This window comes from Acipenser ruthenus, chromosome 15 (genome assembly GCF_902713425.1).
Source record: "Acipenser ruthenus chromosome 15, fAciRut3.2 maternal haplotype, whole genome shotgun sequence".
Classification (NCBI taxonomy): domain Eukaryota; kingdom Metazoa; phylum Chordata; class Actinopteri; order Acipenseriformes; family Acipenseridae; genus Acipenser; species Acipenser ruthenus.
Window position 1 is genome coordinate 32,988,797 of NC_081203.1, and position 72,089 is coordinate 33,060,885.

Here is a 72,089-nt window from a genome sequence, read left to right on the forward strand (position 1 = left end):
GCCACTGCCATGTTGTTAGGATGCATAGTTTGCTAGTGGAGAGGCTGTGCTACGTGTTGTGTGGTGAAGCAGATCTACGAGACCAGCGCTTCAGTGATTTACTTAAAAGAACCACAGCTGGGCCTGGCCCTCCAGACTCATACATTGTTCTATTTTACAGTGTTAGTAACACTAGAATCGTCTTACCCTATTCTCTGAAGAAAATACATGGATACATGGCTGACCTTTTCCTTTTTCTTTCTTTCTTTTTTTTTAAAAAAGATTATTATCTGTTTAAAATGTCATTGTGGTTTTGGTTACGCTCAACCCAGATTCATTGATTTCCTTTTTTTTTTTTTTTTTTTGGCGGCACTACATTTTCCTTTGCGTCCCATGAGCAGGTGGAGCAGCTGCAGATCTGGACAGAGAAGGACATTTTGGATCTGATTCTCTCCCACTAGTGCATCAGCTTAGCAGCCACTCACAATTTTCAAAGCAACCGGAGGGGATGAAAATGCTTTTCTCCAGGAGGTAGCCAAGAGCAAGCGTGGGGTCCCAGCCAGAGGTTCCCAGGGTGACACCACGCACCGCAGATGGCCCACACCACCTGGAAGTCACGGAGACTGGCTCTGGCTATCTCTGCCAGATGGAATGGGTTGCCCGGTTTGGATTTGGAGGGGATTCCAGACTGCAGGGGGCTGTGCAGCTGGATGGAAAGAAAATACAACAGCAGCTCTGAGAAGCCTGTGATCTTGTCCGTGCTGCACAGTTAACCATTCCAACCACGCTTTGCAGTGCAAAAAGTAAAAGCCGAAATCATCTGGTTTGTTTTACCTTCTCTGATAAGTACTCCTGAGACAAGCTTGCCTGTTTTCAATATGAAACAGCTCCCACAGAGCAGGCTTAAAACTTCAAAGGTTTATTTTCCTTAATTTCTCATTCCATACTTAAGGTTATCTCATGTTTGCTTTTAACATCAATCTTAATTTAGGAGAAGTTTCTTTTTTTTTCCCCATGCATTCTGATAAGCCCTTTAGGAAGCTTCTATGGCTCTGCTACTCAAGGGGATGGTGGCCAGTGTCACTACTGGCTACTCCTAATTTGATTCACTATTGTTTTGAGGTAGGCATTATATGAACAGGCTTATTTTTCATATTGCATTTTTTTATATGGAAGAGAAAGGTTTCTCCTCTTGCAGAAGTAACTAACTGTTCTAACTGCATACATTCAGAACATCCTGATCCAAAAAATACTGTTATGATTTCAATAATAAATATGCTGATGCACAAAACAGATCAGGAAATATCATTGAAATCTGCCTGCAAGGCACACAGGGGTTGCCCCAAGAGCTCCTTTTATTTGTTTAACGAGCATGCTGGAAATGTTTTTCAATGTACAGAGGACTGGGCCAATACTGAGAAACCATTGTTTAGAATCCCACTGCTACCCAGAATAAAGTATTAACATTTAATTTAGACATTCCTGCAACAAGATAATGCATATCTATTGTGGCAAGGTGCCCGCCCCTTTTATTATGTATGTATGTATTATTATTATTATTATTATTATTATTATTATTATTATTATTATTATTATTATATATTTGTATATGGGCAAAGCTGTCTGACATTGTTGTTTATTGTTTGAAATCCGGTCTCGTACAGTGTAGCTGATGGGGATGGGGTTGAATCCCCATCCCAGTAAAGCCTGTGGGAATGTGGCTGGAGCCTTGGTAAGGTAATTGTTTAATGGGTAATTAAGGCTCCAGCCACAGTATAAAAGACACGCTCTGGGAGAATTAAGAGCAAGAACAAATGCTACCAGAAAGGTGCTCGTTTTAGCAACATCATTATTGTTTGTGTTTGTTTTGCTTTGGCCAATGTGCCCTTTTCTTTGGTGGGTTTTATTTAAATCTTTATTTTGTAATTAATAAAATACGAGCTTAGCAGGACCATTTGGCCCGTACCATCCTGTGTTATTGGTTTCATTTCCTGGTCTGACGTGAAACATTAAAAATAATATTACATATATTCAAAAACTGTTTCAAATACAACACTTGCCATCTTTGTTTAATGATATGATCAGCAAGCAGTCAGAGGCCTGGCTGAACCGGAAACACACTAGTGAGGCAATTAAACCCAGGAACTACAATCTTATTTACAGTATATCAATCAGAAATTCATATAAACAGGATTCCTGATAAATACAGACTATGTTTATTACTCTCAAAGTGCTTTGTCTTGGTTACGTCATCGACTGGCTTGATCGCCTGTATACATAATCTAAGGTCGTCCAAAGCAAAAGCATAAACTAAAGCCCTGGTTTAGCAGGACATTCAGTTGGAATGGACCCTAGGCTGTGGAAGGCTTACTTATTTGTCCCAGGTTTTACTTAAATGTATAGTTCATGGGCCACTGTGTGCTTATGTTTCATTTTGATTACAGTATCTGACAAGGAAGCTTCTGTCTTCTGTTTACTGTTACCCACCTTGGCAGTTGCATTCCATTTAGTCTCGTTTTATTGTAATTTTGAAGGGAGAACAGCCAAAAACCAATGAATATATGCTTTATACACTATAAAAAGAAAACACCACAGGGTTCTAAGTACCATTGATGGTCTTCGATAGATTCAGTTCAATAGTAAAATAGTGATTTTCCAAACTCTAAAGGAAAATTTACTGATGAACCTGGCATAGTTATAAAGTGACACGCGTCAGTCCACAGGCCATTGAAGAGAAAACCCTGTAATAGGAAAGAAGCAAGATAAACCTGCACGATACAAATGCTTCTCAATAGGGGGGAAAAGAACATGAAACAGGTTAGATGTTATATTTGAAGCAATGGGCATTTGTTACTGCAAGAGTTAAAGAGACAAGCACCCGGGCTGTTTAAAATGCAAGCTTTAACTGGTATTCTATTAAAATGACAGAAAGGGGATGAAATAGGATTGAACTGTTTATAGCTGAAATTCAGCATCATTGGCATCTAGCCCAGGCATTGCAGATGTAAGCCTGTTTTTGTCCAATTATCTTTTATGCAAAGAGGATGTTGAGCACAAGACAACTGCATGCTGAAAGTTGTGGAGGTATGTTTTAATCCTGCTATTCTGAAGTTGAAGGTTGTGCATGTATTACGCACTGAATTTGAATTGTGCATGTTTCTACAACCCTAGTTCCATAATAAAGTGTTTCTTTAACATTGCAAACCCCTGATATTAATAAAATGAAGTACATTTTTAAATATAAAAATAAATGTATAAAATTCATCATGTAATTTAAAATAAACTGTTTTTTTAAAAATATATTTTAAGGTATTTCTGTCTTTACGACTCCATCTACTAAACCTTTAAATATTGTTTTTGCGTTACCAGAGCTGTAACCAAATGGTTGTGTCTTGTGTATATTAGCTTAATTAGCCAGGCTGGCATTTTGTTTGTCTGTGTTTTTGTTTTCTTTTTACTTAAGGTTCATTGTTATTTATTTTTTTTTACAATGCCCACTACAAAGATTAAAGTGAGGAACCATTTATTTATTTATTTATATTTTACCTCCAGGTCGCAATTCCATGTGTAGTTTTTGGATTCATTACACAAACCTGCTGACTCTTTCTTTTGACGAACGTGCCACTGGCAAAAACAGGATTCTGTTAAGCATCTCCAGCCGCAAAGCTGTAGATTACTGTTGCTATAGAGAGGAGTGGATAATTATCTTTGGTTAGTTAATGCCTGTTTTCTTTTTCCCTGTTTTTGAATGAACCAAAGATATGTCTAATGATTACCACAAGGCGTAAGCAGCAGCATACAAATATCACCTTGGTGACTTGATGTATCTGATCAAACTCATCAGTCAAGGGACAAACTGAAAGATTTTTTTTCCCCCAAACCTTTATCTATGAGCTGTGAGGCAGATCTGACAAATTAGTGTTTTATTTGTGTACAGAAGACACTGTTCCCAGCTGCTGGGTGAGATTCGGGTTATGGTTTTGTCTTTTGTTTACGAAACTCAATCAGCTGAGGTCCAGTTACAGAACATGGCCTAACATGCACAACTAAAGTGAAGGATATGGGGATCAAATTCAGATAGCTGTAACTATTTCTTAAGAGTGCTTGCATTTCTGTTAAAGATTAAGTAGCTTCAAATGACATTTCCTTCATTTTTATTTCCACGGTTCCCTTGCTGTTTAAAGGTGTTTGCAATCATTCCGAGTGGTTGTTAATGCTACTACTCAACTGCTAATGCTACTGAATTTTTTGAGAAGCCTTGGGTAAGTTACTTGGACTTTTGAGTTAAGGAGCTCTAGTTGCCTGCAATATATCCCCTTCGGTCACAATGTTTTAATGACATTTTTAGACATTTGTAAATAGTTTGTGCGAACTCCATGGAGTTCGAGAAGTTGCCCTGCCAAAACTTTGAAAAAAAAACAACATATTAATTATAAAATAGATACATAGACAGTTAACTTTATATACAATTAGAACAGATATGAACAGATTTTGCAAGTCAGACCATGGATGAGATACATTATGTTGTTTTGGGTTGACTAAAGATCAGGTTCAACAATACCTATTAAGTTATTTTGCCTGAATATTATTTTGTCTATTTAACAAAGAATAGAAGACCTTTCACTTTGGCCATGGCAAGTCTATTTGTGAAAAGGATGAAACCACATTCTTTAAAACAGGTAAACAGACAACTGGATTAACCCTTTTGGGAATTGAACCCTTTTATTTACAGATTTACTACAGATGTAATTCACCTAAATGTAGAGCTCATGCAATCACAGTTTAATGATACCCTTTTCTACAAGGCAAAAGGTATGATATGACCAAATAATTACTAAGAGAATTAGAAAATACAATATAGAAAAAATAACACAACAAACAATTGCAAAAAAAAGTTGCTTTACATAATGTCTACTTAAAATAGTTTAAAACAAATTCAAGTGCAAATGTAAACCGTTTTAATGGGGTCCTCTTTTTTTCCAATACTGGCATACAACCTCAATATAAAAACAAGTTATGCAGGTACATTTAACGGAGGCTACAACCAACTGACTGGCCTTTCTGCCTAAATTACTAGATGTCTTTACTTTAAGTGTACAGGTTTTATCTTTACACTGCAAACATACCCTCTCAACAGCCAAGGAAAATCACGTGACTACCACAACTCCATTTTTTACAACTTTTTTTTTTTAGCATAAAAGGAGCTTTGCTGATGTGACCTTCGTACGTGAAAGAACCTGCAACTCCTTGGTTGACATTTGGTGTGAAACATCCATCTGTTTGGCTTGAAGGGTGGACTTTACCCTTTGTTTCTGCCCCCCTAAATCCAATACACTTATGTCTTTTTATGGCGATACAGGGCCCTATTTTCAAGTGAAGGCAAATGATATTGACTACCCTAGCTTACACCTTAGTTTGTACTTGCTAGTTTTATTCCCCTCTGTGCCTTTGACTTTTATGTTTCCTCTTAATTGGTGATACAGTATGTAGGAAAATATGAATGTGACCATGTACACCAACTGGACTGTATAAGAGAGTATCTTTGTACTTAACCCGTGAGTGGAAAATAACAATATTTTGCTGACCTACCTATGCTCTTAGTTTTAGTCCATAGAAACTCTTTTTATAAATATCATCGTGTACTGTAACGAAACCTCATTGACCCTCCTAAGAGTACAGCTGCTGCTGCTGCTGCTGCAATGGAAAAATCATATTTGTTTGTGGTGTTAGCTGGATTTTCTTAACCTTATTTATTTCCTTTTCAGCAGTTTGTAGTGTAGATTTAGCGAAGAAGACTTAGCGAATGATTTTCCTTAAGACACAATGTTGACGACAGGTCAATAAAGCCTGATCTTTAAAGGGTTAAACTCATGGAACTATGTCATATTAACACATCAATGTCAAGATCTAATGCAGGTGCTCTTAAAGTCGCTCTTGCTGCCCGTAGTGGTTACAGGTATCATGTGGTGTGCAGTAGTGTCAGCGTACCCTTATCCCTATTACAAATAAGCAAGATTCTTTAATAAACAAGGTCGTGTAAGCAAGTGATCCGTAGCCATGATATTCAGCCTTTTATGTTCCATCTAAACGGGATGGCAGGTATCCGAATGGCTCGGGCCACGCATTTCTATCTCTTTAGTCATCCCTTGTATTTTTTTGGTGTGTCTTGCTCATGTTGATTGTTTCCAGCAGTGCACCGTTTAGCTCTTTCAATCATTAAAAGCCATGGTCTCAATATATAAACTGTGAAGATCTAAAGCTAGCTCATTTGATAACGCTGCTACGTGCTGATTTTTGTTTTCATCTCTAAGCTTCAAGTAATTTCTGCTAGATGGCAGAACCTGAGTTGGCTGGGAGTGCTTGAAGGGATCTGTAAAAGGGACCCCTCCCACTAACAATGTCACACCTGATAGCAGCAGACGTGCTTCCAATAAAAAGAGCTTACCGTGCTTATTAAAGTACAAACAAAAAGACAACAAGTATTCCACTTACTGACTGATCTCACGTTGCAAAATGTCCAGAAAGCAAATACAATAATGCAAATTATACTTGCGGCAACCCTTGTTTTATTTATTTATTTGTATTATTATTATTTTTTTATTTAATTGATATCAGTCTTATGTGTATTTTTTCTCATTCAATGCATCGCCTTGTATATTAGTGTTGTGGGGGGGGGGGGGGGTGGGGGGGGGTGTCACACGTAACATATATAAAAACACTAAGAATATCTAGACTATTATTTCCAAAATACTAGTCACATCACTATTCACTCTTTCAGCAGCTTTTACACGTTTGTTGAAATTTTGTACTTAGGTGCCATGTTGCTATGGAACCACATAAAGCTGAAGAGGACCCCCATGGTTTTGGGGAGGCTTTCATCAAATGCAAAGTTCATGGATTCCTGTAAAGGGACTTTCACCACTTCGATGAGCTCTCCTTCCTGGGGTTCACCGCCACCTTCCCCAACACAGTTATCATCGGAAACCTCGGCATAGAACATGGTCTGCTTGGATCCAGTGACTCCGACCCCAGACCTAAAAACATTAACATGAACAGGATTAACTCCTTCTAAAAAATAAAGAAACCTTCAGTACCATACACAGGGCTAGAGATTCTCAAAGCTATTTAATACACCAAATTGTCATTAACAAAGGAAAAATGCACCCAAAGTTACTAAACCAGAAATAAATAAAACAAAAAGCTAAACAGGCTCAAGTTGTTTTTTATTCGTTTTAGAATCTAATAGGTGACAAATCACCCCCAAAAAAGTTTTAAACCCTACCGTCTCTGATTTACACCAAACTTGGTTCTTAGGGTTGTTTCAGGCAAACACGCTCAAATTTACATTTTTAGACTGGCAAATATAAAAAATACATTTGAAAGAAAACAAAAGGAAGTTACACCTTAACAATGTTTTTGAACCTCCCTCCCCCAAAAAAATACTCAAAAAATGACCAAGAAAAGGCCAAGGTCTCAGCTTCGTCTGTGCAAAATTTCAGGAAGGTAATATTTTTGCTTTGCTTTGAAAAAATCTAAACCTAACCTGTACGTATTGGATGGGTATGATTGAAAATGTCTCTGAGGAATTTGGGAACTTTTATATCCAATTTATGCACCCTGGTGGGAAATCACAGTAGTACTGCTGGCCAAAGAATGATGACACATGCTGGGTATCCCATGTCAACATTCTCTGCAGTGTTATTTGCCCTTGTGTCACTTCGTCTTCCCCCAGGGGCTACACCTTTCAGAATCAAGATCTCAAAAAGACTAAAAGGTGCTGACTTTTTTTCCCCCACTGATGATGTGTTATTCATTTACTCATGTCATCTGATTCAAATGAAATGTGTGTTACTTGAAGATTATTCAGGTTTCTTAGAAATGGGGGAAAGCAAACAAAAATATTACCTTCGTGAAATTGTGCACAGACGAAGCCGAGACATTGACCTTTTCATTGAAAATTTACCTGAAACAACCCCAAGAACCAAGTTTGGTGTGTATCGGAGATGGTAGGGGTTAACCGGCTGGATGATTTGTCACGGAATGACCCAGGTGTTTTTTTCTATTTTTTTACTATGTGCGAATAAAGATCTGGAGTACATAGCTATGAGTCTCTAGCCCATTGGGTGTTACACAAAACATGACCCTCATGAGAAGTCAGAGGAGATATGAGCAGGTCCAAGTGTTTTGTGGATTGATTTGGTCTGGAACTACTGTACTGTTAGGCTAAAGTTCATCTGCTGTGCCTTTTATTTTATTTGATTTTCTGTGAAATTTTCAATAGAACATGTGAAGGTTGCTCTCCCTATTACACTTAAACAACACTGAACAGAAATAATATTTGGTAAAATTACATTTTAAATAGAGAAAATGATTGAGAGCTTGGTTCAACATAAAAAAAAAACATTCCTTAAACAGTCCTTACATTTTTTTGTGAAAAACTATATGGTTATATGGTTAACAATTAATGGTTAACCATCACTGGTATTTTATTGAATATTATTGCAGTGCTATCTTACATTCATTGGTTCACTGGATACCATTGGAATATTTTCACAAAGGCTGGCACACGATGGTGAAACATTTCCAAGAGTATTACTAAATCCTGCCAAAAAACCAGCTGTCCATTTCAGTAGAAGAAAAAGAAAAATATTCTTTACCTGGGTCGACCACAATGCAAAGAAAAATGAACAAATAAAGTCAACCAGATTGTACAGCCAGTAAAGAATTCAGATTCCAAACTTAGACAAAAACATTCAATAGAGAATAGCTGAAAAGATATTAAAATAATTACTTGTTTTTAAAGTAGAAGACAATCTTTTTTTCATGTCTGAACACATAGAAAATATGTGAGGTGCCAATTAAACACACACCTTATTGCATTCATATCATTTTTTATTTTTTATTTCAACACTTGGGCAGTCTTAAAGGTGTTTGGCACGGGATGTTGAAAAGGAATCGTGTCAGTAACCCACTCCCTCGGTTATTATACATTTGGCCTGAAAAAATGCAAAAGTTTACTGCAAAGGCCTGTGCCTGCCTGCCTAAGAAGTGCTTAAGTGCAAACATTGAGCATAACTCGTGGACTGTGCCTCTGCTATGACTCGTATGGGCATAGGGGCCAGTTAATGATGCGCACTGTCAAGCAGCATGCCATTCCGAAATCCTGGCTGTGAAATGAGTTTCCAGCTCATGATGTTTACACACATGGCTCGTTTTTAGCTCATGTAAACCAATGGGTGTGACTCAACCTATTGTGTCAAAGACCTATTTTGCTGGAAAGCCCTTATAACATCAAATTATACTAACATTATTTGTCTGCCACATGGAAAAAATTGGCATTTTCTCCCAATGTAGGAGTTACACTTTTTTTTTTTTCTTTACCTGCATACAACACACTGCATGGCACCATTTGGTTTATGTATCATTAACCACAAATATAGGAAACTCCTCTCAAGAATTTGGGACCAGAGTAGGAAAAAATGCATATTTTAATGGAAAAAAAAACATGCAAACATACTTGAAAGGATAGAATCACCCTTATTTAATAGCGTAGATCAATCTTCTCATGTTTTAAAAACAATTAAAAAGAGATCTACGGTAATTAGTCAACATATGAAGAAAACCTTAGTTCATGAAATTATTACATCTCACTGTATGAAATAAGATAAACTTGCCATCACTGCTGCGCTGATTGAAAATGTACAGCATCGCGGTATGCAGTTGTTTATAGAAAAGTGAAGCGTGCTTGAAAGATCCATCTCACTGATACGATTGTGGGTGTCTTATTAAGGATGGCTTCTGATAACAGGGATGTGGTGTGTTTGGTTTCAGGATACAAACTGATGGCAATCATTACTATAAATGGAAGAAGACACATCAAGATCATTCGAATTGCCATGGTGAGATGTTTAACTGTTAAGTGACACTGTATTTAACAGACAGCAGACAGCCAATACCTCAATATGGCCGTGATGTTACATGTACATCGGGGGTCTAGGTCAAGGCCATCTGCGAATTGTTTGTATAATCCTGCAAATATGAAGTATGTATCTCAAACCGGTTCTGAAATAGTAGGTTTTCAATGACTGTGGCTAATTGTTATTGTACAAAACCATTTATCGACAACCACACAGCGATCGCCAAAAGTTTTGCATCATCTCGAATTTTAGTATTGAGACATAATTAAAAAGAAATAAATATATATGTCACATTTTTCAATTTTTTTTGTCAGTTTTTCATTAAGTATATGGAAAAAAGTGTTAATTCTAGGGTGATGCAAAACCTTTGGCCATAGTTGTAGAGTACAGTTGTAAACCAATATTTAAGTTTTCAGCTCCCTCTGACTACCAAAGCCACATGATATCTTAGTAAGGTGAGATTCATTAAAACGTTCCGAGCTGTTTGGAGTTGACTGTCAGGTTCAAATCCCTGTCTAACTTTACAGAATGTTTACACATACTAAAAAAGAAACTTTAAAAGGGTTAAGGTTTTGTGCATAGAGCCCAATATCTCAATTGTTTCAACTGTTTTCAGACGGTTCTCACCTGCATAGTGCAACCATGTGATACTCAGCACAGACAGCGAATATACCATAATTTGAATGACAAAAGGCCATTTATTTATTCTGTTACCAGCTCTGGAATAGCTAATATTTCATTGTTTGAAATGCTAGCAATTTTTTTTTTTTTAAACTGCTATCGAATATTAATATCAATAAAAATGGATTTCTGGATAACAGCTCTACACATTACAGCTAAGGACAGTGAATATATAAGATTATAAATGTTAAACTGAGGAGGACATTTATCTGTGAACTCCAAATTCGGGGACAGCTGAGCAGTCAGCTAGCTGACACTGTTTATACATCATGGCAGTTACACCTGAATTGCACAGTATTTGTATCACATTCTTTGAAATACCTTGTGGGTAAACCATAGCCAACAAAATGAGCATTTTATTCTGTCTTATTCCAGTGCAACACAAATGTGCTGTATTTATTAAACTACACTTCCACCCAGATTCATAATTACACCAACAGACTCCAGTCTGAATTTTTAAGTTGTGAGCAGGGCTATAATTGTGCAATTTCTCATAAATCAATCCATCGTAATATTTGATAATACATGACAGCACTTTCTTGGAATGGTGTTTTATTACTAATCCATGTTTTGCCTTTACTGATCATGTCCTGTGTATTTAAGACTTTACAACCTCAATTGCTGACTTTCTTCCATTTATGGAGTGGTACTGTTCTTAATTTACAAGCAGCAAGCTTTTTGTAGCAGATTGCAGGTCTGATATCAACCATCCAAGGACATCTTTTTTATTATCAAACAGGTATTAACTGTGACGTGGGGATTAGTGTAGCTGAGTTTCAGAGTATCGTTAAATAAAAAGCTGGCAAGGGGCTCCACGACTAAGCACAAATTGGAATAAAAACAGGAGTGCCTAGGAGTGCACCGATATGAGAAGCAATGATCGTGTTTGCACATACAGAGCACTTGAACTGCAACTGATAAGCAGAAAAGGAAATGCCATCATTTTTCATTCCATTGCACCATGTCTACATAAGGCAAAAGCAGGTGCAGGGAAAATAAAGTAATATCAATTGAAGGAGGTCAATGTATTATAGCACCTAGCAGCAGGTGCACCAGCAGGTGTTCATGACTAATTACATACTTTTATGATTTTAGAGCTTTTCACAACTGTGATATGCTGATAAGCATGTCGTTTAATGCTTTTGAAATTGAGACCAATACTTCTGGAGAGATTTACGGCATTCAGTTCTCGTATTTACTAACCAGTGAAGGAATGCTTCTGGGAGAGCGTATAACTTTTGGGGGTAACTGTCTCAAGTAAATTATGGATGTTTCCCCACCAAATAAGCAAAAGTGTAAACGCACGTGTGTTGGTTAGGGTTTGGAGTTGTTCTAATAGAGCATGGGTTACACTCAATTGATCCAAACATAACGAATAGAAATACCTCCATTGAGATAATTCAAGTTTAAGTACCAAGGTTATGAAAAATCAAGCTTCTAACAGTGCATGCGAGTGTCTTCAGTGCCCTTCTGTCTGTAAAATCACGTAACATTGCCAGAGAGGGTCCTATTTAGTGATATGCCGCAGTTTATATCTATGAATAGAGCCCTATGTCTTTAATCTTAAAATAAGCTGACATCGTTAACCCAAACCATTACTTTAAGTGCAGTACAGAAGCCAGGACCAGGAGACAGACTTAGGACAGAGGGAAGGAGAACATGCTGAGTGTATGGAGTGGGCTGCCCACTCATGTTGTTGAGGCAGAATCACTTGGATCCTTCAAGACCCAACTTGACAAAGTTCTGAGATCAATCAGCTACTAGGAACCGGGTGAACTTAGAAGGGCTGAATGGCCTCCTTTTCTTCGTAAATCTTCTTATGTGTGTTGCGTTTGGTGCCTGATATTGCAGAGCTTACATTGGTCTCAATGGCACCACTTACCACACAATGGGCTTTATATTTTCCGGGTCCTTTAAATCGGCAGTACATGAAAAGCTGCTTAAATACCTTTATTATGGAATTCCACTGAAGACAGCCATCATTAATATTTGCTTGCGGACATTGAAAGCCACCATATAAACAATATTTTATCATCTAAAAAAATAAACCGGGAGTCGTTTCACAAATACAGCATGCAATAGTTGATAATAAAACAAGATTAAAAAATGACTGATAATTCTGCCCATCCAAGATGGCTAGATAAGTTCTCCCCCTCATGTCAATATAACTCTTCAAAGTGTTATCAGCTATAAAACATGGGGCAGTTGGAGATGTACAAATCCAAACATGGTGTACATAGTATACAAGAATATTACGGTTAAAAGTCTAAATAAATACGGCATCCCTCACCTGTAGGATGTTATTTTTCTGAGCTTCGATACTGGCACGTCATAGCCGCATTCTTCTAGAATCTCCTGCCTGGCTATTTCTTCCAGTGAGAGATCTGGTTTGTCTACTAATCCAGCACAGAGTTCATAAGTGACTCCAGCAGCTGCAGTCGGTGGGTCCCCATGGCTCTCCTCACTCTTCTCCTTTTCCTCTCCTTCTTTTACCTTGTCTTCAGGACTCTGAGGGGTGTGTTTCTCCCACTCACACATGTACACAGCTTTAAAGAGAAGAGGTTTGAAATACAAAGGATTTAGAATATTTAAGAGATATATCTTGAAACACCCTCCAAAGGCAATGTTGCTTTTTACAGATCAATATACAACACCCCCTCCTCCCCCCCTCCAACTGTCACAAATCTAACTATAAATAAGCACAGTGATTGATCGACACTATCACCAGGGTGAGACCAAGCAACAACTGTGCTTGAACAGGTTATTGTTTAAGTATTACATCATTGCTTTAACTATTTAAGGCTTTTGCTGGCCACGTTTTGTTGCTATAGAACATTTCCAGTTTGAACGGAGGGACTTCCTTCCATTATGAACTCAGTAACACACACTCTCCTGGCTCCCGTGCAGGACAATGCCTCTAAAGGCTACCATTACTGAACTATATGAGAAACCAGTAGGGAGGCCCTAGCTACAGGACAGGCCAGCACAAAGAAAAAGGGACGTTTGTACCTGATTCTTGTAATTTAATATTTCAGCACTGGCTCCCACACCCTCACACACACAAGAGGGAACTGGGTGTGTTTTCCTCAGTTTTATCACTGGATTGTTTAATCTAACTAAGGGGAGGGCAGACATTTTTTGTTGTAATGTAGCTGTGTGCAATACTAAAGGATTTTTGAAAGTTTTAAACAACAAACTCCCTCACAATTGTAAAAATGGGCTTGACCCTTGACTACAATAAGGCTAAGCTTGAGATTAGTGAAAGCAGCAGCTTCGGCGAACAATGATGATATTGCTAAGTAAAAAATCTGTTTAAGATGCCACAATGAAGAGCAGATTAGGGACTTCTTGGGACTACTGCTATTTTTGTATATGTGCAAAAAGAGAGAGGTGGGTAGAAACAGCCTCTGTATCCTGTTTGTAGTCAGTCATTTTTAAACAAATAAAATCTGAGAAAAATCACAGATGAAATTTAAATTATACAAAACATGCACCCTATCTCTCATTGAATTTAGAGCCTTTATTTACTAGGAGGTTTTTCAAGCTGACAAAAGACAATTCATAGATTAACAGAGAATTTAAAATACATGGATGACTTCACACCTCTGATCTCAGCCAATAGTTTTATGAACGCTTTTGTTTAAAATGTCTAATTCAACCATGACTGAGACATGCCTGTTCATTAAATGTGTGCAATTTACATTCTGTTCTTAAAACCTCCAACCAAACTCCTACAGCAAATCATTCTCTTTTTTTAAAGGCTGCGGAATTAAGTAGAGGAACAGCATCATGTAACTGGTGTTTCCCACTATTGCCTGCCTGCCTGCCTTTCTGCTGCATTCTTCTAATGGGTAAAACCTCTAAACACAATGGGTATAAAAAGTCAGATAATGCTGATTACCTGGACGAAACTGCTTGACCAGGATAAAGCAATGCGAAGTGGTATTGAAGATCAGGACCGAGACACTGTAAAAGACCGGACAGGACAATGCATGAGTCAGAAGAAAAGCACACAAGCCATTTCTTCAACCTGTTTTCTAAAGACTCCCTTGCCTTACCTTTGCTGCTCGGTGGTAAAGTGTCTTTGCAGCATTTTAATTTGGGCGAGACTGCTTTCTGTTCAGAGACTGCTTTCTGTTCAGTGGACGAGACCTATTGGGATAATGGCTAGATCTGTTGATTGTTTAGTCATGTTAACATGTTCATGGTCCTTGGTCATTCCACTTTTTGAGGGTTAAGAAATGCAAAGGTTTTTTTTTTTTTTTGAGTTTCAATAACGCTCTAGATTCTAAGTTCAAATTCAAACGTAGGCGCGTCTGCATTTCCGTAGAGAGCTGGAATGGAGTGCTGCAGGAACTGAAACTGGCTGCAACTTGATTGGCTTCAGACTTTAATCAAGGCCTGTGTTTGGGCTCCAGCGATGCATAATGTATATTTTTATGATATGGCGAGCATCTAAGCAGTTGCTGCACCTCAGTGAACCATGTCTTGGTGTAGAAAGTGCATGCTGTATGAGCTGCTGTTCTGTATGTGTGAGATTTCATAAGTTAGAACTGGGCATTTTTGGCTCTATTGGTGAAACCTACACCGTAGTAATGTAGTGAAAATCCTCCACAGTAATGTACTGGAATAGCACTGGGGAGAAATTCAGTGTGCCTCATAAAAGCAAATTACATTTGAATAAATGAAGTTTAGAACTAAAGTTCAGGAGGAAGGTCAGACACCAATCTCTGCGTCACCAAATGGAATCATTCAATTTACACATTAGCTCATTAAGATTGTTAGCACCATAAATACCCTCTTCACTTACCTCTCAGTTGTGTTTCGATTTCATCGTAACCCACCACCTCCCCATTTCCACCTCTTTTAAAAATGTAGGTTTTATCTATGGGGGGCCTCAGCCTCGTCCAGTCAGCCAGGCAGCGAGCCCTCAAACCAAGCTAGGTTTGATTCCAAATGAATGTGCATATATAACATACTTCTGTGTAATGTTGCATACTCTGCATTATTCCCAATAAATATTTGTACTAAAACATGTTGTGATTGGTGTATGTCCCGAACTACTGAAATGATTAAAATAAACAAATAGCAGTTCTTACTTCTAAAACATCACATTACATTTATTTATTTATTGAAATGTGTTTAATAGGAAAACTAGAACCAGAATATCTTGTTTACAAGAAGGTGTTTCAGTTTGCTTTCAGAGTTGTGTACTGGTCTTTCTGCTGGGGGACATGAATTCAAATCCCTCCGATGATGACGCTAAGGAACAAACAAACACACATAAAACCCCTAACTAATTTCAAAACTCTGCAAAGAGACCCAGTAACCACCGCAGCCCCTAGCAAACCCAACACTAAGGACAATGTAACAGCCTGACGACTGGGCAAATGAGAAACCAAAATGTGGTTGCTATGCAACAACTTTTTTTGGAAGAAAAATGTATAAAAATACCTGACCTAATAACCAGGATCCATACCAATTAATGTATGGTGTGTGATTAAGAAATGCAGATACTTTACATTATACCTATTTAATTACAGTGATGAATCCTAGAATGGTTGTAAAGCATAATGTACTGCTCTTTCATTAACCACTTAAATGCATACATGTTGTTTGTTCTCACACCCTCTGACATGTAAATACCTTGTTCCAGGGATGTAAAGAGCTGACTTAAACCAGCTAAAAACCACAACCCATCCATTTTCAAACCAGACAGTGTTAATTAGGCAGCAACCTTTGATATTTCCCAAACAGGACTCTGTAACTTACAAAGAGTATGGCAATCCGCCTAAATTAATACCTGAGCAGTTTGGGATCTCCATTACCCTCTTTGAAGACATTTTAAAGAGCTTTTGAAGTGTTTTTAAGGCAACCTTAACGCAGCCCTCCTATTAATAATGGTTGGGCGAAGCGCTGTCCATTATTGAGAGACAGAGGAAGCACAAAACAAAACCACTCTGGGAGTCTGAGTGAACAGGAACAAGAGATAAGGCCGGTCAGGCTGCAGATGATTGGATATCTAAGGGGGGATTTAGATTGTTTTTGTTTTCCAGGCTCTGGAGGGAATTCCTTTAAAAATGTCCATTGAAGAGAGTCGTTATAATAGGATTTCATTACAATCGGACAGGTAGCATGCACAACGCTGCACATATTCAAAGCCTTTTTTTTTCTAGTCAGCAGTGCTTCATTTGTAATTGGTGCAAGCTTTTGCAAAGTTACTGTAGCTTGGGCGTTCGCTTCTATTAAACAGCATGTCTTCTAACTGGGGAACATTTTTAAATGTAATAATATCTTTTTATTAAAAGCCGGTGAAGCCCAATGGTTGAACTTTGCAAGGCAGGTTTTGTGAAGAGCTTTGAAGACATGTCTTTTCCTGACTGTCACAATTCACAGGAACAGTCGATTTCTTCCCTACAGCTCCATCAAACAGATCTGGCCCCTGCATGGATGAGTAACAATATCTGGACAGAGCAATACAGCATAAGCATATACAGTGTATAGCAGCTATAAATCCTTCAGTGTATGTACATTTTAATATGCGATCAAGGTGTGGGCATTTGATTTATGAGTTTCGGTTTATAGCATACCAATATCAAAACATAAACAAAAATCATACGGCAAAGAAAGTAAAAAGGTAAAAGCCGACAGAAATGGAAGGAAAAAATAAGGCACAATAAACACACAGACAGGTAGAGACAGATAAACAAACTGAGCTGAAGAGTGTAACAGGGGCAGTATATTCTTGTAGTTAGACTAAGGGACTTGAAGCCAAGATACCCAGGGTTTGCTCTCAGTGTGACATTGTACAAGTAATTAGCCACTGACCGAGTGTGACCATGCATGAGTAATATTATGTTTTTGTGCACCACTCAATCACTCAATTAAAGAAAACAAAAATAAGAAGTCACTGGAAAAGTAATATTGCTTCTCAGCTGGGCATCTCTGTGGAAAGTACTATATTCTTAAATAAAACCAAAAAAATCTAAATCAAAAATGGTCACTGACATGGGATGTAGGAAGTTCATTTCAAACGTCTCCTGTTTAACTTGTGGATGCAGTGAAAACACTGCCTTGTGTTTTTCCAGTTAACTGGCATGACATCGTGCCCCAATTTAGGGGCAGGTGACTGCAGCGTTGGCAGGGTTGAAACTGCTAAGGAAGCAGGAAGCCCAGCCTAGTACACAAGCCCATACTTTCCCATGGGGAAAGAAAGATCTTGGTGGAACAAGCTGTAGATTATTAACAAGTTAAGTTTCATGTTGTGCTATAATTAAAATGTCACCATGCTGGGTGGGAGCCTGTTATCTTTGGGCTGTGATTTTGAATCCAGCTTGTGGTTTGAATCCAGATGAACTGCTTCCTCACTCCTAGCAGAGCTCAGCGGGGCACACTGAAAAGACAATGTGGGTAGCTGTTATTGTGCCATGGACTGTTCTCTGTCTCAAGATAATGATGCTTTATAGTGTAGTTTGGGGAAGGGCCTACAACTATGTCCTCTTAATTTACTCTCCCAGTTCCTACCTCCCAATTCCTAACCAAACTGTTCTCCTGGCCTGATGAAACTGATCGTATATTTTTGTTTCGATGCATGCAAACTTCGTGATGAGGACAATGGTACTCACCAAGCCTCAATCCAGTCCTGAACACCCCCTGCCATGAAGTGGTGGTTTTGTTATATCTACGACATAGAGCTCTGAGCCACGTTTGACTCAGTAAAAGGCTAGAGAATTAGCTCAGATAGATAGATTTTTCAGTTCTCACCACCTACCATCCAACAACTTTGCAGGCAGTCTCCCACAGATTACCCAGATGTGATGGATCACCAGCCCTCTCCTTTCACCTTCCCTTCCCTAAGGTGCAGGGTTAACAGGCAGATCATGCTTTGTGAATAGAGTTAGAGTCCCAAAATGACTTTTAGCAAATTCACAGTGCAACTCACATCGGAGAGTTTTTTTTCCGTTAACTTCGCCATTAACTTTGCGATAAAGGCAGTCCTCGCGATACGGTAAAGTAGATTAAGAAAACAAATGGTTGTTGGCTTTATGGATGCTGGCTTGGAACAACCCATTCCCCCTGGACCCACCCACATGACTACACTCACACCCGCATGCACTGACAAAACTAGGGATGTTTGTTCTTCTCTGAAACAAAGCACTAACCCCCCACCCAAACCGAAACCCTTAGACTGTCTACAAGTTTTAACACCCACTCAGTTGACAGTCAAAAAAAGCAAAAACAATATTTAGGAATGAACTATAGTTTTTAGGATACTGGGGGTAAAAGCGACTTTCTTGACGCATTGTTTCAAAGCGTGGACCACAGGTACGGCAGAGGTGATATTGCTTGTCTGTGTTTTGTAATACTTGATAGGGTGTTCATCCCCCCTGGAATGCTCTTATACAAAAACACCCCGAAGTGCCTTCACTTTGTTATTTCCTTTTCATTGTATATAAAATCTGAACTGGAACGGACAGTACAAAACCACCCGTCACGGGTTAAAAAAAACAAAAAAACAAAAACAGACTTCCTTTTGAAAAAAAAAAAAAAAAAAAGCATTTCATTTGATTTGATTTAATAAAAAAACGTTTTGGTATTTTTGTCATTAAAAATGGCAGCGCTATCTGTAACGTGTTTTTTCATGCCTCATGTTTTTTAATGACGCATAATTTGTTTATTATGTGTAAATAACTTTTACCAGACCGTTTAAACAAATAAACATAGTACGTGTTACTGCAATAGAAAAAAAGTGAAAGGAAACTGTCTGTTTCGTTATTTACCTCTGTTTCTCACTGAAGGATTCCAAGCAAATGATCCACCAGTATGTGCAATGCTTGGATAGCTGGAACAGATTTCAAGTCATGTTCCATTTGACATTAATGCCAGGATCTTTAGGTTTTTTTTTTCATACTATAGTGTCTTTATCTAAAGTGATATGTCCTTAATGGCTCTTTACCATATATTGTGAACTTCTTCAGACATACCATTAAACTGTTAGAAATATATGTAATGAAATTCAAGTGATGTACAGTTCATAGACAATTAATCACAGATTTATAAAATGTAAGAAATGTGTTTGGTGCCCTATATAGGCAACAACATCCAGTTCGCAGAGCACACATAAAACTACCAATGAGAAAGAGAATCGATTGCAGCACAGATGAGGGAGCGTGCCCATGGGAAACACAGATGAGGAGTGATCTGTTTGCTTTATGGGGTGCACAGTGTGGAAAATACGGTCAGTAGAGCTGACGTCGGAAGTGATCTGACCCCAACTCCACTGGGAAAACAGCATTCGCACAACCAACTCAGAACATGCGTTAAACCAAAGTACATATAATTAACCCTACTGAGAATGATGTTGTTATTGCAATCTTGCCAAAGTTAAAGCCCCTACTTTATACACTTCCCTAACTGAATTAAATTATCCTTCCGATGAAAAAAGGACAAAGATTTAAACAAAACAAATAAAAAACAAACACATTTTCTGAAGTATAAAACTACTGTACTAAGAATAAGCTGAATTAAGCCATTGTTAATAGCAGTTGTGCACCATGGTTCAGCAGACAAACAGAAAAGGAGTCCAGTTTTATTTCCCTCACCCCTTGTCTATGTGAAGCAGCATGGGAGCTAAGAGAGAGAGAGGGGGGGGGGAGGGGGAGGGGGGGACAGGCAGAAAGAAAATGCAGGTAAAAGGGAAATGTGAGCCAGAACGGTCCAGATCGTTTTCATGTGAATAGCAGATACAGCACAGGCAAGGTTTTTTTCAATGGTTTCTTAGACCGGTTTCTCAGAAATGGCGCTTGAAATGCTGCGAGCCTGGAGAAGACAGCACTAAGAAGAAGGGCTTTCCCTTCAGAATCTACAGCTGCGTACAGTTGCTCAACAGCAAAGGCCGTTGCAGGCCAAACCTGTGTGGGCTTCTTTTTGTTCAGCCATCAAAGTCTACTATAATAATCTGAGGCTGTACTGACAGGATGTCAAGAGTTGTTCTTTCAGGTTGCTAACTGGTGATGACAAAAAATGTCGACGAGGGTTAAAGGTTAAGTTCTGATCACCAAAATTAAACGCACGGAGTCCGATTTATCAAGGTCTTTTTGCCAAATTAGATTTATTTATTTATTTATTTTTTTAAGAAAACCTGTTTATTTTAACTGTATATATTTCTTTTTTTCCAGTGCCTCCTGAGCAAGAACTAGAGTCCCTCTTGGTATTGAGAAAGCATGGGGTACACCCTGAACAGGAAAACGCCTTGATATTGCATTGCTCCTTCAGAGCCAGTCTTAAATACACCTTGTGGAAAGATTTAGTGTACCACCCAGTCAATAACAAGCAGTATATACTGAAGCTGCAGTTACAATCTAATACTGCATGCAAAAATATGAATAGAGTTTCAAGTTTACTGAACCTGACTGACAATAACTGCAGCCACTTCCCTATTGATATTGTGTGTTAAGGTTTTTTGTTTTTTTTTAAATTATAAACCTCATTGATCATGCAAGCCATTTGGGTTAGATGGCTCTAAGAAAACAGGGCTTTAGAGTCCTGGAACTGTAACTGCAGGTCTGTCTGTCATATAGTATTAATACCCTCCACAGCTGCAGAGATAGTCATGAGTCCCATTGCATATCAGTTTAATCCATTCCCGGTTTTACAGTGAGTTTAATAAGACACACCTGAGCTAGTTACTATTATTATTATTATTATTATTATTATTATTATTTGTTTATTCAGCAGACGCCTTTATCCAAGGCGACTTACAGAGAGTAGGGTGTGTGAACTATGCATCAGCTGCAGAGTCACTTACAACTACGTCTCACCAGAAAGACGGGGCACAAGGAGGTTAAGTGACTTGCTCAGGGTCACACAATGAGTTACCTATGCACTCTGGGTAATCCAGCTCTTAATAAAACCTAGAATGGATGACACTGCTATGCAATAGGAGTCTTATTTCCATCCCTGAGTTGCCATTTCCTGCTAGACAACTGCCTTTGAGTAAGGATGTCAGCTGTACTTGTGATCAATTATCTAACAATAAAGCTAGCTAGGCTGGATATTAATACTAAATATAATGACTACCACCTATAAATGTTTACTGTATACAGTGCTTCAACTCAACCTATTGCATCACACTGCACAACACAGCAATGCTGATCAGAAAGGGGACAACAGCAACTCCATTCACCTGTTCTTACCTGTCATGTGTTCTCATAAAATCCCAGGACTTCTTGGTTCCGTTCTGTAAACAAAAGAAAGTATTTTAGTTTAATGAGTGGAAGGGTGTTGATTGTTAGCTGTTTAGTGGTGACATAAATGACATCAGTGTTATGCTTGATTATGGTATTATTTATCCACAATCTTTGTCTCATTTTAAACTTTTCAGTTTCAGCCCACATGGGAACAAACATATATTTGTAATATATTTGTAGTACATGGTATTCAGTATATGGGTCATGTATTTAAATGTATAGCTTTACAATACATATGATGCACCTACAGTGCATTTCACATATATTTTATACAGCTTGAAAATCTATTATTCATGTTCTTCTTTTCAAATGGGGAGGACAGGATATGATACGTTTTGTGTAGAACTCGTCAGAGCTGATTAGGGCCATATCTGGACATGAATACAATTAGGATGTTGTCAAGAGGTTTCCTGTTCCTGCACAGCACATTAGGACACAGTCTCAAAGCAGGCCGCTACTCAATTACACGTATCTCCTGGGACTCTTTGCAAATGAGTCACAACTTGCCTGAGGCATCACCTGCTGCAACTCCCTGCCTCGGGGGATCTGCACTTCCGAAATATTTCGCATCCGACAAGTCTAATCAAAGGCACGAATTTCACCACATAGTGAAGTGCACATTTTTCTTCTGCATTTTTAAACCCACATAACCATTTAGTGCATATTTAAACAGATCACCACAGCTTCAAAAGGGCAAAGGAAAGAGTAGGGTGTTTTAGGTTTGAGGTTTTAGAAAACACTGAGAAGTTAGCCCAGAAGGCAACAGAATATGTTTTTGTAATATTTATTCCCACACAAAAATGCAAGTGTTTTGTTTAAACATGTAAAGGTAATTTGCATTGTGACATTACCAGAAGGGCTTTTCTTGAACTTTCACCTAATGCTTCCTTTGCATTGTTAATGTTGAATTGCTGAGGTAATACATACATCTACTATAAGGATCGGGCCACTCGTCAGACATGCAGTACATTGTAAAGGTGTGCTTACAAAGGTGTGTTACAATCCATACCGCGCCTCTTATTTGCACTAGTAATATTATAACAGGTCCCCTACAGACACCGCTATAGATGAGCAGTTAAATAATCGTGAACTGCTAAATAATCCCTCCTTGTGTTGTAATTCAAACTAGCTGCAACCACACCATGTCACCTGCAATACAGAAAAGGTACCAGGATGCAGCAATTCATGTACAGCTGTGTAGTTAAAAAACAGCTTATCAGCACAATTACAGGGGAACAGTTATAATGGTAATAAAGATTTTAAAGAAGCAGTACTTTAAATGTAATTTTTTCTTTCAAATTACTGTAGACTGATTCTACAATGAGTAATAGAGGCACATTTGCAACATTACATCTGAACCACCCACTGCCTTATCAATATCTCTCACTCTACAGAATGAGTCTGCCTGTGTGTATTACACAGTCTTAGAATATGCCTGTTCTGTAAGCACAAGAACTAACATGTGTGGATACATTTTCTTTATTTGCATTTACTGTAAAAATTTTACCTGATCACTCACTTATCTAAAGACAATAACGCAATAATTACCAACAAACAGTACAGCCTATCTGCACCTGCTTAGATAAATATTTAAGCAAACACACACAGCATTCCAGCACACTATTTTGTTGAAATACAAAAAATAAGATCTGATTCTGAGTGGCAGTCTGTTCTTTGCGACTACATGAAATGTAATCTAAGGTAAGATTAATCCAGGTTTTCTTTAGCTGGGGTTTGTTCTGTTTGTTTTGTGACTAACACTAGAGTTGGTAATTATTAATTGTACTGTAAACAGTTGCCAACGGTCTCTATAGTAGTTAGGGACCTACTGAGAGAGGGTCAACAAGCGTGTTCATCCCCCCCTCCACCGCCAAGCAGCGATTGCCCCCTCAGGCTGAGCCACACTGTTTTAATGCAAGCACAATCGCAAATAACAACTTGTATTTAAAAAGGAAAAAGAGAATACAAAGGGTCTTGAGAACTGGAGAAGTGGTTCTCCAGATAAATGATGAAATGTAAGAGTGACAGCTCGTTACCTTTGTGTCTGCAGCCTGTTACACCATGTCTCTCCACATGATGCTTCTGCGTAGCTTATCAATTTACACAGCTTGATGAACAAGATGGGCCGAATGGCCTCCTCTCGTTTGTAAACTTTCTCATGTTCTTATCAGGCTTTCAATAGCAACAATAGAAGTAGCCAACGCTCTTCTGCATAAGACATGAGACATACTTGTACCAGCCCTAAAAATCAACATATTAATGTAAATGTATTAAAATCAATTTCCAACTAGGATTCAAGCATTCAACTACAGTTATAAAGCTACACCCAAATATATAAAGTACATGCTTTGAGCTGACATCATAATTTATACATTTATTTAATAGTGCCACTGAAAAAGTGTCAGGATACCTCCGAGAACAGCCCCATCGATCAATAGCATTTCACTCAATTGAGAGGCCCATACTGTACAGTACACTGTGTGCTAGCAGAGAAGGTAAATATCCATCAGTGCAGAAACATCATGTCATCTTGTAAGTAATTTAAACAGCAGCTATGGGAGTTGTATGTGTCTAGCTATCAAAACACCACTGAGCAGGATAACAGCGCTTCATAATAGCAGGAACCTGTTATATCCTGTTACAATCACAGTCTGTCAGAAATGGCAAAGGTATGTTTTCTCAAAAGTGTGGACTTTTTTTTTTATATATAAATTTAGTCATTGCCAATTATTTGTATTATTTTCTCCCAATTTGGAATGGCCAATTATTTTATTATGCTCAGCTCCGAAGCGTGTGCCATCAGCCGACCGCTTTTTTTCACACTGCAGACTCACCATGCAGCCACCCAATAGCTACAGCGTCGGAGGACAACGCAGCTCTCGGGCAGCTTACAGGCAAGCCCGCAGGCGCCGGCCAGACTACAGCGGTCGCTGGTGCGCGGTGAGCCAAGGATACCCTGGCCGACCTAACCCTCCCTCCCCCTGGGCGGTGCTCGGGCAATTGAGCGCCGCCCCCTGGGAGCTCCCGTCCTCGGTCAGCAAAGGAATAGCCTGGACTCGAACTTGCGACGTCCAGACTATAGAGCACATCCTGCACTCTACTCAAGTGCTTTTACTGGATGTGCCACTCGGGAACCCTTAAAAGTGTGGACTTTTGAAGTACTTTCACTGATGTAGGAAAACCGAAAGAAATGGCGGATGAGAAATCCCTGCTTTTTTTTTTCTCCTCACATGGCGGACGCGCCAACATTCTAAGTGTTCTGCGATTGGAACAGAATTCTCACGTCAATAGAAGGAATTTGAAGTGGCACACAAGGGAAATGACCAAGGCTTTTGCACATCATGGTTCAGTTTTTCTTTTTCCTCAAGCACCCGCGCTCACTGGAGACATGACCTCTACTTTCTTAGGTTACCTCTGCTGTTTTATCCTTTGTGCCTTCAACAGCTCTTCTTAACTCAAACTTCCTGAGCACTGCGTCAGCCGTGATTAACTTCAAAGCCTGGGTCCTGCTCACACACATCACTCTCCTCTGGCAGAAACCAGGCTCTCAAAATGTCCAATAAAATGCAACATTTTCATTGTTAACATATCCTTCTATCATTAAACTAATTGAAGCCAATCAATTTGAACTGACAAAACTTTTTTTTCTCTATCTTGGGGTGGAAAAAAGCATAGTTACAGTTTTAACACTATCTTCACAAATATGTACAGTTTGACCACCTTGAACAAAATACAAAACAGCTACTCAACTATTGTAGAAATGCCAGTAATTTCAGTAACTGCCTAAATTAATAATTTACCTGCTAAAACATTTCAAAATCTTTGATTTACTTAATAAAGACCTGTACATCATATAGTATAACATGGTAAACACACACACGAGAAACTAGTTATGTACTGAAACTAGTTGATATACAGTTTACTGTAAACTGACCACACTGTGCAGTTTCTTCATGGTGCCACTCCTACACTTGACACAAGTCAGCAAACCTGTATTTGCTTTAATAGATAGCCTAAAAATACATTTCAACATTTGCAGGTACAGTACAATGAAATCTGTGGTCTGTTAAATACAACATTTTTCTCAATCAATTTAACATTTTAAATGGAATACATATAGTGGCTTTGGTTTCCAGGTGAGTGCATTTAAAAGCTTCCATGAATTCAGTGCGTAACTTTGTTTTTCAGCTATGTTAATTAAAAACGAAGCCTTCGTCTCAACATAACAAAAGCTTTACCTTTAAAAAGCCTGTGACTGCATTTCATCACTTCATGACCTTGCATGCATTTGATCTGTTGTAACCACAAAGAACAGGGTTGTTATTACAGTATTGATGTATGATGGTTTGCCGTGCACAATAGTGTTTAACTGGGCACAGACGTAGTAAACTAGTTGGATGGCAACTCAACTTTACAAATCTTTTTTTTTTTTTTTTTAAGATGCAGTTTACTCTCGAATTCTACTTGTGGACACAATGGGCTGTAATCATAAAGCATTAGTGTGCAAGGAAGTGTATTGCTGTTAAACACACAGAAATCCTTTATGAACACTTTATAAAATACAAAAGGAAACTCAGTTATGCTACAAAGAGAATTCAAGTCTATAAAATGTTTGCGGCAGTAATTTCATTATGGCTGCATTCTCCTCCAGTGATTTCCCTAGGAGTCAATAGTTTAGCTTACCTGAATAGCGCTGCCATTCTTTCACTGCTACAGTATATATCTCTATAAAATACCAGGGCTATGATAGTATTGTTGTGGTGTTTGTAAATTATCTATCTGCTCTGCTCTGTAAACTGAAACTGTACAACGATTGTCTGAGTTTGTTATAAAGACCTTGGGTCATGTTTGCCTTTGGTTATATCTGCAAGAGAGCTAGCGTGTCTGTTTTTAGCTCAAAATATTGGTTGCTTTGGAGGGAAGCTGTGTAGAAACTGCAATCTTGAAGGTCTTATCTGTGTACTATGTGTTCAAAGGTCCCCTCTCAACTGTAAGGAGGTGGTAAAGCAAACATGAATGAGCACACAACTGTGAAGAAATACTAAAACCAATTACGCTGTTTGGCAGCCTCCGTATCAAAGTAAGTGTCTGTATGGAATAAAGATGACTTTAACCAGCTCCTACATGCCTGCAGACAGTGGCCTAAAGGGGATTTCTTCAATCAGCATTATTATTATTATTATTATTATTATTTGTTTTAAACAAGTTTATTTCGTATACCCCTGCCAAATCAGTTTTTTATTCTACATACACATAGCTAACCTTTCCAGAGCAACAAGGGGTTAATGCCATACTTCAAATAAAATTAAAACACGCGGTTTGTATCCAGAGAGAACCATGAAAACGTACACAGGTAAAAACATTCACAAAAAAGAGGGCTGTTTCCCGTCTCGATATTTCTTAATTTCTTAATTTAATTGACAGCAACTTTGAAGGGAACGCTACTGTAATGAAGGCTTGAAGTGTGATAAGAAAGCCTTGCACCGCACTCCTTGGTGGAGAGTGTCATTGATTGGTGTGCATGCGTGCAAGTTTGGGGGGTGGGCTGGGAATTGGAATAGTGGGTTAGTACTTTACTTGAGAAAAAAAAAAAAAATAAACTATTTGCACTTTTGTTCTTTTTCCTTCCCCCTTAGAAACTTCACTCCCCCTACGTCAGCAAGAAATGTGCTCAAAAGCACTTCTCTGTACTGTTCCAAAGAAAAGCACAGATTTATTTAACCTTTCCAGGTATGAGATTGCTGTAAGCGAAAGAAAAAAAAAAATTATCTGCAGTTTAGTAACAGCAGAGTCAGCAAAAGCTGTCAATGAGAGCTGCTTTGTGGAACTGTCAGCAGTTGACTGAAAGGATATCAAAACTAATAGGCTGCGCTGCTTGGTAAAGAAATGAAACACCTACAATGGTCTTTCTAAAACTTTGCTTCAGGGACAACACACCCCAACCTTTCCGTGAAGGGCTCGCTAAACCCGTGATTCATCAATGAGGCTGAATGAGATCAAAAACTGAAAGAGATCTACTGTGCTCTGCACAGAATGAATGCATCATTTTTATATGCATTACCCACATGTTATTTTCTGAGGGTGGCGATTTCTTCGCATAATCGTATTGCTTAACTGTAACATGCATGGCCTTGTTCAGTGCAATGAACAGCATTTGAGGTAGGTGGTTTCGGAAAAACACTTAACTGGCATGTGAAAGTGTTGGAAGTGGATGCCAGGAACAACAGAGGAAATCTACAGCAGGCTTGTTGTTGACCACAACTGTTACTATGAGAAAGACAGGATCATTTAGACTACTAGCGTGTGGATACAGTAAAAAATAAAATAAAATACTGTATGTACCACTAAACCCAAGTATTTCTTTCAGTTTGAAAAAAGAAATGATTGAAATTTACTTTAGAAAATGAAGCTATACAATTCAAACAAGTCTCAACTAAACTATAAACTGTCCTTCCCCTTATACTAGTTTACCATAGTAAAAGCATGGCAAAGCCTTGGTGAGCATTATAAAGACCAGCGAGGTATGGTAAAGCATATTAATAAACATGGCAAACCAGTGTAAACTATAGTAAATGCATTAATAAAGTTAAACCTGTTCAATACATTTTCCTACCAGCAACATTATTGTAGTTCTTGGCTTGTTTTTATACTCTGACTTGAATACAAACACTCTGAAGACGGGCTATGTTACCTTCAGCACAGGAAGTGCACAGACACCAGGAGGTAACAGTAAATGTGTTTTTAAAAAACAAAAATTAAAATGAAACAATTAAAAAAATCATTCGATTTTCAACTCAAAGAAAAGGTGGCCACTCATGAGGCTGTTCACACTATTAAGTATGTTTTAAATCATGGGTTATTCATCCTTTAAGGAGTTTGAAAGGCTTTTCATCATTACTGTTTTGAAATAACACATAAACATATCATTACCACTAAATGCTGGCGCAGTGATCTTGGTTTCTCAAGCAATGCTAATGTAACTGTATGATTTGGAGTTCTGAAGCAGTCTTTAAAAAGCTCGGGCCGATCAGTTTCTTCATGGTCATCCTACCTCAGAATAACCTGGAAATGCATCATTAATCAATCCCTGAACTTTATCGGTCTGTGATTTGTGAAACTGGGGTCCCAGTGGACTGAAGAAGATCCCACAGCCCTTGTTAGTGGAGCAAAAGGGAAAACAATCCAGATAAATGTCTTCCCTGAATCTTCACTTTCCCATCTCAAGATAGGGATACAGTCCTTGGGGAAATAACTCATACTCAAAGTATCTCCATTACATAAACCTGGGACCTGGGACACAATAGGACAAACATACAGACAGCAGAGCAGTTCACAATGCAATACAACTTTTTTTTACAACAACATTACAGAACTATACCAAACATCTTCAAAGTAAATGGCCTTTTGTCAGTACTGAGCGTGTCACTCTCAACTCATATAATATACAAGTTTACCCTGGCAAATGATCGTGCTTCTGCAATGCATTAGGCATGTTTTAGCATGGTTAGTCATACATGTCTTTACCATGCTTTCACAATGGCTTACTACACTTTGCTATGCCTGTGTGTAGTATCTGTTACTGGCCTGACGTCACCACTCTCAGCTGTCCTCTCACAGGGCCATTCTGATTACACAATTTCACAAACTAATGCATTTTCTTCTGTATAAATGATGCAATTTTATTCAAATTAAAAATGCAATATTCTGTTCCTGTTCTTACTACTTTTATCAATAAAAAAATTAAAACACTGAGATACATTTTCCATCTAAGTGAGTTTCTCAAGAGTTTTTACCCATTGTTCTATTTCTACTGAAATGATCAGTCGCTGATAACAACATATAATAGACCTGCATTTCCCTGCATTGAAAAAGGAAAGAGGCAATGCAGATCGCTCTGGTTATTTTATTCGATTACATAATTTTAATAACAAAGGCAGTGATTTTGAATGGTATGTTCTTTAAGAATCACCTCTCCTCCTGTTTCTCCCCTAGAGGTTTCAATTTAATGGTAGCTTGAACTCATCTCTAGGAGTGACCACAGATGGTCGGGGCTCTCATTAGCAAGGCCACTTGCTGGGTCAAAGTGAATAGCCTGCTGGGACATTGAGAAACACTGCATATACAGATTAGTATACAGATTACAAAGAGCAGGACATTGAAGTAAATGTGCTCCTGAGCCTAAAGTGCAATAAAGACCTCAAAAAAAAAACCAACCCTGTTCTGAGGTGCTTAAAGTCTAATTATCATCTAGTATCTGCTTCACACTTTAACAGACATGGTAAGCAGCTGTGAAAATACATTCTCTGTCATGCTGTCATTTACAATCAGTTATTAATGCCCAGTAAGCAATATTTAATATATTGATTGGTTAATACAAAGATAATGCACACTCGTTTCGATGTACATACTTTACAGAAGGTATTTTCATATGCCCTTTTTATGAATAAAATATGTTCATGCTTTCTGTTTAATTGCAAGCTCTCAGAACAAAAAGACTATACATTTCATGCATCAATACCGTTTTCGGATGAACTCTTGCAGTTCACTGTGGATTTATACTTCTGTTGTGCGTTTCAGTTACACATTAAATAACGCAATAGAAAAATACGGCTGAGGTTACAGAAAGGTTTATTTTGTTTTCTGTCTCCAAATTCCTGCACAGATATAAACTTCACTGCATATAACATAAGCTTTATCATAACAGTGTCCAGATATATTTCAAACTTTTAAATAATAATAAAAAAAAAACCTTCAGACTGCACAACAAGATAGCAGAAATAGAAAAAATGGAAAAGAAAATCTCTTAGACAGCACGTCAATTGTCAGCAATTACAAAAAAAAAAAAAATGCAGAATTTATTCAGTTTTATGAAAAATGGATGAAAAATTTACAAATTACTGTCAGGTATTTGTCAAAATTCCCAGATATCACCTTGTGCATAAAACATATGGCATATAGTTCTATTTGTTTTATTTTTGTAATGTATCATGAGTACAGTCTTTGTTTGTCTTGTTTATAAGAAGTTAGTATATTGTGTGTGTGTAGGTAGGGTGTCCCTTATTATACAAGAAATCATTTTGCACAGTTTGAGCAGCTTTGTTTTGCAGTCCTCTTGCCCAAACTGCACAAGATGACGTCTCTTAATGGAAATATGTAAGAGGATCCTCGAATGAAAACACAAAAGAAAGGCAGCTATCTCCTCATCCCTTGTTAGGCCCTGGTCTCCATAACACAACATGTGGTGGTCATGGAGAAGCACATGCAGCTGCATGGACAGCTGTCAACTGAGGTCTGCATTCTCATACATCAATGACCACAATAAAAAACTGCACAAGTGGAATGGGACTACCGAAGCACGGACAACGTTGTCCATTTTAGGTTATGGGATAATGCTGACATTATATTAAACATTATTCTCATCTAATGGAGGTTTTAGACTTTTTCTACATTTAAATCATGGTTTCCCCCTAACATCCGTATTAAATATCCGCAGTGGATGACCAGCTACGCATCAGTTCCTAAGGATGGAGGGTTTAGTACATTTCCTTCCACCGTGTGTTAAATTAGACCATGAACTTGAAATAGAGCAGGAAATTGATGCTAGCTCACATCCTTCCATGTCTTTGACTACAAACTGAAGGCCTTTGATTTGCGTTGGGAGGACATCTATCTTTAACTTAAAGACCTAAGACTTTAAATCAGTCTGTGAGTACAAGTAACTAGCTAGGAAAGTGCTCTTCATTGTTCAGTATAATCAGTATACAGCCAGCAGTGACATTTAGAATGCCTGCAAAAACACAACACTTGCAATAAAGAATATAACTAAAATGATTATAGAGCATAATGTCTGTATGTATTTGACCAAATGATGCAGCAGATTGGTACGAATTTGTACTTTTATCTTTTAATACAGACAATCCCAAACTGTACTTGTCTTTCAAAAGACCATCTGGCTATAAAAGGACTTAATTTCTGTAGGTGTACATAAAAAAAACTTTACTGGTGACCCACGAAAAAAAGCTACACAGTGCATTAGAACACCCTGGGCTTGTCCTGTCACCACTGCTTATTTTCTATCTATCTTCAATCATCCTTCAGTATCAGGTTTATAGATCACTCAACAATCAAAAATATTATGACATGCCAAAAATATAATCCGATTTCTCAGCCTGCAGAACTGGGAGATAAGGGTGATCTTGTGGAAACAACTACTACACCTTTCTCTGGAAAGATTACTAGTTTTGTTTTGTTCCAATGCTTTGTGAAAGAACATGGTAAAAAGGACAATGTAGGGCACTGACGAAAGCCTGTTTGCTAATACTTTTTTTGTTTTTCTATACTGGTCCAAGGAGATCCTCGTTTCCCGGGGATCCTCTCCTCCCCAGCCCCACCCCCCTACAGTAAATCAGAATGCTGGGAGACACTAATGTAGCACTTTTTCCAGCTCACAAACTTCTGTCCTTCAGCTAATTTCCTCAACTGTCCCACACTCCTATTATCTTCAGGCCATTAGGCTAGGGCAGAGTACAACTCTACCCAACAACTCTGTAAACAGACTTGCAAGTTAATGTATGAATGGAAGTATAAGTTTAGCCTGTACATTTATACAGCACAGCTGCTTAAGCTCCATTATTGTGATACAAGTAGTTATTATTAAGAAATACAAATTCTGGTTTAACTATAAACCTATTAACAGTGGCCTTTGGCCTTTTAAAGACCTGAATTAGTTTAGAATGAGATGTTGTCGGTGCGGTGCCTATATCTATGTCCCATTATTTATTGAGCATTTTTCTACCAAATCAATATTTAATAAATACTTAAAAAATCTATTGTGTGGAATTTTAAGAACTATGACACACTTGAAAACAGTTTTAGAAACAAACATTTAACTAACTCATTACCGATGATATAAATGATTTATGAGCGTTAGAAAATGCATTGTTGAAACATTCTCCATAATTCACAAGACTACAGGGAAATGACATATAGATATAGGACACGCATGGACAACAATCAATTGTGAATTCACTGAGAGAAAAAAAGAAGAGCCGCTTTAGAAGCATTTGGAAAATATTAAACATTCTTTGTGCTGTCTCACGGGGATAAGCAAATCTAAAAAAAATGTGTAGATGCAAAAAAATATTTATTCAGAATCTGGGTGGCCTATATCATTATGGATATTCATTTTTTTAAGGATGGTTCATTATTGTTTTCTGAATTATGTATTTTCCTAATCCTGTAAATCCTTCTGTATCCCTTCTGGGAAATCCTTGCTTCACACCCACTGGGTGTGGCTGCAATTGAGTTGCTACAGAATGCTCTACTACTACAGGCAGCCATTGGCTGCCACTGCCAGGTCCTAATCTGCAGCCACTAGTCGTCTTTGTGGTGCAGAATCGCTGCTGAACTCTGTATTTCTCTCTTGGTCACGAAGGGTTGCATCTATTACCCTATGCTTGAGAAGGGGAGACCCCCTGCTGGTACAGATCACACCCAGTAACCTTCAGTGCCTCCAATAAGCCTGGACCGACAGACAAGAGATGAGCTTCAAAGTCACGACCTTCCGATGCCAAGGGTCAACACACAACTGAACCAAGGAATCCGGGGCAGCTTATCCCTTTTTTGAAATGCGTTGACCACCTGTCTATTGCACTTGTGGTATTAAATCTAGCTGAGCCATTCAGCCTTTAGTCGTTGATAGATTTGCAAAAAGAATAATTTCATGTGCATTAGGCTATATGTCAGCATTATCTCCCCTAAAAGAAATACAGAGGAAAATCGAATGATGGCCACCCACTCCATTCTACCACGTGCCACATGCTACAAGAAAAAAAAAAAAAACCTTTTCACACAGGATTCCTGTCCCCTCCGAGCAAGCTATTGACTTTGTAAATCAAAGTTTCATGGGAAGCACATTCTGCCCACCTTTGTGAACATCTTGCTCTTTCGCCTCTAATGTATTCATCACCTCTCATCACATCTGTCCCAGCAAATCCCATTTCCTGTCCTATTCATGAGGCTCGACAACCTGGTGCTTCAGTGATTGCTGCCACACTTTTCCCATGGCCTCCTCACCTCTGATCCCCCTCTAAGTTCTCAGCTCCCATTGTTTCTCATCTGTTCTCCCCTGCTGCAAACTGCTGTCAGTTGCTTGCTTACCCCTAATCTCCCCCCTTGCCTTTGATATTGCATCTAATCCAGCAGCCTGTCAACTGGAGCATCGGCCCATGTCCTTCCCAGCTGCTCCAGCACAAGCTCTGAATGGCGGCTGCTTCACATGAGAAATTTAAAGGATTTGGCCGCGGCAAGCTCGTCTCACGAATCAACTCATTAATTATGTCTTGATCCATGAATCGTGGGGATTCACTTTGATGATTAGCTGTGTAACAAATGCAAACTATTTTTAGTTGCAGAAGTAACACCACATACTGTAGGAGAGGACGGATGTAAACTTACTGTCTAGTATATACTAATCGTCCTATTTAGTGGATGGGAAGAACGAAATGGTGATAAATAATGACCTAGATGTACTGTTATATTTCAAACAACTTGACGATTTTGATGTTTCTCAGTTATTAGAACTATTTCTAAAAATCCTATCACATTTTCTACCATCTACTGCTTGTTACGACTTTAACTACATATACTAGGTGTTTTGTACCCTTTAAAATCAGAGGTAAAGCACAATAGTTATTACTTTAACAAATAACAACTTTAGCAAGCTACAGTATAATGATGCTGTTGTGATCAATGGTGTTAACCAATGACCTTATCAGAAATAAACAATTATGTACATTTTATCACCTATGGCAACAGAGGAGCAATTGGACTGTTTTCTGTTTCTTGATTAAATAACACAATCAGTACTTGTACAGCACTGTAAACACTGATTTCGATTGCTTTTGCACGGCACATTCACAGACATTTCGGACCACAAACATGCAGGTTCAGTTACTTTCAGGGAAACAAACATGTGCTATTTAGTAGCCTTTCAAAAGGGCACATTGTGAACAAAAACAAAGCATCCCCTGTGGTACAAAGGTGCAAAGACGCGCTGCACCACTCAGCACCCTTACAGACATATCCAACATCCGTTTTCCTTGTTTTGTCACAAAGCGGATTTCATATGTAAAAGGGGGGAAAAAAACTAAGAAAGCTGCCATTTACTGTATCCAGTTTTCATCTTCAACACACATGACAGGTTGCAGTCTTTGAGATATCAGTATAACCTAGGCTATTCATGAAAGCACCCCTTACAGGGTGTACTTATATAAAGAAAATGGTAAAGATAAAGAAAATAGAGATTTTAAGAGCTTTGAACAATCCAGGTAAATCCACTTTTATTTGATTAGTTTGATTTATAGCATGCAGTATGAGGCGAATCACCAACATATTTTTGATGGAAGAGGTAAGTAAACAGTATGTTTGCCGCACCCCCGTCAAAGCCCTCAAAATGAGTGTAGGTGGAAGAAATGCACAAATGCCTTTTATCATTCAGTTACAACTGGGGCATTCCTTGGCCGATGAAAAGACAAAGACTGAACATGTACTGTAATGTTTTCTTTTCAAACACTGCTCTGAACTGGAAAACCTATATTTCATATGTACCATTCATCAAATTACCGACAATAACTGTTTAAATGACACTTCTATTCAGACACGTTTCTTTAAGCAACTGCTGAAAAAACCGCAATTGACGTACTGTGAAACGCGTAAAAAAAAAAAATACATAATTACGTTTGTGAGCATCTAAAAACGTCAAGCCCTCTGGATAGACAGACCAGTGAATGTCTCACTAAGTAAAGTCAACACAGTAATTATCAAAGCAATGGTAATACGCAGCTTTACACAGTACCTGGCTTTGTGTAAGTAAAACGTTCACAAAGGCAGAAGTTAAGTCTCTAGGTGGTTCAATTTAAAAATTCCAAACAATGATTCACATTTTTTTTTTGCTCAGCCCTTCAATTCATATATAAAACAGGACCTAGTAGTATAGTAAGTGGAATTCATTTGGCTAGTGAACAATCAACTTTAAAGACCATTAAGAGCGTTTACTGAGTTAGGCTATGCATAATAACTGTTTGTTGTCTTTAAGATTGTTTGCATTTGTAGGATGGTTTACAATGAAGTTAACCTGTCGGGACAGGAGTTGTTGTAGCTCATTCAGAAACGTATATTTCTATAATACAGTTAGGCCTATTTGATCATTTCTCATTTGTAACCAAACCCTCAATATCTGAAGGTAGCTCCACAAGAGGCCTAACAGACTAAGCTGCTATCCATGCCTGGATTGTGAAGTTTCCCTGCGTGGCAGAGCAGGAGCCCTGCACATGAAGAAGGGGTTTTTTTTGTGTAAATGTTTAATGCAAATAGTATGTATTTATTGTAATTAATGAATTCAGTACCTGACGCTCCTGGGAGAGCCTGCCTGCTGTGTGTGATTGCCAGGTGTGGAATCCTAATCAGCAGGTAGGTGTGTTCCAGTGGCGTCAGGTCCTTCATTCAATGTTTACAATAACCACATTTTTACATAATACTATTAACCGTATAGACACACAAAACACACTCTTCATGTGCATGGCTTCTGCCCTGCCACAGCCTGCAAGACATTTTCCCAGGTCACAAATAGCTTGGCATCCATGAAATCTACAAAGCCCAAAGACGTTTGCTTTTAATCCCATGTGGCACACGGCAGGAAAGGATAAAGGCATCAAACTTTGTGCTGGGAGCATTGCCTGATAAGTCTTCTTTTTTTGTTCACCAGGGCGGATCATGTAATTAATTGATGTACTGGTTCATAAGCAGGTGCTGCCTTCTCAATATGAACATACCGAATTCAATCTGAATTATTTTTACAAACTTTTGACTTTCAAAAGGTCCAAACAAAGTGAATCAGTTTTAAGGTTGGGAGGAGTGTGCATCACCTCTCACACCTCATGCTGATTTGGTCAGACCAGGTGCACTGCTTAGACAGGAGGTGAAGGACACCTGTTTATTTTTTGTTTGGTTTTTGATTTTCTTCTTCTGAAGCAGGCTAGAAGCAGCACTTCAGGGTAATTCGGAACTCGCTCCTTTAGTCAACATGGCTTTGTGTGCCTCCACCAGAGGTGTTTCTGGCTGACATGGCATGGATCACTGCAAACAGATTCTCTGCCCTGATGAAAGTGAATACACCGCTTAGACACAGCTGCAACACTGATCACGGAACACTGCCTGCAGTGTTAACAGCGGTAGATGTCACCACTTTGGAAGTCTTTCAGTACCAAAGATTCTACGATAATGTTTTAGTATAATGCTGGCTTACACAAGCCGTGATGGTGTTAATGTGGAGCTGTCCTACAGTTATTTGGCATCCTTTGTTCTGTAGTTAATTCAGTCCTACACAACGTATTCTTTACTCCTGGGATATTTTTCTACTTTAACGTGTTACATAGTGTAACGTCTTGCTGTAAAATAAAGGCACACACACAGGGCCACGCCCCCCTGCCCCTGCCTGCGTTCTGAGCAATATAATGGCTTTTATTACTTTCTGAAAACGAACGAATATTGAAAATTATGAGTGAATATCCGAGCATGAAAATCCTGTGTTCTTCCCAGCACTACTAAATATGTTATTCATTTTAACACAATAAATACTGTATAAGGGAAAAATGCATTGAATATAATTATTATCTGGAGCAGCACCTTATAAGAGACATTGTATAAGATGTGGTATTAATATATTGCATAGCAGTTTGATCCATTCCTGGTTTTACTATGAGTTTAATAATACACACCTCAGCTTGTGACCTATATACTGTGGCTAATAAAGCTGCTATGCAATAAGTGTCTATATATAATTTAAAGCATTCTAAAACAATAGTAAATAACCTTAAACAACTGACACGCTTCTATGTTAATCATAATGACCTTCCAATGGATTTACTGTATCAGCACTTTTTTTTGTTTTAATGACTACTGATAACACATTATACAATGTGTTGATTGATTTTGTACTGTAGCAATGCTTCAGAATGCCACTGATAGTGCCTTGTAGAAGTTTTGACACTTTTTGACAAATTTATTAAAATACATAAAAATATGTATAAATCAATTATAATTATACATGGACAACACTGTTCCTTTCCTATCTAGTGTGATGCTTCCAATTCTAGCTGAAGGAAAGGGTCAGGAATGTACACTGTAATTAATGCCACCATTGTTTAGGAAAATGAAGAGGAGCAAGCTTTACTGGTAAAGCATGTTCTTGTGCACAGTTGTCATCAATGCAGTACCTAAAACAAATACTGTTCTGACAACTATTTATAACAATAAAAGTATGTGCTTGCACTTCTTAGGTATTACAGTATTTAACATATTGTACTAGCGATTGATTGATTGATAGGTTTGAATAACCTTTGGCATGTTTTTTTTTTTTTTTTTAAATAGACGTGACATATCTCAGAATTAATTTACTGTAGGTGTGCCTTAGTATAATAATAATAATAATAATAATAATAATAATAATAATAATTATAATACACATTTAATAGTGAATTAAGTCTCAGTCGTTCTCATTAGAGAAATCAAGACAGGAGTTTAGCTCCTATGTTATAAGCAAGCATTTCCCTGTAGTCTAATTGCGAGGCTTACTTATGAGGAAGGATTTTTAGAAACCACTGCTACATGTTTGTTATTCTAATCTACTCCCATGCTGAACTCCAGAACCTGTTCAGCTAAAGCCCCATTTGCAAGCTTTACGCAGTGTGTGCATATAGGCATCACGAGATCATCAGTAAAGCAGCAATCCCATCTTTAAGAAAACTCAAAAATTAAAGTGCTGCATCTGGTTGTTTTTTTAAGTGCACTTGATTCAGTTGTCCCTATTTTTTGGTACAAAATAAAGCAATCCAGCCACAGAAATGGTTTACAGCCTGGATGAAGAAGGATGCTGAATAAATGCTGTACAATAGGCTGTAAAAGAATATGGGGTACCAATTTACTGTGTACAACAACATTATATATATATATATATATATATATATATATATATATATATATATATATATATATATATATATACACACACACACATATTTCGGAATTTTAGATATATAAATGAATCGACGTGACTTTCTGTTTTCAGAATTGTATGCCTCCTTAATCGGTTCAATACCCATATGCAAGTCAGAAGACTCACTTTAATTTACTGTTAATAAATAAATAAATAAATAAATAAATAAATAAAAAGTGTACCGTATGTTGAATCTTTAGAATGTATATAATCAAAGGAATCCAATGTTTGGATTTAAATAGCTGAGTCCCAGCTTCATTGCAATACAATATAGATTGTGTAAATATGTTTGGTAGCCCCGAAATGTACTGTAGTCTGCAGGCTGTGTGTACATTTATCTTTGAACCAGCATTCGGACATCCTGCTGCCAGCGAGTCACGTTACAGTAAGGGGGAGCCTGTGTTAAAATAAGCAGTGACGGTTTAGATGAACGACGTTACATTCATTTTGATCATTATGAATGCAATCATGGGTAGTTTCTAATTAGGCATTAACGGGGGTTGGGTTCATAACGATGCTCGGTTCACACAGATGATCACGGACAATGACTGGTTCACTTCAAGTGAGCTATATTGACTCACCTGGCTGTAGTGGACCCTGAACGGTTTCAGGTAATTGGAGCTGCTGCAAGGAACAACCTGGATGTTACTAATCTGATCCATCATTTGTAAAGGTTTGTGCTTAACCGGTATTTCTGACAAATAACAGCTGGTGAAAGGGATACAGGAAGAGAGCGCATCTATGGGTCACCATACGGGACAAAATAGAAATCGCAAACCGTCTATCCATACTATTAGTCACCGATGTAAAAGAATATCTGCTTCGCGCATTTGGAACTTGCTTTGTTAAAGCAAACCACCTTCTCGTTTTCTTATCTGGTTCCCAAAATATTTCCTTTGACGGTTTGTTCTGTATGATATAAATAAAGCACATTTACAATTATTATAAAGTTGTTGGTACAAGGAAAACATGCCATCCTGTATGTTTCCTTTATATGGGTACATGATGGTATACAGTTTAATAAAATTTAAGCAACATAAATACATTATTATGAATAGGCTGGCTATTATTATTATTATTATTATTATTATTATTATTATTATTATTAATAATAATAATAATAATAATAATAATAATACTAATAATAATAATAATAATAATACATCTCTACATACTGCACTTCAGAATTAACATATATAATGTGTTATAAAGGTATATTTAATATTATACATAGTACACAAATTAAACAAATAACACATCAATATTGTGCTTGCTTCTTTTTCATTAAGGTTTAAACACTGGAGTATTACAGTCGAGAATTGTCTACAGATGTGTATTGGGATGTACTACACAAAAAAAGTTGGAAGTTTGCATTTGCCACTCACAATAGTTGTTTACCTATGACATCACTTTAGAGGTGCAGACATTCTGGGGATCTGAACAGCAAACAGAAGAACTGTAGCTTTCATACACAAACACTCTTACTGTGGAAGTACGTTCAAAAACAGAAGGCCACCTCACTGATAAGAGTGACGTTGTCAGTTACAATATTTATTATAATTTAGTGTGGTCTGAAATCTGAAATCTTGAAAAAGCAGAACAGAGGAGGTGACAGATGATGTGAGTATGAAACGAACACATCCAAAAGACTGGAAGAAGAACAGTAAGTGTTAATTGGAAACAGGAGAGCTCTCCTTGGGCCTTGCCTCCTAATCCAAAGGGCTGGCACCTGATGTTTTCCTTATCCAGAACATGAAGAAGTTATCAGTAAGACATGTCTCTGGAGGAAGGATTCAGGGCAGGAAGCAATAAAAAGGCACTTGAAGCGCCATGTGGTAGCACGCTCCTATGTGAATAGATTTGGCAATTCATTCTCTAAACGTGTTTGTTGTTGGTGCATCATGCAGAAGAGGAAAAGGCAGAAAGTTTGGATTTGCTTTTGCCTTTAAGATGCACGGCTCCTTTATAAGCATTAGACACCCGGGGCACTGTGGGCTCTGCACACCCATTAGAACAAATATAAAACAATGTTAAAATCCATAATGTACACTTGAAATGAAAGTTTGTCAGCCTGAAAATAAGACATTACCTTTTACTGTCATAGCTGTGTAACAGGGGGGAGGCAGGGGGGAGGCAGGGTGAAAACCGGCGACCCTGCGCACTGCAAGCAAGCGTCTTGACCACAATGCAAAAGAGCCAGGCCCGTCTGCATTCATGGTTTTAGAGCTTTTAACCTCATCTCATCTCACCGACGGGGGACAGGACAGAATCTGTAACGGCAGTGTATCACACAACCCTGCCCGTTACAGCTGCAAACATTTACTTGTTTAGAATCACATAGGCGCCATGTTAAGCATGGTGTGTCTTTCATACAGGAAAATGTGAGACTTACATTATGGCAATGGATTAATGGCAAGATTCATATTTAGTGCCTTTTAAAGACTGGCCTTTGTAACACACATTTTGGTTGAATTACTGAAACAATAAGCTATATCATAAAGACTGTTAAGTGGTAATTTTTTGACAGACATTATAATACAAAAAAAAAAAAACTAGGACAGCATATAAGCCAGTGAATACAGCTTATAGCACCTGTAGCAAATTAACATCCAAACTGATTGGAATCGGTTAGTGGCAGACAGTGCACATTGGAAGCCATGCCATTCCCTTCTGGACACTCATTTCAAACTGGGCATCTGTCAGGAAGGAAATGTAATTAGCTGTTTTAGCTAAATCCCATCAAACAGCACACTGCAGCATCAAAATTGGCACTCTGCTCAAAGTAAACCCTGATTTGAATTAGCATGGTGAATCACTATCCTTTCAGAAAAAAAGGTGGTTCCTCGCCACATTTCTGGCTGCTTTTATTCATTTCCAAGTTCTTCTAAATAGCCAAACACTCTCTTCACTCAAATAGAAGCAGGAATTAGCCAAGTAGAAAAATATATAACATCGTTTTTAAAGCACGTTTATACAAGTTTACCCACATTCCAGCATGTGGCATTACCTTTGATTCCTTAACCATGTCAGTCATCCAAATCCCTGTTTGAAATGATTGGGAACTCATCAAATTTAGAACGTGTTTGTTCCATCTACACATCCCCTAATTCTGATCACCCAGTCCAAGCTGTCGATTTTAGACTCTCCTGGCCTCAGTATAAGGTTTAAACAAACAAACTCATCGTTTAAAAGCACGACAGCTTCTGTTCTAGTATGATCAATGTGTTGGCATCTTTTGAAGCTGTAACATTGGTACACTATCTGATGTCCATTACAGTGTACTTCTGGAGTGTAGTGTTATTATACTCTGTGAGACTACCCTGAATTAAACTAGTCTCACAAATGTGTAACTGGGAAAAACCATGAACCTGTTATTGCATGGAGCTATAGTATTTTGCATGCAGTCACAAAAAATGGAAAGAAAATCAAGATCAACATTTTGCTAAAAATGCCACTAGCAATAACTGAACCCCCCCCCCTTGCCTTTATGAAGTTACAGTGGTTTGATTATTTTTTTTCTTTGGAGGGGGGGTCACGCACATCCCCTTATTTATTTATTTATTTGTTCATGCCTTTAGGGGAATGTGACATTTGCACACAGTAGACCTACAGCACAAGAGTTCATAAAAGTTATGAAGTTTCACCTTGTTTTTAAACAATTTCACAGCGAGAGAGACTGTGAGTTCAGTTAAACATTATCATGTTTAGTAAACGGAGGCCATAAAATAATGAAAAGGTTTGGAATACATTTGATAACACATTCCTTTGAACTGCAATGTTTTGGAACGCATTGTTTATCACAAAGGCTTTGCACCACTGCCAAATTAAAAGAAAAAAACAAAACAAAGGAAGTAACGGCTTTGAATAATAAAAGAGAAAACACTGAAGCAACGCCCAAACTTCCTCAGGGTTCATGTAAAAACTGTGTTCTGTTTTGTAAATGCAAAAGATACGCATCACCTTAGCAGTAATTCATTGTAAAATACATCTAAAATACTGATCTCCAGAAAGCCATGCATTCATTTATTTAACACGCTTTTCATACAGGAAAAAAATATATATCATTTTTATTGTGTACTGCAAAATTTTAGAAATATTATACACCGAGTTTGGACACCCTGTCAGCGTGTTGGGCCACCTCAGTTATTACTACCTCTGCTAAGGAACAGTGTGAGAAGAAATCTTCAGTGAAATCTCTACAGTCCATATAATCAACATTCCTGATTAAACTTAAGAGAACCTGCTACAAACATAACAGCATAGATAAGCATTCATGTGACGAGCAACCGTTTACGCTACAGTGCGTACTACATATTGCAAGTGTTTCTCATTTTTGTCTAATCCCTGTATATTCAGTTTATAGAATTTGTTTTTGTTTTTGTAAAATTGCTATACATGTGTGCAGTTATTTTCAACAGTAAACCATTGGGGGAAAAAACTAAGACATTATGGCAAACTGCGACTTTACCATGGTAAGCATCTGTATTGACTGTCTTGGTCTGGGGTGGGAATAGAATAGTGGTAGCCGTACACACATCTTATAGCTGCAAGACCATAAACGTTAAAGGTAATGTGAAAGACTTCACTTGTATTAAAGGTTCAATAGCCCTTTTGAAGCAGACCCTGAGTGAGAAAGTGACGTTTCTAAGAACGTTTTGAAGCAGACCCAGAGTGAGAAAGTTACGTTTTTAAACACGTTTTGAAGCAGACCCCGAGTGAGAAAGTGAAGTTTGTAAACACTTTCGTGCCGTTTTTATTATCGCAGAAATAAAAGAAAAATGAAAACAAAAACTCCTGCATGGAGTACTAACTAAACTTTGGGTGAATTCTTTTTAACTACTAGTTAAACTAGGCACCTTGGATAGCTAAGCTGTTTATCAGTCACAAAACACTTTATATTCAGGTTACAAAACAAACACAAACAATTTGGTTTACACACTACCTTTTTAAAAATAAAAAAATAAAAACACACAGGTCTCTTCACAGCGACAGCCTCTCCCGTCACAAAGGCTGGAGACTGGAGACTGCCCCCAAACAAACATTTGATCCTGTTTTAAATACCTGCTGCAGGTATGTGACAATTAACTTTAAATAAAAATCATTACATTTGTGGCACAGTTAGTAAACATACAGCACAACTCAACATGCCACGTGAATGAAACTCAAAAAGACTACACCAACGCGCTATAAGTTAATTTTTTGTCTCCCTCGTAGCCCAGCCAGGGCATGTGCGTGCTTAGTTCTAACACAGCGCACAGCTCACCTCACCTTTGGCATGTTTCCCGCGCGCGACTGGCGCGAGACATGATCCCGTGCTTCTGCCACTGCAGCCGCACCTTCCCGCTAACCTTTGCAGCGCACAGCAGTTTACATACCTGTGTGCACGGCTGTTTACTGAATACTCCTACTTCTAATCGTCTGTCCGGCGGGCTTCAAGCATGGGTGATTTCGGCATGAGCGTACCTTTGTTTAGCACTGTTTACTCAATAACTTATTAGTTATTAAGTGCACCAGGTCACACATCGAGTTAAAATGAATGTCTGCCCTCATTGCATGTAATAAACACCTTACTTCACTATAAGGACTTTGCAAAACTCTGTAAATACTTTATGCTGTCTGACAGAAGAGTGTTTCCATTCCCAGACTGGTGCTGAATATCTTACCTTTTAAACGCATATACCTTTAACTGCAACTGTGTTTGCATTGTGCAACATATTATTAGTAGTGGTCTCAAATCATAGTTAAGAAGTCCATGCTATGTTTGGTATAAATGAGTTGATTAAGCTCATTTTTATACAGACTTGTATTTGTTTTTTGCCACACCACCCTATCATTTTATTTAGTATTTATTATAACATGTTTCTGTAATACATTTCCATTGACCTTTCCTTTCCCACAGCTATAAGACTCCTCCCAGGCCCCGGTAATCAATACCTCAGATATTGAACCACCTTTTAAAGGGTGCAAATAAAATGACTGCCTGATAGAAGACAGCTCACAGGGACATCAATTACTTTTCTAGCTTAATGCATGTAAGGATATGCGTCTATAAGATTTTATAACAGCCTGGAGGGATAAAGGCTTTAGAGGTCATGCATAGTGGCTTGTGGCTTCCCATAAAAAAGCAGGGATCACGCTAGGATCAAGCAAGGCATGCAAGTACATAAAATGCTTAAAAGGATAAGGCAGAAATTCTGCTAGGATGATGCAAGGATAAGGAAGGATTTCATGCATGTCATGCATAATTTTTTTATTTTTTTTTAAATGTTCCTCCAAGTTCTTTTTAGGAAACTTGCATCATCCAATCATAAACCTTGCATTTTCTGTAACAGGCATGCATGAAATCTTTGCACAGTTATTGCTTTAAGTTTGCATTTTTTGTACTTGCATTTTATTGGTATGGGGCTTACTGTGACAGTGAGTAAGCTGTGCAGGATAATAGAAAATAGTTGCCTAGTTGTTAAACAAGAAAGCATGTAAGGTAATTGTCCTTTTCATTTGGTGGGATTTGTTCAGACAGAACAGCGACATACGCTTTTAAAGAGAAGTGGCTTGAAGTTTTGCAGCTGCTGAATAAAAACATTTTTAGCAAATGTATGTGGAAGTAGTGAAAGGCATTTCCTACATAGTTTTACATGGTTACCGTATTTACATAAATATTGTTGTACAGAGTAGCTTCCTACACATAGTTGTTTGTTTAAAGCTTCATTTTGTACCTCCAAAGGAACATGTTTAAAAGGTCATGTGACTATTTCAACAATGCAGCTAGGCTTGTACTGAGGACACAGTTCCATACAATGTTGCATTATGAGATTATCTGTTTTTACCAGTATAATCTTTTTTTTTTTTTTTACTTACTTCTATTGAGTGTTTTTTTTCTCTCTGTTGTTTTGTGCAAATTCACTAACTACTACTAAAACATACCCGCCAGGAAACACTATCTCATTGTCGATATTCTGTTCATTCCGTTTCAGTACGTTCAAAAGTTCCTACTAGTTTTTATATAAAGAACACCTTTAGCAAATCTTATTGGTTTACTTTAAACATTGTACTTAGTTTCATGTTCAGTTGTTATCAACAAATGTTATTTAAAGTGTCTAATTATTTTAACTTCTACCCCTTGCTTAACCATTTAAATGTAACCTATAAATGTTACATCTAGATTTATTATCACTTAAAATGTTATGAAACACCACAACTACAACTGTTGATATTTCAACTTCTTCTTGCCTTCACTGAGTCAGGAAAGATAACTTATTTTTCAGGAGACAGTCTTAACTGTGAGAGCATGTTTGCTCTACGTTCCTGCTTAATTAGGCAACGTAAACTCCTATTCTGAGGACATAATGGCCCCTGATCTACAATCTAAGGCTGCTTAGGTCTTCATTCAAACAGAGGCACTCTGCAAGCAGATTCTATCGGCACTCTGCAAGCATTCCCCAAGGTTCTCCACTGATCTGCCCACAAGCAGATGTTGATAGTGATTCATATTCAAATGCAAGCATGATAATCATTGCAACTCTAATTAGATGGCAGATGCTCCATGGTCACAGGAAAAGACACTTGAATTGTATTAGTTGTTTTAAAAAGATCAAATAAAATATGCTTGCTAATTATTAATAATAAAATACATACAAAATGTCTTGGGTTTCATTTTTAAATTGTAAACAAATTGTCTTTCTAATTAGTATTTGTTTTGTTAGACAAATGTGGTTTGATATTATTTTGGTTCTGTTGTCCGAGTAACAAACCAAACTGTTGCTGTTGTCTGTGTCTGTTTTACACTCACAGTGGGGGAATTTCCCAGGAGTGGTAGATGCGAGCCATCTCAAGGACCGCTACATTCACAGTAGAGCAAAAAACAGACCAAAGGAGCAGACCACTTTTAGGACAGCTGGACCTGGGCTGGACCTAGGACGGCTGCGTTTACAGTACAAAAAAAAGACCTAAGCCGCCTCAAACCTGGCTTGCAAGTGGCTACTGTAAACGGGTATATGGGACAAATTCACTGCACTTTACTCCTGTGCTGTGTTTGCTCCACTTTATTTCTAAATGCAAAAAACAGATTTTTTGATATGATAGGTTTTTGATATGATAGGTTTTTGATATGTCTCCAGAGCCATCGGACCATGGTGATAATAAGCATGCTGACTTGGTCTTAGTGTTCGGACACTAACGTAATGCAATTTGTTATTGACCATTGGTCACAGAAGTCCTAGAATATATGCATGATGTAATTCACAGTGGACCAGCTCAGACCCTGAAGTGATTACATCTGAGGCAGTCTTTGACTGAATAGGTAATCCCTTTATCTACAAGTATTTCCACAAAGTGTCTTTCTCCATCCTGCCAGAATGCTTTACTTTATTTACGCGTCTGTGTGTCAGTGGCTTTGTTTGTGTTTGGGTCCACAGTCGTCGAGGCACCTTCGTCAGCATTTTTACACCAGCGGTGCTGTGTATACAAAAAAGGACTGGAACAGCGTTCTGCATGTTCTGGCTCGAATACACCACTGCTTCAAAGACATTTTTTCCCCAGCCCTTCTACTCTAAGCTATAACATGAAGATGCTAAACAAAACACATTTCCAGTAAATCATTTTGACACGTGCTGAAATGGTATAAGACTGATGACCCGCTCACAAGGAGTTGTAAATTAAGGTGTGTGGCACATGCCAGAAGGGGTCACGTTTAAAGCTGATACAATAACACACACTGAAGTAAAACAAACAAGAAAAAAAATACATGCCATCAGATAAGGCCGACAGAAAGGGTGGGTTTTATGATTTCATTAGGACCGCGTGAATCCTGTGATTAATAGACCTGTTCTGCTGAAAGCTAAACAAATGTGTATGTTTCAGAGCCCTCGACAGTGGGTTAGCTTGAGCATGCCTAGGGTTATTTGAGACAAGATGACCTACAGGATGTGAGCATGTTGTCAGATGCTAGTATAAGATATACAGGCCTACTGCCCTACCAGCAACAATCGTGAACAACAACCACGAATACCAAGATTATGAAATGCACTGTAATGTGTGAAATGGAATTTGATTTAATAGTAATGTATCAAGATAATATAAACCACAATATGCAGCCCTTACCAAATAATCACTTTTATAATTGTATTAGTGAAGTGAAAAGTTATCAATATATAAAGAATAAATACTGCCATGTACTGCAGTCTTCAGCAGTAAGTATATCAGTATACTGTACCAAAAAAAAAAAAGAAACCAGAATGTTCTAACCATCTTGAAGTAATTGTAACTCCTGCTTTCTTATCACACCAGCACATGAGTTCTAAATGCACTCCAGATTTAGTGGATTATATTAATCTGTGAATCTGCACTTTATCTCACCCTTGCTAGATCTTTGAAAATCAATCTAAAGTGATACAGTATCGGGTACACGCTTTGATGTGCCAGAAGGCCACAAAGGTTAAATCATGAGTTTTATCCTTTTCCCCCTGTTTAAACGTGTCTGTTTTAGTCTGAGAGTCATACTCCCACCTCTGGTCTTCATTGCTTTCACAGAGAAAATCCTGCTGTAAGGGGTAAATTTAAATTTATGCTGGTCCAAAATTGTCACTAGTTTGACCGTATTTCATCTGATTTGCACACTCCACTTTTTTCTGCGTATGAGGATGACTTGTAATAAGACTTGTTCACTTTGCTATCATATTTTTAGTAGTTTGCTGTGGTCTGAGAGAACCTCTATTGATGCAGTGGCATACAGGATAGTGGTAATGCACTCAGTAGCAGTCCTCCTGCTTACCATCCGCTTGCACAAAATATATTAGGTCCCTCACACATTACTGGAGACGGCCCTGCTGAAGAAACTGACCTATTTATTCTCACTTGGAATATGGGAGAACAAAGCTAGAAAACACATTTTGAGGCTGAAATTTGAGGACCCACTTACTGTACTGTAGTACCATATGTTTCCGTCTATGTCTTTGGAAACCCGGATGGTGAAGGAATTCCCTTTCCCCTGGATGTGTGTTAGCCACACTACCTTACTCAGAAGACATCAGGATGAAGAGAGTGGGTCTTAACGTGATTCATGTTTTATGGAACACATTGTGTCTTTGAGACAGTGTAGAAGACCCTTTGAAAAAGAACAAGACTTTTAAAATTGCTTCACCGTTCAATAATCATCTCATCCCCATTGTAATATTTTTACTTTGCATACGTAGCAATAGTACACAAAAAAACACAATGTGATTTTACTTTGAAGAAGGCAGCAGTGTTTTTTGACATCTGAGCAATTAATTATATTTTTATTACAAGCGTTTCCTGTAGTTCTCTTCAATCAGTCACAATTGTCTGTTAGTGAACTACTGAGCATATGGTAAAGTTGCAGATGTTACATTTGTGGCCTAAAGGGAAGTTTTTTTGGAATTTCCTTCCTGAGCAAAACAGATCCTACTCTATAAGAAAACAAAAAATACTGTAGCAGCTCATTTTATATTCAGTGCAACGATACAGTTTTGGTAACACAGAAAAAGAACAGTGTTGATTAAACTAGGTAACTAATCAATCGGCTCCATCTTAAAACGTTTGCTTTTAATAAAACACATACTTTTATTAATGACTCATCTCTGTAGATTTTTGTCTGCATTTTTTATTTATTATCAAAGCATGTTTCTGAACTTGTTTCTGAAGTATTTTTGTTCTCTCTTTCCAAATACAGAAATCTGCCACCTTGGCAGTAGTGAGCGTTAGTGATAATTGATTTTTTTAGGTGTCTATGCAGTATATTAAATATGCAGCTGCTCAAAGGCTGACATCATTCTTTGCTGGCAAATCCCCTTCTTCGCATATCTCAGAGTTCCAATCTCTTCTTACCAGCTTCCTGTCAAGTTCAAACTTTATGTATCGACAGGATATAACACTTTTACTGCTGATTGACTTCTAAATAAACACTGCCAGACAAAACAATGTGTTATTGAAAATTAATGTTAGCTTTTTCTGGTTTATATTGAATGATTACTACAGCTGCTAAAGCTGATAACTACCTGCCCCACATCAGAGGATGCTGACTGGCCAAGCGCCTCATTGTTCTTACAAATTCTTGCCCACAATATGTTTAACAAATCATTAAAAATCTATATCCTTCTGGAGAAATTACTCCAAGGGTCAACAGTTTTGCTTGTGTCCTGCTGTGATAGTATAAAATAACTGGAAAACGGTACTGATATTAAACAGTTCGACGGACTGCTGTTCTAAAAATAAGGTCACTGCAAAAGAGAAACTGATAATATTAATCTTGGTAAGAAAGAACAACACATTGAGGATTCCAATGAAGTAATCATTTTCTACAATACATCTTCATTGCTGATCTTAATCTGTATTCATTGTGTGTCTTGACTAACGCAACAGGCCCATTTTTTTTTTTTTTTTTTTACTACTCCAGTCTGCAATACAGTTATATATATATATATATATATATATATATATATATATATATATATATATATATAATTTTTTTAATAATGTTATTAATATGGTTCATTTTTCCATTTCAGAAACAAATGGGGACCAACTCGGGCCCTTTAAAACAAATAAGAACTGGCGCTGCAGTCCATCACAAAAACCAACTGTGGTGCGTAGGAAACCCTGCAACTCACATAGAAAAAAAGAATGGTTAGAAAAACCTGTGACAGGACAGCAGCGGGAAAGAGACTCAGAGGCACAGAAGCTGCAGTTTAAGTGCTAACACGCACTTTAATAAACAAAAATAATAGGTTTAAACAAAATACACACAAAACAAAAACTGCTGTCAGGCTGGGCATTCACCTTCACTGAACAGATTATTTATTTATTTATTTATTTATTTATTTATTTATTTAAACAACCAGCACCACACAGAACAAAAACTCCTTCCTCCTTAATGGAGCTCTGGGCTCTCCTTTTATAGAATGTGGCTGCTCCCAATTAGCACCAATTATTCTATTAAGGAGCAGCCACATTCTCACATGTTTTTGGCAGGGACAGGAATTAACCCCCATCCCTGCCAACCACCAAAACACACAGAAACACCACAGTATTCTCAGGCAGAGCTCTTGCTCTGCCACAAAACCATTAAAAAACACTCATTTCACCTTCATCAGGCTCGGGCCCCACATGTTCCCCATGCTTTCTCTTCCAGCCTCTTCCTTTATTCAAGTTATAACTTGACGTTCGCTGATATTCATCAGACACTGGGAGCATTCCTTCTGTCTCGCAGACTAAGTACTGGGTTCCTGTTTATAATTTAGCCCTAGGTATCAATGAAGTGCTAATCCAGCACCCAGGCAGATGCCCTTGGGATAGCTTCTTACTGCAGTCCTCTTGCTGTGTAACATGACATTCTGCTATCAGCCGTAACTAATAGAAACATGTCTATCACTGCAAATTAGCCCATATTTAACTGACAATCTACAGACACAAAAAAAAGTGTATATGAGATAAAACGAGAAGACACCAATCTGGAACGATGGTAAAAGTTATGTTGTGCTCTTGCATCTTTGGAAACCATGATCTGCAACAGAGAATAGGGTCAATCAGGGCATGTCACAGTGCACTCTGGACATTCCTGCCCAATTCGATTATAATACAAGCACAAATGCTACCATGCCTACAAGGTTGAAATGTACTCGTTTTAGTAACATTTAGTATTGTTTGTGTTTGTTTTGCTTTTTGCCAGTGCAGCCTTTTCTAATAAACATACGAGTGCAGCAGCTCTGTTTTGGCCCGTACGTTTTGTTTGTGTGCTGCTTCCTGGACGCTGACGTCACCCACGCCCCTCAAAGCCATCTTTGCCACAATTACTTACTATATATTATTTTCTGAGATGCATCTTATCATAATATTAGGCATTGAAGGAGAATGAGATGTTCTGTGATGTTTCGTGGTTGGTTTCACAGACCCCAATCAGCACTCAGAAATAGGAAGTTTATGGAACATTTCTTCATTTAATCTTTAGATAAAAAACCTAATTTTATATTAGTTTACAGCAGGAGTGCTAGGATGTGTCAGCCATGTGATTGGAGTTTCCTGGAGGATTAACACTATTTAAAGACCCCTGTGTCATGTTGATTGTGACCCATTGAGACACTTTCAAGTAGGCACTTCACACAGAAAACTGTTTTTGAGATATGACCCTGTGTGTGTCTGATGTTGGGGGCTGCATGTCGTTCCAGAGCAAACTTCATGTATTTTTGACAGTCAAGAAGACAAGTCATACTTGGTGGGGGTGGACGAACCGATCTGAAAATATTTTTGTAAAATAAAAAAATAAAAGATTCTGAAGAAAATTCCTTGGATAATTGTAATCTTTAAAGAAGGGTGTTTCCCATCTCTGCAGTGTATGATTGTTTATGATCTCCAGTAACTGGTATTAACCCTGCCAGCAATTATCTCTGCAATGCAGCGTGCTACTGTACTTTCATGAGCAGGATTTAAAAACATCCTGTAATATCAAGTCAACTTATGATACTCTCCACCCTTTGGCTATTTATCAATTAATGGTTTATTGTTATTACAAATAACATTTCTAAATGATAAGGAGGCCAAATAAAAAAAAACACATAAAAAACATTGATGTTAATTCAAAATTGCCATTGGGGTGTAATTTCCCTGTTTTAATTTCATATAAAAAAGAACAGGCATCCAGGTTTAAATACCCAGGATTCTGTACCTCCTCTGTCTTTAATGAAGCTAATGGAAGTAATCTGAGACAGAGTTGCGTCAATATGATGAATTAAACAGACGGTTCTCCTGGGATTAGTCTGTGACACAGCATGTATATCCTCAATGACAATCCAGTACAAGAATGGCTACTAACTGTCTCTTCAAACGAGCCCCTGGCATCTTTTTCTTTTTTCTTCAGGTACACTCTAGATAAAGGATATCTGATCTCCAGAGAACGTTGTCTTGTGAATAGTTTTCAAAGCACCTGCTCTCCTGCCCACTGCAGGCCTTTGTAATAGAAGCCTCCACTGTTATTTAGCTCTTTTATTTTTAGGCAAGGCTATTATTGTTCTCATACCCCTTTAGCTTTGTTGTCATGACAAGGTCATTCTCTAGCTTTCGTGCTCCAACATAGCCATGAAAAGAAAAAAAGGGAGGGCTCTCATTAAAATTTCGGGTTTCAGTCGGATAGGAAGCACCATATGTGAAAGCAGCGTTGCACGTTCACGAATGTTTCTGCTCTGTGCAGTGCTGTCAAATTGTGCAACCTGAGTGGACACCCACTATTATCCGGTGCTAAGGGGCTGCAGGCGCATGCTGCAGTCAGCCAAGATTGCAGCCCTGCTTCGATTGAACTGCATGAAGCTGATCTCTACTGAAACCTAAATCTTGTTGGTTTATCTTGTAGATGGTGCCGTTATCTGCTTCTGTCCAATCCTAACTGGTGATTTTAAGATGTCACTGACAGTTTATTTATATAAAGTATTTCATTTGAACTTATATATAAAAAAATATCGGTTAAAACAGAAAAGATTGGGTCCCCGAGTGGCTCACCTGGTAGAAACGCAGCCGCATGGTGTGCAGGGTGAGTCATACAGCGCAGGTTCGCTGTAGGCCGGTCTTCGCTCATTAGCTCTGGCGCTCCCGTGGGTTAGGAAGGTAAAACCGACAGGGACTGTTTCTCCTCATCGCTCTACAGCGAACCCTGCTGGCCAGGCGCCAGGCTCGCTGACATCCGCTCTCGAGTTCCTGGGTGGAAGAGGAAGTCTGGCTTGGTCGTGGGATCGGAGGACGCCCACTGAACCTTCGGGTCTCCTGAGCCATGTGGGGATTTTTTGTGGTGAGGGGAAAAGCGATTGGGCATTCCAAACTGGGAGAAAATCAGGGAAAAAATATAATTGGACACACTAAATAAAAAAAATAAAAATAAAAAAACAAAAGATTACACCTGAACAGTATACAAATACGTCTATCGATTATTCGACTTATAATTGAGTACCAATCAATGGCAATTAACTATAGTGTTAAAAAGCTGATTGAAAGTGAATTTTTCTCTCATCCTGGCCTTGACATTTTCACTGCCCTACTGCCATACTGAGGCCACAAACAGGCAATGAAAATATGTTGGGAAAACTAGCAAATCCAGCATATTCATTACATAAACATCATCTTTACTGGAAACTGGGATATGTATTTCAGAGTTTAATCAGAGATAAGACCTTGCCCAGGCCTACAATCCCACAACTCACTGCAGAGGAAACTCACTTCTAAGGAAATTAAGGAAAGTGAAAGAAAATGTTTTTCATATCAAAAGGATAAAAGAAAGGCAAGTTTTAGTTAGTTTGTTGTTCAGATTGTTTTTGAGTGATACTCAATAGTTGTGTAAACAAGGGAAACCGAGGGGCTGCATTGTTTTGTGTTGAGTAATTAACACGTTTTATTCAATTTAATTAATACCTAAGAACTTCAAGTTCTTAAAGGCAATTACTCTGAAAATACAAGCCTCGGCACACCCCTAGTCTAAAGTAAGCACACCACCCATCAAGCTACTGCCCTCAGGTCAGGGAGGCAAAAACTCCTAGGGTTACAAAAGATGATGGATAAATATGTCAAAATACCGGTAATAGCATCCAGGTGATCGTTCATCTTTTGTTGGATTTGTTGTTTTGCTAATACTATTATGAAGACAGATTTTCTAATGAACTTCATTCCATAGCTATCAGTATTAAATGGGTCTGCACCAGTCGCACTGCACAGGTGTGAAGATCATTGCTTTAGGTGGTGCCCTTATTCTCATCCTGCAGGTTATAGGACAAACTCTTTTACGATTTCCTCTAAAATATGCAACTTTATTTCCCACAAGCCAACCAAATGTAGACTCCTGCTTAAGCAGAAGCTTCATAATTAGAACAATCATGTTGAAAATATGGAAAATATGCACAGTATTTGTAGTGTGCAGCTTTCTTCAATAAATAGTTTTTGAAAAACACACACCTTGTTTTATTTTGCAGGCTGCACCCTGATATAGCACCTTATATAAACTGTCCATTTTATTATAACCACATATCAACAAGCAAGCCTTTGTTGCTGTTTTGTTTGCTTTCTTTAAAGTACAAAAGACATCCCAAGAGGAATTACGTAGATGATCCTTATCCTGCCCTTAGGCAATTTACTTTCATTAGCTGTCTGTCAGAAAGGTGGCCGGGGGCTTCCAAGTGGCGCATCCAGTAAAGGCGCTCCGTGTGGAGTGCAGGATGCACCCCATAGCCTGGAGATCGCAGGTTCGAATCCAGGCTACGTTATTGCCGACCGTGACAGGGGGGTTGCTGGGGAGAGGGGTGCACAATTAGCCGATCCATATCCTACAGTGCAGGTGAGTATGAACTGTATTTATAATTGGTGCCTGTGCTTGTACAGTATTGGTAACTTGTGAATATGATACAACACACACCTCCAGCCACCTGTCAGTGCACCTGATAAAATAATCTCATTTTATGAAGAAGCTGACTGGGATAATTAAGTGTTGACATTCATTATAAGCTTATTTTCCTTCCATCACTAACACCGGCAATTCACTGCTGCTCGGAAAACAAGTGGCAGTGTGATTATACACAATCACTGGCTGTGAGAACGAATGTGTGCCTCTGCTTCTGGTTCATCCACAGGCAGAGCGTTGCTAACAACAATCAAACTGAAGCTTCTTTTTTATTAAATTAATTATACGTTTCTGAGCAGTCAGCGTGCTATATGGAAATGTAATGAATGCTAAACTACGCATAGTGTCTGAATGGGTTATATTCAACATGGCTGTAAATACAAAATTGGATATTTGTGTCTCTAGATATATGTATAAATGGATGTGTAGCGTACAGCAAATACAGCCTACAATGAGTGTAAGCGTGGGTAAGTATGCTTCAGACTATTCACTTTTCATTCAATCACTCCCTGAGCCATCAGTCTGTACTTAAAAGCTAACAATAGTTCTCTTATTTCGTAATCTTTATTGCTTTATTGCTTTGAAAGTATCAAATTACTTTTAACAACATGTAAATGATTACCTTTTGCATTGTAATAATTTTCTTTTACAGTGATCCTATCAAAATGTTAACGCAGTATTAAATATGTGCATGCAACTTTGTACATTGGGATATAGAAAACTTTGCCTACAGTATCTATATGAAGGATGGGCTTTGCACTTCAAACCAGGACAGATTTCAATTAAAAATAAAAGCATGTCTGTTAACACGCCATGAATATTGTATGCACTTGAATGCAGATGGAATAAACCAAGTGGATACCTTTCCCCAGATACAGTTACCTTGCCTGTTAAATTGCATTTTTAATGAATGATAAATAAAGAACCTGTTCACTTGTAAGTAGTTTGTTTTGTGCAACCAAACAGCAGCAGTGTTTTTGAGTGACAGCCTAGACGTATCTGATTGGACATTACAGATATATCAGGGTTCTAGTCACGAAACACATTCTGCAATATCCTTCATTAATGCTCATGCATATGGGGCAAAACCAGTTAAGGTCAAGTGTAAACGAGTGGCTCAGATGAGTAGAATCTTTTAATCGGATCAATCCTGAGCCGGCTCAGGTCCGAGTTGTAAGTATAAAATGAGAAACTCCCAAAAACAGGAAAAATATTCCCCAGGTCAACCACCACAGTATTTTATTTGACTTACAGCACATTCAAACAAAATCTTTGAAAACTTTGGGAGGTACGAAGTCCCCATCAAAGCCTTGGACAGTGTGATGTAGCTTAGTGAAGGCATGGTAACGCATATCAAAAATTACAAAATGTATAATATAGACATGGTAAAAGCATGGCAAGAAATAAGTATTTTACAGTTCATAAAAGTAAAATTATATTGTTAGCATTTTTCCACTAATAAAATATAGTAACACAATTTGACAGTTATTGCACTTATTCTCTTCCATTTTACATTATTAACTGCATGTAAAAAATAAATAAAAAAAGGAAAATTCCTCTGAGTGTTGTGGGCGTTGTTCTCAGCGCCATTTGGTGCCACACTTTTTTCCCTTTTCCGGCATGACTAACCTGAGAAACGATCCTATTCTGCATGGATGAAGAATGAGGCCATTGTATTGAATTACAATCATCCCTTCCTCCTTGAAATATTTACAGCCGTTTACGTTATGTTTAACAAAAGTTGTCGCTTTATCTAAATCAAACTTCACATTTCTAGCTGACAAATTATTATTGTTGATTCCTCTGATAAAACCTGCTTTACCTTCAAAATAACACATTACATTGACGACAATTCAAAACTACAATCCCACAAAAGCTTCATAAAATTAATCACCAGTGTTCATTATTCACAGTCGACACAGATCTCCATTGATCTATTATAAAATTCCACCATCCCAAATATAATAGCCTCTTTCCACTGCATTTTCTACTGACATTAGTGATGTTGCTAAGGAGGTCAATACATTAACCCTGGGGGGAAATGACGTGGTTGCTATGGAGCATTTCATTACGGATTTCAGACTTGGTGAATAAGCAGCTTTTACTTTTTTCTTCATTTTTAAAAAGAAAATGTTGGGTGATAAAGTACATTGGTGGTTTCAGATCTTGCATGTCATGAGCATGAGGTTTGGTGAAAATTGGAAGGCAGTTCCTTGGACAGAAGAGATGCATTTTTTCTTGCTTAAACAGATGGTACTAGACAAGTAGGATGATCTTTTTTTTTGTATGATTTTTTTTTTTTAAAAAGATGCTTTAAAATGTTTTTAGACCCTGTGATTAAAAAGGAAAAAGAAGGTTTAGAAGGTTTCTAGAGGAATTTTGTAAAATGGAACGCTAATAAAAAGTTGATATGTCATATAATATCTCTATAGCTTGAACAGCACTGTTATTACAATTGAACTATTTTATCCTGAACATGTTTTAATTAGAAATCATTGTTCCCACAAAATAGTATAACATTGTTTCCTTGTGTATGCTTGTCTTGCATTCCTCCAGGTAAAACATTAATGATATTTCATGTGAGCTCAGTTCATGTAAGCATCACAGCTTTGTTTGCTCTTTTGATGTATGAAGTTCATTGATGTTCATTGTGTTTACATACCAAGAGCAGCTTACTCATAAACGCATATTGAATGTGTGGCCACCTTATTTATTTTTTTTACTTAATGTTTGTCCAAAATATAAACAGAAAGCAAAGCAATATTATTTTTAGCATTCAAACGCTACTGTGGTGTTAACAGATGCTTGACTTTGGCCAGGAGATGAATCACACAGCCAGGGGTCCAGTATCACTGTGTTCTCTAGACCAATGCAGATCTCCGAAGTACACCGCTCCAATTAAAAGACTGGATTAGGGAATTCACATAGGATCATCTGGTCACATTTGGACACCATCACACACTGAGAAGGCTTTTGATTAGGCAGCAAAACCAAGCTGGTTTCCTTTGATATTCATTTAGAAAAAAACATGGATGCAGCTTCACAAATCTGGTTCTTTTCCTGTGGGGTTGCCAATATGATTTTAGTAAGGGGAAGTGATCCTCTTTTATTGGAACCAGTTTTCGGTTAACAGGTTATCAATGAACATGTGTGGTATGAAACCCCAAATGTCTTGGAGATACCCTGGAGTGTTTGAATGTGGCTCTGCTCAAGGGTAAAATTCATTTCCTCAGTCTTGCCCTACAGAGGCATGGCATGTTCCAGTATTTATCAAACACCTCAAAAGCACCTCAGCGACAAGGGCTTCATTGAAATTGAAAATAAGTGGTCGATTTATCCATTTCACTCTAGAATCATTAAATGCTTCATATACCAACAATCTCCAGTAGGAGGCCTTATTACTGCATTACCTCTGATGATGCAAGATCAAGAATTCCGCGATGTAACGATCTGTGTTTATAGCATAGATTGCCATAAACCCATGATGTACTGTATAGCATGGGGTATAGAAAAAATCAAGTGTCTAATTACGAATTTGAAATAAGCATGTGGCGACCCAAATACACCATGGTGTGTGTAGTTGCCTGCGCTTTACCATGTGTTTACTATGTTTTACTACACCTAACTATGCTTTTACCACACCGTTATTTAAAAGATTTAATTAAAATTATAATTCATGTAATTTATACAATGAAGGCTTGCTAGTGGAGTCTCAGACACACTTTTAGACACACTTTAATCTTTGAAGGTGCTGTAAAATGACACCACTTGTTAACTTACAGTGTCTTATTTTGAGTGTATTGTCCCTGGAGACAGCATTGAGGGAGACTTGTAGGCGAGGGGGGGAGTGAGCTTGGCAGGTTACAACATTTTTTCTGCAGGTCAACATGCACTTGCATGCTGTGCTTACAGAACACAGTTAAAAACCATAGAGCGTAAAAGATGGTGAGAGTTGATGATGTCACGTAAGTATATAAGCAACACGAGAGACTGTGGGTTATTCTTGGAAATTCAATAAAATGCATACCAAAATATGTTTACTTAAGTAAAATATTGGAATTTCTCCATTCAAAAACATGTCAAGGGCATTTCTGTGGTTTTCAGAGGACAATGCATTTAAAATCAATTGGTACATAAAACCTGTTTTGTATTTTTTTCCCTGGCTGCACGCATGACATTTCTTGACAAGAAACTTCTGGTATCACTTCTGGTCGAGATTAAACTGCACGACTGACATAATATGTTGAATTACCCTTTTTTTCATGGGAGGCTTTAATTATACAGCTAACATTTAGAAGTGTGAAGAATTGCCATGTATACAGGTCCAGCTGTTCTTTGTAAAGGATAATAAATGACTGGGAGTCCATTATAAGAGAATAATAAAAAAAAAAAGCAAGAGGATCCAGAATCTATAGCCACTTGAAACTCCAAGCTGCTTTTATAATAATCTTACTAATGGACGACACAGGTCATCTATTATCATTTGTAATACTCCTTTGAAAATCAGAACTGATAATGATTATTCTGGCTGTTCAATAGCTGGTAGAAAATATGTGGGAATTTTATAACCTAGAAAAATAACATAACGCTAGTACAAAATTAGCTTATGTTTTACATACATACATTTTTTTAATCTAGTCAGTAACATAGCTGAATTTGGGATCCTGGACTTAATTCTGCAATAGAAAACATATTCCGAGCTTTAACAGCAATGCCTCAAAGAGGAAAATAACAACGTTTAATAGAGAGAGCTGTTTTAATAGATGCATGTTCTAACAAGAATCTCACATTCCTGATGCACTTTGAATTAAATCGTCTGAATTATTCTATAGTGAATAACTTATCCAAGTTTCCTTAGGAACACTGGCAGCTGTAAGTCCAGGAATGCATACTGAAAACACACACTTAAGAGAAATGGAGCTTTGTAGTTGTGTAATTTTCTGAAAGTAAAGAATTGAAATGTATAGTGCCTTTCAGTTTGTGTGGTACTTCATTAAGTACCACAGTTGCACCACAAATAAAGGGATACCTTAGATCAGCTCCATTTGATTAATGTTTCATATATTATCTTTTTAATATACTACTACGTGTGTTCTGTGTGATTTTCTGTTATTGCTTCTGCTTTGAATAATGTATTTTATATGAAGTTTTATCCTTAATGCTGATTGGCCCTGTAGTGTTTCTGGGACTCATTCTGATGTATGATTTAGGATGACCTCTGAACTTTGAAATAGCTAAATATGTACAGTAACTAATACGACAGAGTGGAGCACTGAAAAAATGAAATGTCAAATAAAGGCCAGAATCCCTAAGCATTCTAAACACAATGTAAAGGAAGTGTCCGCATTTTATATAAACAATCAGAACAAGTTACCTCGGCTCTAAACACTTTGCCTATGAATAATAATTTCCTGTTGCTTTTAAAAGGTTTCTGAAGATATTGTTCTTCTGTTCTAGACTTGTCTGCTGAGAAGCTGGAATGTTGCTGATTGGGGCACGTACTGTACCACTAAACATTATTATTTTCTTAAGAATGTTATGTCAGTCATTGTAGGGAAGAATTGCCTTTACACCAACGCCTGGTTACGTGTGGGTGGTAGGGAAGGGATAGATATGTTCTCATGCAATACCCATAGAATATGTTTTTCCAAGGTTCTGAAATGGGAGCTCAGCATGAAGGCTTGGATTTGCATTGCCTATATCTTGGAACTGAGTAAAAAAAATCTTGTTAAGTTGCAAACTTCAGGTCATTCTTTGTGTCTAAGCGTATTGGACTCCATTATATTCATCTCATGCAAAACTTTCAACATTCTGTGCAATTCTCAAGCAAGGGCCACTGCAGTAAATTAGAGCTGAACAAAGAGGGAGGCTTATGAAAGAAGTAAAAGATAACAAATGCTGGTAGATGAATGACACAGTTTGTTGTAGAGGAGTGGCAAATATGGACCAAACACGGACGCAAGCTGAAACAAAATGCCTTGAGGGGGGAAAAAAATAGCCAAATGTGGAGTGAGAAAATATTACGTTAGATCAAATGTAAAATCAGGAGCTGTGTGCTCTAGTTCTATTGCTTGTACAGGTACTGTATGAGAACGATACATTGTGTATTTGCAGTATACTGTAAAACATTTTATTTTTACCCTTGCTTCTGTTTTTTGTGTGGCGTGTGGCAGACAGCACGTGGCACAATGAGTGACAATCATCATTATTATTGGGTGTAATACTTAAATATGTAAGGTGCTATTATCTCCCGGAGTTGTGCAACAAGTCTTATGTTAGCATAACCTGAAGGCTAGGCAGAGCATGCCATGGAATTTCACTCTCCTCACCTTGATCAATAAGGGAGCTATAATTCCACAACTAGTTGTGAACAATGTTAACAATTTCTGAATATTCATTTCCCCCAAACAAATCAAACTGAACGAAACATTTTTTTGTGTAAGTGATATATCCCCTCAATCCTCTCACTATGTCAAATGTGGTTTGCAAACATTAAAGCTATTACACATGTTTTAAAGTACTGTGTAATTGAAAAACCTTTTCATCTTATATATAGCTTAATATGTCAAATAGCAAATGCCTAGTAGCATGGGGCTCCAAAATGAGACAGTTTTGAGTTCCTAGCTGCGACTGATACTTCCCTCCTGAACACCTGGCTTCAAACATTATCCTCTACCAGGGGATTGAATGCAGTCTGTCTGGGTACAAGGTTAAAGGGCATTCTTTGCGTTGCTGTTGCTACCTATTAGCCTTCACTCTTTCTATGTTATCTGAGCTCAGCAACATGCCCAGCGTTATTTGTAACTAATCAATGCAGAGCACAGAGCCTCTCTAATCTGAGTACAGTACACACAGGTGAGGCACTAAATAAGGACTGAGTGTGCGGTGGGGGGGTCTTTAGATATACCCTCCCCCACTTTACAGCCATAGAGGGAGGGGGGGGGGGACTTTCCTCCCAAAGGGGTCCGTTTCGAAAGGTGTTCATTGCTCAATGGCATGAAAAGAAAAACGCTGCTAAAGTTATGAGCCACTGCCAGTTGCAAAGATAATTCAGCATCGCAGGGGTAAATAAAAAATAACCCCGATGGTTAGCCAAAGACGGAATTCAATGTGCTTTGTACTGAATGACTTTACTGTACAGAGGGGTGATTTATGCGTGGTGTCTGTTGTCGCCTAGAGGTTTATGGTGTCCCAAGGACTAAATAAAACTCAATAGAGCAGTGATGCTTAACAAAATCTAATCGATAAGAGGGATATGGAAGAACAGTCCATTGAGTAAGGTTAAAGCCTCAGTTATGCTTCCCTCTTTAATAAGTAAAAGACTTGTTGTTGCTTTAATATGTAAACACCTCACCAAGAAGGACTGGTAAACAGCCAGATCTCTATGGAGAGAAAAAAGCAGTGCATTTAAAATGCCTTTGTTAACACTAGTAACCTATTGTTTTCTGTTTGTAAAAAGCTCCCAGCAGACTATACAATTACACAGGATCACAGGAGAGCTGTAGATAACCCAGCAGTATTTCGTATTGTGATATCAAGTTTTCCAGTGTACTCTTAAGTCCATGTAGAGTCTGTAACTTGGGTGCTCTCAAAATTAGCAGGGGTTTAGTATGTGTAGTTGAAACTGTATATATATATATATATATATATATATATATATATATATATATATATATATATATATATATATATATATTATGACTTATTATGGGGAAACATTTGTTGAGAAGGGTATGTATCAGTACTTTGTAAACCACTGCAAAAGTTTTCCCATAATAGGTATATCGTCTTGGCTTCAAACTACAATTTCACCCTTTCCCTACGCAATTAGAGCAGGAACTACAATCATCCAGGGAAATCACAATTTGAACCACTGAGCAAAACTTTTCTGGATCCATGCCATTTTTCATATACAACCAGTGTTGGGTTTCTTTTACGAATGGAAACGCTTAAACAGTAAATGAAAATAAAAGGCCTAAATGCCATGTCATTATAATGGAACTGGCATTTTTTTATAAGAATCTTACATGGATTTTTTCCCTTTTTTCCCCAAAAAGTTCCCCCTCCATTCCTTCAAAAAATAAACCCGAGTATGATGTTCTGCATGCGGTATAATGGTACACACTGTTCCATGTGTCTGTATATCTTGCACATTAATAAACATTTAGGTTTTTCAGAGTTCCCCCTCTGTTCCCTCAAAAAGTAAACCCCAGTGTGCTATAATTTAGATGTTGTGTATGCTGTATAATGGTATACACTCTTCCATGTGTCTTTATAGCGTGCAAATTTCATAATGTGGACGTTGTGCAAATAGTCTACATCATTTCAGATATTAAGAAAGATGGGCCACCTCCACCACCACCACAGAATAAGGCATTGTTTTTCCGTGTAAGGACCTGCTTCTCCTGAGATACCAGTAGGTGGATACTGTACTTTATAAGTGCATGCAACACAGGATTAACATAATAATCCTTTAAAGTTAAATTGCATGCAAACGTGTGTACCGCAACATATCTGTAAAATCATTGGTTTAATTCATGTTTTGTCTTTTTATGGTCACATCAAGCACTATGATATTTTGTTTTGTAAACTATTGAGTAGAAATAGTTTTTTGCTACTTGCGCCCTCTTCTGGTGGTAAAGTTACACACACTACAAAGTTCATGGTAATTTAATTAGTTTAAGTGAGAGTTTTTCACTAAAGGATGTCCCTGTGAGGTGTTTGCATCTCAGTGGATTAGTCCAGAATAAATAACTTTATATAAATAAATACATAAATATAATTTATTTTTGCAATGTCAGATAAGATTAGCCGATTTAAAGGGGAGCCAATCAAAAAATGGTACATTTTATAATTTTACACTATATGAGACCATGCGTGTGAAATATATAGAGTACCTGCACAAATTATGTCAAAAACAAATGATTTACAGCAAACCTAGGGATGGGAATTGTATTGCCCATTTTTCCTCACTTCTACCCTTTACTAAATATCTTGGTATCCCTGAATAGATAACCATCTCCTCTGTAAAATAAGCTAAATATTTTAATAAGCAAGACATCTCACAAGGAAAGCAGCACAGCTGGGGATGGGGAGTTTGTTGCTGGATGACTTCACTCAGACTGCATGCTCACTAAACATCTTGATATCCCTGAACAGATCATTGTCTCCTAAGGATTTTAATGAGCAATCTGTCTCACAAGTTCAGTGGTACCCTAAATGTGATTCATTTACTAACATTGCAAGACACTGCTTGCAAAGTTCCACATTCTGAAAAGCTTACAAATGTAGGAGCAGCGCTCCATCTGTTGGCCACAATTCTTACTGCATGTTTCAACAGCAGGGTCGGTTGTGCAAGTTTTACGTCTGTCAGAACTACGTGTGGTTGCATCGTGCATATGTCTGTATTTTATTATATATATATATTTTGTATTAATTTGCTATGAATATATTGCCGTATCATCAGTTGATTTTATGATTGAATGTTATGCAACAGAAACAGTTTTTCTCGTCGTCACTCCGGCTGTCTTAAGGCCGAGTGCACCCTTCTCTACTTAACACGAGGGAATTTAAGAAACCTCCACCTGCTCACAGTGCAATGTAAATTCTCCTGCTGGGCAGGAAGCAGGTACTGACTCAGAGGTGGAAACTATTGCTTTCAATTGTGGGATCAAGTGGAATGGTGCTAGACAACTACAGGTTGAGCAACACAGGGTATTGAGCAACACCAGGTATTGAGCACACATCAGCCATTGAGCAACAACGGGTATTTAATGCCCTCCTGTAGAGACCACCCTCACCTGATTATTTCTGTTGCAACACAGACTACCCCCCCCCCCCCATCCCTTTCCCCGTCATATTATTGGCATATCCATAACTTGTAGGGTTGCCACCCGTTCAGGTTTTGCCTGGATTGTTCTCGTTTTGAGGCAGCTGTCCTGGGAAATCTGTAGGACTTCCCAGGACATTAAATGTCAAAGTATATGATTTATTTATTTATTTATTTATTTATTTATTTATTTATTTATTTTTGTATGAAATGACTCTGGTGTCCCGGTTTTTTGTAAGTAAGAGGTGGGAACCCTAATAACTTGTGGAATAAAGTTGCATGCAATATTTTTATTTATATATTTATTTATTTATGTATGTATTTATGTAACCAGCAGATTTACCCACTGAGACTGAGGCCTCATTTAGGGTCCTGGCAAACAAGAAGAAGACCATTACAGTTGCATGCAATACGTCACACTTAGTGTGTTGCATGAGAATGATCTCATGGTACGGGGTGGTCTAAGTCTACAGCACTAAAATACCACATTTCAGTGACACTTATTAAAGATGGCAGTTACATCATGACGAATTTCTGTATTGGTGTTCTCAGATGATTTAAAATAAATTAAACACACATGCTGACATGATTATTACACTATAACCAGTTAAACTGAGTGTTACTCACTCCTGCCTAATGTCTGGAAACTGTGTACTCTCATAATGACTTTCTGAATAAGAAGATGTCCTGACTGTATGTCAAGGTTCACAGTATTGAGCTGCAGTGCTCAATTGGCAGAGCAACGAGCGCAAAAGACAAACAGGAAATTCTTCATTAAAGATTTAAGGATTAAATTAGGAAAATTGGGTTACTATTTAGATGAAATACTGAAGTAATTCAAATTGCCCAGTCAGATTCCTTTGATCTAATAGTGTCACAATTGTAATGGGAATAATATGTCTTGAAACTTTCCCCAACCATTTAGTTGTATTTGATATATTTTTCTATGAAATCAGTTCCAGTTGGTAAATATGAATGTGATCAAGTTAACTTGGTATTGGAGTGTATTTTAATGATTTTAACAGTGTTGCATCATAATACTGCCACCCTGAACTCCCAAATCTGCTGCACCATAGAACATTTTCTGCTGTGTTTTTTAGTGTATATCGATGGTCTTCCAGTTTTTCCATGCAGAGGCACATTTCCCCTTTAATTTCTCTCATCATGCAAAAATAGAACATATTTAAATATCTTTTAATAAAGTATTTTCCAAATCAGGAGGCATAGAGGCGTCAAACATTCTAACCAGTCTAACATTGCAAGCATAACAGATAAAACATATCTTTATGCAAAAGGCTGCAACTGTGTGGTGGCTTTGTGATGTTCACTTATGTCCACCTGTGAGCACTACTTTAATTCTTTTTAGATGAGTGATTTATTGATTTGTAATGGATCTCCTCCTAGCGGCTGGTGATTTAATAATGCTTATATCAGCATAAGACCCATACGTACCTCTCGACTAGAGAGCTTGCTCTTCAGTGAATGGCAGGACATCCATCTTTGAAGCGTGGGGTTTGCCTTTCCATTCAATTCAATGGGCTAAGATGCTAATTCATTACAGATTGTTAAACACTGTATTATGCAGTGGATCCTCCACCATACCGTAATGTGTGGGTCCGCATCTACTCCGTTTCGAAGGGTTGCAGCAGCTCTCTTACTAAAAACCAATCGAGGGTGTGACAACAATGTAACATTGTAACACTGAAGCATAATAATTATGAACTACTTTCCTGCACATCCTTCATTAACCACTATTGAAATAAAATAAAAGTATCTTTGAACACATGATAAATATATGTATATGTTTGATTTTTTATTCTTTTATTTTCCATTGCTTTATATGGGGAGATAATGGCATCCTCATAGGAGGTCATCATCCATTTGCGTCTTCCATATGCCTCACATATAATAGACAAGGTTTTTATTTTTGATCATCTGTCCTCATATTATTATTTATTTCTTAGCAGACTTACAATTCTTAGCAGACTTACAATTGTAACAAGATATCACATTATTTTTAAATACAATTATATTATTTTTTTACACATTATTTTTACATACAATTACCCATTGTATGTAAGCAGTGTGGAGTAGTGGTTAGGGCTCTGGACTCTTGACCGGAGGTTCGTGGGTTCATATCCCGGTGGGGACACTGCTGCTGTACCCTTGAGCAAGGTACTTTACCTAGATTGCTCCAGTAAAAACCCAACTGTATAAATGGGTAATTGTATGTAAAAATAATGTGATATCTTGTTACAATTGTAAGTCGCCCTGGATAAGGGCGTCAGCTAAGAAATAAATAATAATAATAATTTATACAGTTGGGTTTTTACTGGAGCAATCTAGGTAAAGTACCTTGCTCAAGGGTACAACAGCAGTGTCCCCTAACTGGGATTGAACCCACGACCCTCCGGTCAAGAGTCCAGAGCCCTAACCACTACTCCACACTGCTGCTCTCATATGCATAAAAGGGTTAATGATACAAAATAATGTAACTCCCATTAATTGCTGGTACAATACTGCAATCAACTGAAAAAAACTTCCAATGCCTTTCATAGAGTTACCCAGTAGATGACATGTTTGGTCTTTCTTTCCTGTTTGCATGTGTAGGTTGTTACTTCTATACATTATACATATTCCCTGTAAGTGCTTTAAAACACAATCTGTTCTGAAGGTTAGCACCCTAATCCTGCAGTAGAAGTTTCTATGCCAGCTGTTGTACTTCATAAATCTTTGATATACTTGTACTCTGTCTGGCACTTCATTTGGTATGCAGCAAGCCAGTGACACTTATGGATATGAACAGGTACATTTTCAGCCGGGGATCAATTTCATCCTGCAAAGCTAAAGCAGCAGAGGCCATGATGATTAGATTTATCCGGCAGCCCAGCTCCAGATTTGTCATGCTCTGTCACAACTGCAACAGCCTCCATGAAAAGTCATTCTGTTACAAGTGCGGGCAATGAATGCACATATTTGATGTTGATGAATAACCTGATGGAACAGAACCCTATAGATTTTTATTATATATCTACCAGCGAGCCACAGTCCCTCTAAGAAACCGCATTGATAAAACTGCTTAAACCATTTTTGAAATGCTAACTGAGTTCACACCTTGCCGCCAGTGAAAACCAAAATGGATTTTAATATAATATTAGATTCATATATCACTGACCACAGCGTGAATAACAACTACTGAAACTACTGAGGCTTCACATATTTAATGGAAGTGCTCAACTATTTTGAGATTTCTTTTTAAAGTGGGGGGAGGGTATGAATTAATTGGTGTTGAGCATTATTCATAAAATGTTATATTTTACTTTAAAAACTTTTAACAAATTGACAGCTGAGCAATGCAATCCATTTTTAATTTACTTCAAAATGCATATTTTGTTGTATATGGTAATATCGGCGGTGTGAGCTGCACATATTTGGAAATGCATAATAATATGCAATGCAGTTATTTTCCTTCCTATTCCTTGGTTCTGCTGGATGACAGATTAATAGGGAGGCGTAGAGTGCTGTATTGGTTTACAGCTTTATCACTTGCTTGACGGTTTTAAGGTTGGCTTGGCAGAAACCAGCTTGCACAGATCACATCTGCTAGCAAAAGCCACTTTCAATGCCAGGAAAAAAATTGAACTGGCATATGTTTCACTGCTGTTGTGCTGTGTGTTGCAAATATGCCCAGTTCCCCAGTTCACTGGCAGTGAAAGAGCGTGGGGGATTATAAAAGACAGACTGCAGGGAAATTCCAGACATTCACTCAAACCCCAAAGGTGGTTAATTTGATAGCGCACCTTCTTGTTTGATCATGCACAGTATCCGTCAGATGGACAGGCCCAACATGTTCACAAGTCCATGTAGAATGAAATAGGCCTCGCCATCAGTCCAGCCTCTTCTCTTCGACCTCCAATCAAGCGAGAAACTGCTACGAAACTGTCTTGTCTTGTGGATTACTCGTGATAATCTGAGATTCTGCTTGGGTACACAACCAGAACAGTTTGCATTACCCTTTGCATAGTGTCCTGTGGTACACTAGTGTGGCACATTCAACACCTTACAGGATCCTTCACACTGCCAGTGCAATCAGACTTTATGATGAGCTGCCAGACTGCGTTTATTACCATAGTAAAGACTACTTAAAGCAATTGACAACATGAGGAATAATGTTCAGGGTCGTTTGTCAGCTGTGTTTGCTGTCAATCTGCTATGCAAATTATGCTGTGACAGCACCCTGAGATGCAAGATGTCAACCATAGCATCCTCTCCCTTGTTGTCGTCTGTTTGCCAAGTTTCATTGCTATTTTGATTAGATCTAGTGCAGGTTATAGCAAACATTTTTAGGCTGTGTACAAAAATCTCTCTTTCTCCCCTAGAGGGCACTGTCACTGTAGGTTTTAAAATGTACACCTAGCATGAGCTTGGTGAGACTGGTTGGTGTATGGATGGGATGCAGTAACGCTCACACTGTGGTTGAGATCGATATGGTACAGTAGTTTAGAGACTGTGCTGTTTATGTTCAGCTAGAAATCAAGTGCAATGAAACAGCATTTTGACACAAATGGGAACCATTTGTAAAAGAACAATGAACGTGTATTCAGCCATGACTTCAATACTAAGTACTGTACTAAGATAAACAGATACAACTCATAATAAAAAGACAAATGTTTCCACTCGTGCCTTCATTTTGCAATGACTTTTACCTATACCTGTAACCAGCGTCATGACCAGAGCTGACATTCTACCCAGGTCAAACTGAGGTTTCAAGCTCTAGCTGGCAGTATTTATGACTGCTTGGTATTTACTCTTCAACCTCCAAATCTATGTTACACAGCCAACAAAATGAAGGAGTCGTTTGTACTTTTCATGCCTGTGAACATGAAGGGTCAGGCAGCCAATGTGATTGCTTTGAGTTTGAAGATTATGCCCCATGCTGTGAAAGTAGCTCAAGATGACCTTTTGCAGTTCTGACACCTGCTTGGCTTATCTATTGCTAAGGAAATATCTCAGCAAACACTTGTCTGGTTTCTATGAATCTCTGGATATTTGTCATGGTACAGTATTACCATTCTGCATGTTGGAAACCATGGGGACTTGGCACTGACACATGTAGTGCACTCTTATTTCATACCCTGTGTTTGCTTCTTGTGGTGTTGTTTTGGCCAGATGGTCTCCACATTAATTCCAGTTGCTATCAGCTGAGTCCTTGACTTCATTCTTCAAACAATAGAGTGAATTATTCAATGGGCTGTGAAACCGAGCAATGGTTTATTGATACGAGGAGGCTTTCCTTATCGGAGAAAGACAGCGAGGGGGGAAACTATTTAATTAAAAATATACAGCTTCGACACCTGAAACAGATACCTTAAGAGCCCAAGATTAATTGGATGGTTCAAGGAAGGGATTTATCTTACCTCGATTCATTACGTCCCTGCTGTGCGCCAGAGTACGCCTCCTCCTTCCCAGCCTCCACCTGCTTTTTGGCTTTGTCTAACGGGGAGGGTGCTACCCTGCCCCCCTGCCCATGGCTTCCCTACAGTGAGCCTCTCCACTTGTCTGCAAGCTAATTTAAGTGGCAGGGGTAACTCGAAAGGCGAGGCCAAAGGCCAAAGAATGGCTGAAACAGTTGTAACGCACATTTGCATGGACTGTATTGCTCTAGTGAACTGACCTTTACCATGCAGGAACTCCATTTTAAACAAAAGCCCAGACTGAAGAGCTCATCAATCATTCATTATTGAATGCTTTGCGACTTTCAAAGTAAAACACATTCAAAGTCTCAGGTCAGCCTCTGGAGCAGCGATTGGTTACTGTACTGCAGTGTGAATTAGCACTAATTTGACAACCTTGGATCTGAATCCGTATTGATCCAAAACAGTGCGTAATGGACTGAAACGTTTGTCATCAAAGCTGACCTCGGACACCAAGCAGTGAAGACAATTCAAATCTCTAGCTCCCCACTCCTGTAAAACGGAATAAAATAAGCTACCCCACATTACTCTTAACTGTCACACAGACATGAACCAGTCTGTGTATATTGTGTATTTTAGTACCCACTGTTCCAGAGATCCACACTGACAGCTCAGTCTAGCTCCCTTGGGAGGTCAGATGTGAATATCAAAATGAAACCTGTGTGTATTTCAATGTCCTGTACATTATATTGAATTACAGCGAGTCGAAGAATGAGTGTAGGCATGTGTTTCATCTTTGCTGTAGGTTGCTGATCGTAGACTGTGTTTAAAAAGCCTGTGTCTGCCATGTTTAGTGTGATTGTGCTTTTTCTGTCTGGTTTACGTCAAGCTTCCTCAGAGTGCCTGTAAAAGCTGCTTAGCAAAATGTTTAAAAGCCTGTGCCGTGCTGTACTGTGCGTTTTATGGTCAGTGCACGCCTCTGGTACTCAAAACTCAGTACTAAGCAGTAACCTTGGAATACCACTGACCTTCAACTGCTCATGAAAGACATTATAGTCAGGAGCTTCTGGAGTAACATCATATATTCCGGTCATGCTTTCTGTTAAAGGCTGTTTTTCTTGTTTATTAACTAATAAACATGTTAATGTACATTATTTAGTTCCTGTTAACTGTTAGTTAATAATATATACTAGGCCAGCTAAAACTGCAAACACCAGAACCCTATGGATGATCTGGATGATCAATCAAACACCAGAGCCCTATGGCTGATCAATACCCAGTCGATCATATACTTGAAATTGGCTCAAATTGTTACTGTAATAATGTTTAGCAAATTAAATCAGGTTTTTATTAACCCTAACCCTAATCCTAACCCTAAAAGTAACCCTAACCCTTAGCTAAAAATTAACAATGTTTGTTAACAGTTAATAGACTAAAAAAATGACCCTTAAAATAAAACAAGACCTATATTCCTAAGGGTTGTATAGTGTATTCATAAAATATATTGCATTTCTAGATGAAAGATACTGAAGTAGATGGTTTGAAAATATGCCCCACAATGTACTAATGATTGAATGTTTTCC

General features: G+C 38.0%; 1 protein-coding gene across 1 annotated transcript; it reads right to left on the minus strand.

The window, feature by feature from the left end:
* Positions 1-4,675: 4,675 nt before the first annotated feature.
* LOC117421880 (uridine diphosphate glucose pyrophosphatase NUDT14-like) lies at positions 4,676-39,629 on the minus strand. The gene is made up of 5 exons (XM_034927244.2): positions 39,461-39,629; positions 21,773-21,816; positions 14,479-14,543; positions 12,868-13,123; positions 4,676-7,013 (listed from the first exon to the last, which is right to left on the minus strand). Exons 1-5 carry the CDS (start codon positions 39,542-39,544, stop codon positions 6,764-6,766), a joined length of 699 nt encoding a protein of 232 aa, XP_034783135.2. The 5' UTR covers positions 39,545-39,629; the 3' UTR covers positions 4,676-6,763.
* Positions 39,630-72,089: the final 32,460 nt, after the last annotated feature.

Excerpts from the sequence above, each read along its gene's own strand:
- LOC117421880 (XM_034927244.2), bottom strand. The coding sequence starts at position 39,544 with ATGATGGATCAGATTAGTAACATCCAGGTTGTTCCTTGCAGCAGCTCC. Across the intron at positions 21,817-39,460 it reads TCAGGGTCCACTACAGCCAG|AACGGAACCAAGAAGTCCTG; the intron begins GTGAGTCAATAT and ends TTTTGTTTACAG. Across the intron at positions 13,124-14,478 it reads GGTCAAGCAGTTTCGTCCAG|CTGTGTACATGTGTGAGTGG; the intron begins GTAATCAGCATT and ends TTCTCTTTAAAG.